At 36.6% G+C, this 72089-nt stretch overlaps 1 long non-coding RNA gene across 1 annotated transcript; it reads left to right on the top strand.

The window, feature by feature from the left end:
* Window positions 1-28424: 28424 nt before the first annotated feature.
* LOC116780700 lies at window positions 28425-44756 on the top strand. The gene is made up of 2 exons (XR_004354582.1): window positions 28425-28695; window positions 44450-44756. It is a non-coding gene; the product is annotated as an uncharacterized LOC116780700 (long non-coding RNA).
* Window positions 44757-72089: the final 27333 nt, after the last annotated feature.

Genomic DNA, 72089 nt, shown 5'->3' on the forward strand with positions numbered 1-72089 from the left:
GCTTATGTAATTGTCCCTCAGGCTATGACTGGTGAGTTATTTCTATTTCTAATCTGGTAGAACAACAAATACCTCTGCAGCACTCTGTGATGCCCACGTGCCTTCTGTAGCATCTCTGTGTCATTTTCAGTCTCAAGGAAGAACACAAAGTCCTTTTCTCTTTCTCTGCTTCTTTCCTTCTTTCTCTTGTCCATTACATCTCCCATATTTAGCATATTTTTCCTTGCTAATTGGGTTTTTTTCCCCTCTCTTACAGGAACAGCCTGAGTGTGTTTTCTTTCTGCCTTCCATTTTGCACTAGATGGGAAAAAAAATTGAGTCTGATTGTCAGATTCAAGTTAGTGCAATTTCTACTTCTGTCAGACATTTTCCTGACAGTAAATTTCTTTCTGCTGATCCGTAATATAAATAGTAGACATGATGTTTGAAGTAGGAAGCTGCATGTGTTCATAAGGCTGAGACTTTCAAAGGCAACCATTCAGTCCTTTTTAGTGGGCTGTGAAGTCTCTGCAGCACTACCAGCATACTGAGCCAATCTAGCGGGAAAAAACCTGCCTCTACACCGTCCTTCTTGGACAATCCCTTTATGGTATATTCCCTTCAGCGTTCGGATCTCTGAGTACCTTCTTATTTAAATTCATTCTATCTTCTTCAGAAATACTAAATACATGCAGTTTATCATTAATCACTCTGTGGGTGGAAGTTTGTTCTTCTTAACACTGTTTCAGAGGAAATGTTTCAGCATATGCTGTAAATTTACCAAATTATGAGAATCTGGAACAAATCTAGAACAGGATGGTATATAATGTCAGCTACTTTTAGTGGATTTTAATTTTGGGCTATTTATATAACATCACACGAGGTCTTCAGGGAGTTGTGGGATCCAGACTCTGTTTGATGATCATTTGACAAAATAAATATTAAATATTGGTATTTATTTCCAATTCTACAAGGAAAAAAACAACATAAGTAAAATCTCAAAAGATTAAATGTTCACACAGTGTTGGAAATACTATGAAGGAAAGCATTGGGTTTTTTTCTTTTTTCCATAATCTTCTCTCTTTCTCACATAAACTGTACGTTTGTTTGTTTTTTTTTTTTTTGTCAGGGAATGTATTTCTTTCTCACTGTAGGCATTTACTTGTTTCAATGTATTTTTTAGATTGCTGGAAAGCTGAATCCCTGAATATTTGGACAAGGCAATAGCTTTTCTAGTATGAGGAGTTTCGCTGAAATTCCCATCTACTATTTTCACTCAATAATGTTATTCATGCACATAAAATTACTCTAACAGATAAATACTTACAGGCTTGAACACTTCATTTTACATTTGACAAATACCAAAAAATATAAATTAAAAAGTCTTTATAAACTAATAACTTCTGGAATCTAAACAGGGATTACCATAAATTTAAAATAAAATAAAAGCTATTGTACCTCTTTTAAAATCAGGAAGGAACCAATACATATATGCTATCTTCCTGCCCTTTTTTTTTTTCCTTTGTAGGCAGTTTACTTCCTGAGTCTGTTGAAGTGTCTTCCCCGGAGAATAGATTATAGGTAGAGTGAAAACATTTTTTCCTTTCTACTGCTTTTGGTAATATTTTTGGACTCCTTATACTCAGTTCTGAATAGATTTTTGACTGCTTTATCAGTGATTGTCTTTCACACACATCTCCTTACTTCAGGATGAAAGAATGAAAAAAGAAACCGAATCATCCACCCTACAATTTTGATAGGGGAGAATAAATAGACGTAAATGTTTATCTTTTTCCCTCTCTCCATCTAGTTCACCTATACAGTTTGCTAATTTTACAGTAGCCAAGTTAGCTCCTCCCTTGCAGTTCTGTTCACTCTTTGAATGTTCCTTTATAGTTGTTATATCAAAGAGTTGAAAATTGTTCTATAATTCAGTTTACAGTTTCTGCAAAGCCTGCACAAAAAAATGGCTTAATGTCTAGAGGAAAGCAAGCATTTATCATGTGAAGTTATTAACATCTCTGTTTGCAAAGGAAGACTTTTTTTTATCCTTTATGAAACAAAGTTTTTGCTGAGGCTGATAAAAATATTTAGAGTAAATTGTGCTCCCTCTGTGCTCAACACCAGATTTCATCTACTGCCCTGCAAGAGGTGGCATCTCCTAGGCTGTCTTGCAAGAACTGCAAAGCTCAGCCAAAACAGAGCTCAGTTGCTTTGACAATAAACATCTGGCAAGGGGATTATTTGTTCTACTGATTTTTAAAATAAAATTAAAATATAACAAACCTCAGTAAAAATTGTTTTCAAGCTATCAATGACTGGACTATCTTTAAGAATATACTTGCTGTGTCACACCATAGCATTATATTATAAGTTGTTAAATGTTGCTTGGATCATTTGTAATATCATTTGGCATAATTGTCCTTTGACATTTGCCATGGCCCTTTATTGGTAATAGGGAGGGAAATTCTGTCATAGGGGTCAAAATTCATGCTACTTCCATTTAAGTGGGTAAGCATAAACTTACCTTTTTTTTTTTTTTTTAATCTGAGAACAGCATGGGGGAGATTAATACTGGATACTCTTATTTTCATTTAACCTTCTGGTGATTAAATAAAATTTACCTATATTACTCCAGCTATAAGAAGTGGTTTTGAGATACCAAACGCCTTGCCAGTGTCTCAAAGGAAAAGGAAAGATTAACTGAGGTTTATAGTCCTCAGAATCAGAGATGTGGTTCCACAGGCTCCAACAGAAGGAAACATTTAACCATCTGTTTGAAGACTCTCTACTCAGGAAAGGACTGCAGATCTCAGTGTCTTGTGCATTATGGCTGCACATACATTCTGCTCCACTTGAATATGTACCTGTACTTCCTGAATCATGTGGAAGTAATCTTTTCACTTGATTCAAGAGGAATGAGCGTTTTCCTGTAAGCAGTGAAAGAAAGTGTGATATTGAGGCTTGGAAGTTGCACTGATAAACATTATTTTTCAAAACACAGTAATTTTTTCACTGCATGAAAAAAAGTACTAGAGAAATATTTGCACTTTTTTTTTATGACAATGTTAAATTGGTTTTAGGTTTTGAATATAAGTTCTTCCTTGCCAAAAATTGCTCTTGAATTTGTTTTTCTTCAGGGAAAAATAACCAAACCTAATACAGTCTTTCATATTTCAGGAAGCTCATTTAATAAAGGTTTCAGTGAGATAAGAGGAAGGCAAATGGGAAAATTACTTTTCTTTGGAGGGGGGTTAATCTGGAGAAACTGAGTTACAGGAAAAGAATGTAAACTATAATGGAATTAGTGTGAAACTAATGTGGTTCATGTCAAGAACCATGAAGAAAATTAGAGGTGTTATGCAAAAGCAACAAATACCACCTTCTCTTCTCCAATGATCCAGGATAATAATGATATGAAACTATTTTTTGATCTTGTTGTATCATGGGGTTGTCCTTTTGCAGATGTTGAAATCCAGTTTCAGTTCGCTTACCATCAGAGCAGTATTTGCTCAAAGAGCTCTACTGGTCTCATGTTGAGACATTAGTTTTTAAGATCAGTTCCATTAACGTAATGTATATTAACCATAAAACCTGGAATTTCACGACAAATTTTATTTCTTATCAGCTGTACTTTAAAGAAGACATTGGCCCTTAACCTACTGGAGAGGCTACTTTTATTTTTCTAACTGCATTCAACCATTCTCATGCGAAATCCCATAGCCTTGGTAGAATGGTTCTGTATGCTAAAAAACAAAATAAAATTTTAGTTCTTAGGAGAAATGTATGTTGAACAAAGGATTCAAAACAGTGGGTTATTGTTGTTGTTATTCCATTGTATGCAAGAATTGAATCTATTCTGCCTATAATATATTTTTTTTCTGTCAGAAGCTAGTTTTCTTTGCATAAATGACATGAATGAACATCTCAGTCAGTGTAGCAATAATTGTTTAAAATTGCATCAAGACCTATTATGCATCTTCTAGAAAGAGAGTCAGACAATGCTATGTGTCAGCCACAGTTATTCTATTGGTTTAGTTGAAGCACTGAAATACTATTTTGAGCATTGTGGAAGTTTTTTACCTTTACAGTAATTTCACAAAAGTTAAGATGACTTGTAATCTCTATTTTTTTTGTTATTTTCCTTTTTTTTTTAATTTTTGCTTTCCTTTTGCACTACGGTAAAATAAAGTTCAGACTGCTATGACAGAGAAAAAAGTGAATAAGTTTTGTTACATTTGTTTTTGATTGTGAGTAATCTGATGTATCTTTCATGTTGTTTTCATGAAGGCATGATGTAAACACACAAGATGTACCATTGCAAAGGATGTTGTGGTAAAAACTAATTATTAACTGACATTTTACAATTTGTATTAAAAGTTGTCTATAGTTTACTGGAGATTGATTAATCTTAGTTTGTTGGCTTACATATCTATTTTGAGAAATATATAGTTACTGTGTGAGCCAAGGAAATTCAAGGGGTTTTTTTATTCTCCTCTTCTTTATGTTGAGTTGAAAATATCATGTTCAAAAATCAATTAACAACTCATGACCATGTAACTATTGTCACTACAGTAGAGGACTCATAACACACAGAGCAAAAATGGGAACTCAAATGAGGGTGTTTAGGAGAAACCTGTCTGTATTTTTGACCAAATCAGTAACAATGAAGGAAGATAATGTATGGCACCTGCTAATATGTTTGAGTATGTGAATACTAATTACATTAATGTCTTATAATCATGTTTTCTGTGGTTTTCATCCAAGAAGAAAAGAGTCTGTACAAATTCATTCTCGATAATCCTACAAGGGGTAAAGGTTTTATCTGTAGGTATTTTAAATTTATTATGAAAGTATGTATCAGAAATGTTTATCTTTGTTGAAAAGTTCCTCCTAGTTTACTCCAAAGATGATTTGCAATGTATTATGAGTGAAATGAGCAAATTTCATATAAATCAAGATACACAAGGAGAAAAGACTATTGTTCTCTTTGTTTACTCACCCTCCCTCAATCATACTTTTCCAGGACATGTCTCTATTAAACACAATTGCAATAGAAATATCTTTCAACCTGTCAGTCTCCCAAGCAGATGGCAATGGTTTAGTTCATCGAGTAAGAATATCTTATAAATCACTTGTGTATGTGGTGACAACAAAGGATTCTGAAGGCTTCAGTTGGTAAACACGATGTCATTATTACTATATGTTTGCTAATGTTGTCAGGCAATGGTGTCACTGATGTATTAAGGACATCTCAACAAAATTAGTGGGAAGTTTTGCTTAAACTTCAGTGGTGTAAAAAAAACCCAAGTGATTAGAGTAAATCTATCATTAAATTTTTAAATTGTGTTTTAAATGATGGAAAATTCGGTTCTACCTGTAAAGACAAAAGCTTAAAATACTGTTTATATTATAATAGCTGATCAATTTTCTCATCCCTTAGTAAAGAAAACAACTAAGGGATAATAATTTCTTATTTGTGAAATTTTAAAGGAATTCTTCAAATAATTAAGAAAATAAATTTTTCAGAAGAAGATTGTCAGAACTTGAAAATATAACAAATGCTTAACTGCAGATTTCATCACCATCCTTTCTTCTCACATAATGGTACATTATGTGAGACCATTTTACATAGGTCTTAGATATCCCATGTGAGAAAACTGAGGCACAGATCATTAAATTAACTTTACAGCTGTCATATCAAAGGCTGTTACCAGCCACACAAGCAGAACCTTCTCCTTCTCAGTTTCAGTGTCTATTTCCATAATCCTCTTTGCCTTTTTAGCTATGTCTTATCAAGAAAAATGAAACAGTGAGCAGATAGTGTACTGGAAGAGGAAATCCTTTTTTTAAACGTCTATTCAGTGTAGGCATTGCATTCGTTAAAAACCCTGGCATATGTCCAGGTCTATACCAGAGACATGTCTGAGTGTTCTCCAAAGGATTCAGTATTTGAGTATTTTTGTACAATCATAGAATGGTTTGGGTTGGAAGGGACCTTAATGCTCATCTAGTTCCAACCCCACTGCCATGGACAGGGACACCTTCCACTAGACCAGATTTCTCAAAGACCCATTCAACCTGGCCTTAAACACTTTCAGGGATGAGGTATCCACATGTTCTCTGGCCAACTTGCTCCAGTTTCTCACCACCCTCACAGTAAAAAAATTCTTCCTAATATTTAATCTAACCCTATCCTCTTTCAACTTAAAACCATTGCCCCTCATCCTGTCACTACATGCCATTGTAAAAAGTCCCTCCCCAGCTCTTTTGTAAGCCTGTTTTAGGTACTAGAAGGCTGCTATAAGACCTCCCTGGAACCTTCTCTTCTCCAGGCTGAAAAATCCCAGCTCTCTCAGCCTGTCTTTATAGGAGAGGTGCTCCAGCCATCTGACCTTTTTTATGGCCCTCCTCCGGATTTGCTCTAGCAGTCCCTGTGCTGGGAACCCCAGAACTGGACGCAGCACTCCAGGTGAGGTCTCACCAGAACAGAGGGACAGAATCCCCTCCCTTGACTTACTGGACATGCTGCTTTAGATACAGCCTAGGACACAGTTGGCTTTCTGGGCCGCAAGTGAACATTGCTGGGTCATGTCTAACTCTCATTCACCAGCACCCCTAGGTACTTCTCAGGGTTGCTCTCGATTCATTGTCTGTCCAGCCTGTATTTGTGCTTGGGATTCCCCTGACTCGGGTGAAGGACCTTGAACTTGGCCTTGAACTTCATGAGGTTTGCACCAGCCCACCTCTCAAGTCTATCAGGGTCCTGCTGGATGGCATCCCTTCCCTCCAACATGTCAACTGCACCACACAGCTTGGTGTCATTGGTACACTTGAGAGAGCACTCAATACCAGTGTTGCTGTCACTGACAAATATGTTAAACAATCCTGGTGTCCCTGAGGAACACCACTTGTCACTGTTCTCCACAGGAATTTTCTTCCAGTGGTCTGATGGGCAATAGCCACAAGTAAGATGGGGAAAAAAAAGTCCTAGTTTGGATGGCCTGCAGATGATTTAATGGATATCAAAGGCAATACATCAAACTGGGATTAACATTGTTGAAAAATATAAATTTGCTAAGAAGTATGAGATTTTGGACAGGCACAAGACCATTTAGTTCCTAAGGTTGGAATTTTTCTTAACTTCACATAAAAATTTGCAGTACACTTAATATGTAGCTACAAAATAGGAATGGTTGAGGTTTGTATTAAGGAAGATTTTGGTCTAGATCACCATAATATACTGCCTCATAAAAACTGCAAATACAGGAAATATCAGATAAGCATGCAACTCTTGCTCATTTAGATGAGATGCTCTGAACTCACATTATCTTGATCAAAACTATTATTACAGTAATCTCTGAAATACTTTGTACATTGTACAAACCTCATAAAGAAGTATGTCACTTATTATTTCTGGACTCTTAGCTGTTTTACAGAGTTTGTGGATACAGGTAGATAAACTAGTACAACATTCTTTATGTGGAATCTTATATGAACAGAAAAGAATACTGTACTTAAAACTCTAACTCAACGTAAAAGTAAGTATTTTTAGCTACTCTAAAGGTGTAAGTGCAATAATAATAATACTAAAATTTCAAATCTAAATTTTGGTTTGTTGAAAAGTAGTCAAACAAATTTCCTCAATCATAATTCCTACATAACAAAACTTGTTTAAAAACAAAAAAGAAGAGAAAGTGGATGACTATATTTGTTCTGAACAGACTTGTCACACTATTTTGTTTATGCATGCATATCTGCATATCTACATATTTATAGATTGTTCATATTGCTTCTCTATGAAATATTTAACCATATGTTATATGGAATGTACCTCCTTATTTCTCATAGTGTATGAGTCAAAGTCACTGAAGAATTCAAGGAAAACATTATTTAAGCTTTATTCTGGTAATGCATATGCAGCAGTTTAGGAATTTAAACTGTTGCTGGATCTGAAAATAAATGCTAGTGGTAAAAAAGGATTAATTTCCTACGACAGGTAATTCCTGGATATTATATTCAGCAAACCATTTTGTCAGGAGGCACAATGATCACCCTCAATTATTTCTTGTATCTCTAGACAGTTTAAGAAATTTTTCTGTTTAAATTTTGTGCATGCCCTATGATTCTTCCAGGCAAAATAAGAGGAACAATTAGTCCCTTTACAGAGAGAAATAGGAGAACCCACTGGTCCATATCCTGAACTATTTCACTGGGGTTGTTCAAGAACAAAATTGGACCATCTGGAACGATCTGAATCTCATTTAATGAGTTTTCTGTAGTCTGGCTACTTCTGTGCTCATTTCCCTGCAGCAGTTCAACTTTATTGTTATCAACAAAGCATTGCCATTTTACCCACTGACTGATACTCTGCCTCATTCTTGAAAAAGAGCTGATGAAGCTGAAATCTACAATTTCCAAATAAATAAATTTTGGTGACCAAATATTTCTTATCTGAAAAATTGTGTTGAACTTTCAGAAAAAACAAAAATGTTTATGCCAGTTCTGTAAATTTTACTCTATGATTTTTGTCAATGGATTACTCTGATATTGTACTGTAAATGTTTTTCACTGAATTATGTTACAAGACAATGTCAACTGCAATAGAATTTAAATAATTGATAGAACAATGTAATGGAAAGAAAAAATGAAATCAAGAACTCCTGAAGACTCGTGATTGTTCTGCCTCTGACTTCCAGGGAATTAGTACTGCACTTAAACATTTTATTTTGCACCATTTAGTGACCTTCTAATCTGGACTAAACTAGTCTGTGTCCAGGGTTCTTGACAAGTTCATTTAAGTGAAATGAATCAGTTAATTAAATCAGAGTTTGAAATGTGGCTACTAATGAATTTGATGCCATTAAGTGAATATGTACACATTCAAATAAGAACTTTCCTTCAAAATTTTAGGATTTTACTATAGATGTTTAAATTAAATTTATTATCATGTATAGAAGATTCTCTCAAAAGTTATATAGATTTATTTGCTTGAAGAACTAAACCATGATTTTCCATTTTAAAATGCTAGAGCTGAAATACAGTGAGGAAGCTGGTAGAGCAAGATCTTTTTTTAGTAATTCTGGAGAAAAATGTGTGAGACACAGCACATCTCATTCTGAAATGGAAAACAAGGATGCCCTTATTTTAATGATCTGCCCTCAAAACAACAAAAAGTATTCAAACTCAGTTGCATTTTGAAAGGGAGGTGGAAAAAATACTCTCTCTGCACAGTAGGAAGTTCCTCTGCCTTTCATATTTCTAATTCCAGGCAGGATGCTATCTGCTCCAAAGAGCAAGAAAACAAATGCCAAGCTTTAATCAGAATTATATTGGCTGTGTAGGGACTTTCAGATCATTTGCCCATTCCTAACAATGTCATGCAGATTCCCTTCAGAATATCAATGCAGAGGCCTTTGCCCTTGCTGTGAAGAAAAGGTTGCAAAAGACTGAAGATGAGTAGCAGGTCCGTTTGAGGTTAACATTCCTTTTTGTGATGGGGGGAGGAGGAAAGGGTAAAAGTTTCACTCTAATTTAATTCCTTAATGAAACTAAGAATTAGAATCCCTGCAGTGTAGCGCTAACCTTTTCTCTAGTGTCAAGCAATTTTTTTCCTCAAATACATCTTGGATAATGCTGTAGGCTTATGGTTATCTGAGGGTTGGCTTAGAGGCCATTAATAAGACACACTGTACTGAATTTGATGGACCTTACAGAGCTACCTTAATAAAAATCTTTGTTGCAGAAAGTGCAACCCTGTTTTTCAAATAAGAAATGTTTGATCATTGCAACATGTGTTATTTCTTTATAGAAAATGATAGTTTTTACCTATATCACTTAATTTTTAAAAAATTTAAGAGATGTTCTTTTCTGCTTCCTTTTCCCCCAATGTCCCTAAAATCCCTAGGTCTTACTCCTCTTATTCTGTGCAATAAAACATGCCCACAAAAAGGTAGACTTCAATGCAGGTAAGATGCACTTAGACCATCATATTGTTTGGACAGTAAAGTAGCTGGAGAAAACATGAACAAGAAACCAGCTGAGCTTATCACTTCTGATTCAGAGGAAAAAGGCAATTGTTTTAGATGCATTGGAAAGCCATTACTGTATCTCCCCCCCTCCGCCCCCATCCCCTTCCCTTAGTCTCCCAGTCAGAATTTGTTAATTTTTAAGTTGCAATTTTATAGCTATTCAGTTTTTGTCAATGTGACTATGGTTTGAATAAACTTTTATCATTGACAAGTGTTAGTCAGCATATGTATTCTCTGTATCCCTTGCATCCTGTAGATCCAATACCTAATTCCCCCTGTAAAATCCCCCAAGATAGAGTTTTTCCCATGAGGTAATTCCTAAGACCATAAGATGTGTTAGCCTGAGTTTTCCCCTTATGTCATCCTTGTGAAACACCCCAATTTTAAGAGAATGAATATACAATCCCCCCTGATGAATATGTAACCCCCCCCCCGTTGAATATGTAGACCCTAAACCCTTTAAATATGAAATTGTATGTCCAATAAGCCATTCTAGTTTCTGCCTCCAGACTGGGATTGTGTTAGTTAATTGACTTGCTACATGGTACTACTCTTTTTGGAAAAGTTTTCAGTTCCTTCATTCATCCAACATCTAATCTTTCACTTTTCCTCTGAATCGTGACTTGCACACAGCTGTGTTTCTCAAATAAATATTTATGCTTATGGAATTAATTAAAAAAAAAATGCAGTCTTTCAAAATGCAGCAGTATTTCATTTCTATTAAACAGCACATAATCACTTTTATTGAGCTATTCAGAGTATTTGAAATATGCAATTTATAATTATTCTACTTTCTTTTTTTTTCTTAGCTTGAAATATCAAAATTTTCTCTCATACACAGTATGTGACACAGAAATATCTTACCTAGAAGAAACTAAACTATCTTAGAAATGTAAAGCCATGTTGGAGAGAAGATTTTGTGTGAACTGATTTGCTTTAGCTATGCTGTGCTGACATAACTAGGCTTTTTCTACAAATATTTTTATCAGATGTCATTGCACTACAGAGACCTTATCACATATCTATTGAAAATAAAAGAGATCACACTCATTGCTATGGTAATCATGTCTGAGTCCTTTTCAAGAGGAATTAAACATTTAAATAAGATCTTACCTGCCTAAATATCTTTGTGGACTTGGACCTTCACCTTCTAAATTAGTTTTCTAATTACAGTTTCACTGAGGATTCTTGGCATGAGGCATAAACACATTAAGTTTGCCAGTGGCCTCCCAAACATACCTTTGATTGATGAGGTGAGAAATTAAAGGAGTTGTAAGAAAATCAAACAGTGCTTCGTACTAGAATATATATTGTACCTCATAATACATTCTTAAAAGTCATCTGTCTAGGTGTCCTTCAAGCACATTTTCCTTCTTTCTTCACCTTATTTTTTTCCTATAAGATGCAGTTTATTATTAAAAAAAAAAAAAGAATCTTACTATTAGTTAGATTTTATTGCTTCACAAGAGAGAAGAGTTTTCCTGTGTTTCATGTCACAAAAACCTTAAACCTGCAAATATTTACTACTTATCATGTGTGATTCTATCATTTTCAAAGAAAAATAAAAATAAGTAAAGTTACTAATCTGTAAAAGAACTTAGAAATACATGAGTTTATGTATTGAATTTTGTCACTTGCTTTTTTTTTCACTTGAAATTATTACCTTTTCAAATTGGTGTACAACATACTCTTTTCTTTTATTCCCAAACACAACTTTCCTGTTGTCTTACATATTAGGAGCACAGCTCAAGATATCCATAGCTATTTTTCATTTTATTGGAGTAGATCATAGTGGCTACCATATGCTGTGTTCTGTATTAGGTTTTGCATGTGTTTTCTGATAGAGCATTTCTAGATGCCTATCACCTCTATCTGTTATATTGCCTTTCCCTGATCTGCACAGTCTGGTTTTTATTCTGTAGCTGTCTATCAGGCCAAAGAGTATAGTTTCTATCAAAGGAACGTACTTCAGCTGGCATGTGCTTTCAGGCAGTTGGAGTTCTCTCTTCTTTCTCACATCGTTGAGAGACTGAGGTTTCTGTCCTTTCCTTGTCCTTACTAAGTCTCTTTGGATGCTTAATGTATTTTAGGAATTGTCTTATCAGTGGATTGCACACAGCTGGTGTGACAAGTGTGGTTTAACTACAGCCAGCAACTAAGCCCCACGCAGCCACTTGCTCACTCCCCTATGGTGAGATGGGGCTGAGAATCAGAAGTGAAAAAGTGAGAAAACTTGTTTGTTCAGATAAAAACCATTTAATAGGTAAAGCAAAAGCCATGTATGCAAATGAAGCAAAACAACAAATTCATTCACCACCTCCCATGGGCAGGCAGGTGTTCAGCCATCCCCAGGAAACAGGGCTGTAATGATGACTTGGGAAGACAAACACCAACACTCAGAATGTCTTCCCCTTCCTTTTTCTTCCCCCAGCTCTATATGCATGATGTCATGTAGTATGGAATAGTCCTTTGGTCAGTTGGGGTCAGCTGTCCCAGCTGTGTCCCCTTCCAACTCCTTGTGTACCTCCTGCCTCTTCACTGGTGGGACAGTACAAGGGGCAGAAAAGGCCTTGACTCTGTAAGTACTACTCAGCAGTAACTAAACCCATCCCTGTGTTACCAACCATGCTTTCAGTCCCATACTAACCACTATGAAGAAAATTAACTCCACCCCAGCCAAAACCTGAAAACTGGTGATGATGTACCCCGAAAGCCTAACCTGCAGTTGTTTTTCCAACTCTGTTATCTGAAATCAGAGGAATCTTCTTTCACATTTCTTCTGCAGATCCATAAATATTGCATATACAGGGCCTATTATGGGTATCCATCAGAAGTCCATCCAGCTTTTCCTTGGCTTTAACAGGTCTCTGCTCTCCAGCAAAAAACTTCCCTGTGATCCAGTGAAAACTACTAAGACTGAGAGGATTTATTGTGGGAACCATTGGAGATATGTTTTGGACCTGGATCTACACAGAATTTGTATTAAAGTCTATCGTAATTGAATAAAGAATTTTCTTTCATAGTAGGGAAGATTCAAGAGCTTAAGCAGGGTAACTTTTGAATTAAAAATGGATTTTATAAATGAGGATATGGTCTCAAAGTAACATGATGAAATTCAATGAGGGTAAGTACTATATCTTTTAAGTCAACCTGGCCTACTGTTCTCAGCAAATACCAAATTTAAAACAGGGAGGAAAATCCTGCTAAGAGGGGGGGGGAGTAACTGATCTGGGAGTTTTACCTGTTCAAATATTGTATTTGCACCAAAATGACATTGTTGCAGATGTGGCAAACATCACCAGAGATATAACTGGTACCATATTTAAGAAAAGAGAAATATTCATACTTTGATAGTTGTCTGCCTTAAAAGGACCATGTCAACACTTTTAATAGATGTGTTTATAAGTTAGCCTTCCTAGGATAACAGAATAGGAGAGGTAGAAATAAGGAAGGGTAGAGGAAGCATAATATTAATCTTCACACAGTAAACAGTTACTGTATTAAGAAGTATTTTTCTTACCATCAAGAAATAATTGACTTGCTGTAGAAATGATTAATTACGGAAACCGGGGGGAAAATCCTGCTTGCAAAGACAGCTAAACAATAGAATAGACTACCTTGTGAGGTTTCAAAAAGCAGACTAGATGACCATCAGATAGAGTTAGTTTGTACAGTTAGTTTGAAACAGAGGACTGTACGGAATGCTTCATGAGGTCACTTCAAACCCTATGAAATACTGTTTCTATACATAGTCCAGTCACTAATGCCAATGGTAGTTTCATCATCCGTTTCAGTGATTAAGTGATCTAAATCTAATTAAAAGTCTCCTCTGCAAACCAGTGAGATACCGCAATTCTGTGATTCTGTGATTCTGTGATTCTATGAGTGAGTCACTCTTTAACAATGTCACTTAAGGGACTTCTTGCCATAACCGTAGATTTAACTATAAACTCCCTTAACTGTTGAAAGGATTAAGATATGAAGATGTAAACTAATAGTACTGATTTCACAGCTCTGTGGAGCTCTTGTTCCAACTTCTCTGAAGGCTTTTGAAACTTCCACCTAATAACGATTGAAGACGGCAGCAGTGTGGTTTGAAAAATGTACTCCTGCACTTATGGCACTAAAAGTCCTTATTTTTGAAAGCTAAAATGTAGGGAAAGAACAGCTGGGATGACATCTCTTGTCCACATTTGGGAATTCAAATGTAAAATATAGTACTTTACCACTGATAAGAGTTTTACAGAAAATGGTTTGTTTACTGCTTCGAAAACTGATGATTTGACTGAATCAACAAGATGCCCACAATTTGCACCTGCTTGTCTTGTTTTGATGAATGTGAAACTATGCAGATTAAGCATTACCAGGTGTACTGCTGGAACACATATGCTCAAGCACTCTGTTTTTCTTACTCTTCTTTCCTCCTTCCTTTCTTAAATCAGTTTTTGCAAGAAGTTTGTGGATTTTTTACATAACTGGACAGAAGGGTTCACAGCCCATCTCTTTTGCTTCGATAATTGTGCATCACTGTAAGATCTGCATCCATCTTTCCTTCATTTTACTGATCTAAATTACTAGTTTAAAATACTGCTTTCTCTTTGTGAGTGCAAAGAACATGATACTTTCGTCTCTACTGAAGAGCTAATAATGAGAAAATATTGTGTGTACCTTTGGCAACTAGAAGCCCCTAGAGAACTCTGAAGAGCTTTTTCCAGAAGCATCTCACTACTAGTGGGAAACTTTATAATTGTTAACTTACTCTAAGGTTTTTATTTCTATTTTTTATGTTTGTGTGAGTTTGCACGGCTTTTCTTTTAGAACTCCAGATTAAGTTTGAAATATTTGTCATTAAGTATGGTGCTAAAGAAGGTCCCAAACCCAGTACCTCCAACAGAAACCAACAATCCTTGTCTTCCCAATTTTAAAAATAATTTTTCCTTCTAGGATCAACAACCTGTGTCTGTGGGAAGTGCTTTCTTTCCAAGTGTTAAGGTTTCATTAACACATTAATTCGTAAAAACTGGAGTTATCTATATTATGAACATAGGTATTATTTCCATTTCTTTGATGCACTGGAGTTGAGGTGTAAGATTAATCTCCAGTTAAGTGTTTACTGCTGTTGGGATATGCATAAATGCATATGTATGGAATGAAGTCTTGGGAAAAAAGAAATATCAAGGAAAGAATTGCATCCAAATACTTTATCTACACCTGTGCTAAGTACCTTATGTGCAGAAAAAAAGACACCAAACAGGAAATTTCATTCAGTAAAGAGGATGTTGTTAAAACAGGTGAGAGAAATTAGTAATTTATCACTGACAATTGAAATCTGCACTAAAATTTAGAATTCCTTGGCTCTGTCACATTGAAAGGAAGGAGATGGGAATGTCTCTATCACAAGAATTCAATTTTCATTGATATGGTATGTACTAAACATGCAGCCTCAGGGGAGAATATGGGACAAAACCTTATTACAAAGTAATTCCTATCCATTAATATATGTATAAATACAAAGATGCTTAATACATTTACAATAGTCTCTACACAGAGGCTGCTGAACAAAAAAAATGGATAGGCAGCATAGTATTTATGTCAAGCAAGAACAACCTGTAAATACATAAACTTCCCATCAAACCGAATCAAGACATTCTGTGCTTATAACTTGAGAAACCCGGACTGCAACATGAAGGTTTTGTAGACTCTAACAGTTTAATTTGAATCTGCATCGTCATAATGTCAGGAATTTGTTCCTTTGTGACAAAAGTAATCAAAATCACTCACGGAATCACAGAATATCCTGAGCTGGAACGGACCCACAAGGATTATCAAAGTGCAGCTCCTGGACCTGCACAGGACAGCTCTAGCCATCACACCATGTACCTGAGAGCATTGTCAAAATCCTTTTTGAACTCTGGCAGGCTTGACCACTTCCCTGGACAGCTTGTTCCAGTGCCCATTCACACTCTGGGTGAAGAAACTTGTCCTACTATCTAACCTAAACCTTCCTTGACACAGCTTCATGATATTCCCTTAGGTCCTGTCACTGGTCATCAGAGAGCTCAGTGCCTGCCCCTTCTCTTCTCCTCACGAGGAAGTTGTAGACTGCAACGAGGTCTCCCCTCAGTCTCCTCTTCTCCAGGCTGAACAGACCAAGTTACCTCAGCCACTCCTCTCACAGCTTCCCCTCAAAACCCTTCACCATCTTTGTAGCCCTCTTTTGGATGCTTTCTAATAGCTTAATGCCTTTTTTATATTGTGGCACCCAAAACTGCACATAGTACTTGAGGTGAGGCCACACTATCACAGAGTAGAGTTGGACAATCATGTCCTTCAACTGGCTGGTGATGCTGTGCCTGATGTCTTGGTTAGCATCTTTATCAATAGGTTGGAGGAGGCAATGAAGCATATGGGCATGAAGTGTGTAGATAAAACCAGACTCAGGGAAGACAAGTTGATATGCTTGGGAGTAGGGTCCTATCCAAAATCATCTGGATATCAGCTAATGAATTGGACAGATGGGAATCTTGTGAATTTGATCAAGGACAAGCATGATGCCTAGTCCCGAGGCAGTAGAGCTCCTATAATGACAACACGTTGCAAAGAGACAAGCTGGGAATAGCTCTGCAGGAAAAACTATGGTGAGCAGTGAGATGTGCCTGAGCCAGGAAAGAGGACCAACAGCTTCCTGGTCTATATGAACAGAATCATGGTCAGCAGATACAAACAGTGGTTTATCCTCAGCGCTCATTAGGCCAAATCCACATTACTTTGTTCAGTTTTAGTCCCCTGATGCAAGCAAGATATCAACGAATTGGAATGTATTCAGCAGAGGGTCCTCAGTGCGGAAGTAGTGTGAGAACTTGCCCGGTGGGATGACACTGAGAGACAAGACCTGGAGAAAGGATAGCTTTGAACACATCTACGATCAGCTTCCCAAATACCTTCAAGGAGATTATCAAGGAGATAGATAAAGCCTGGCCTTCAACAACTCTATGTGGTAGGAGGAAGAGAGTCAATGGTTGTAAACTGAGACAAGAGATGTTCATACTGGATAAAAGGAGAAATTTCTTTACCTTGAGGGCAGTTCAGCAATTGGGCAGGCTGCCCAGAGAGGCTGTGTAGTTTTGGAGGTTTTCAACACCCAGTGGGACAAAGCCCTGAGGAACCAGGCTGGACCTCAGAGCCTGCCCTGCTGTGAACAGGAGATTGGACTGGAGACATCACAAACTCCCCTCCAGCCTGAATTTTCTGTGATACCACGACTGTATGAAAATCCTCTTTACTGACCTAAACAATGTAGATGCAATAAATAAATCTGAAAGCCATGTTTGTGTGAGATTTTGTCCAATAACTTGCACCAAGGTTAAGAATTAAACCTCAAAAGACTTCCTTTTTTAGTTTTATAGGAAAAAATCTATCTCCTATAAAAAGCATTTGCAGCAGGGAAATTGCCAAACTGAAACCAGTACACCATTGAAAGTTCAACAAAACAACATTTATTACAAAGAAGTAGCAAACAAAACCAGAAACCAAGAGACAGGAAAGAGAAGGGAAACAAGCCCCCAAGACAACCCCCCACTCACTCAGGCATTAATTACGAGGTTGTATTACAGACCCCAGAATGCTTAGAATTCCCCGTAGCAGAAGCTGCATCCCTGGAGCGTCGGTAGGCTCACAAGACAGCAGGTGTCCCTGCAGAGACAACCTTGTCTTCCATGTGAAGCTTGAGTCCGCTCCCAATAAGAACTATCTGCTTTTTATACAATTAATTGGTGATGTGTACCTGGGTAGGTGTGGCCAGCACCACCCAGCTAGAGGCCTTCAGTCCCTCCCCCCCCATGTAAATGGTGCCCCTTCTGCACAAGAGTGTACATCGGAATTTCCCCTCGCCTGCGTGCTACACCTCGGGGGGTCTTTCCTAAATGAGTCTGGGGTCTTACTTCATCCTCCTCCTCAATTCATCCTCCTCCTCTTCACTTTCTCCTTCAAATGTCCTTGGAGTGCCGTTGGCCAATAGTCAGGCCCCACTTAATTTCAGTTTATACAAGATGCTTCCTTCAAGGACGAAGTTCTTGTTTATCAATGCTTGTTCTCACATAACTTGGCAGGAAAAGAACAGACTCTTGCTGGTGGCTGGGCCAAACACAGACCAAAAAGTGATAGCATCTAATTAAGTAAGAATATATCATTGCATATAGACATTTATGAAGAGATCTTTTTGTTTGTGTATTTTTCATTCTGAAATATGCAAAAGAGGAAATCAACTTGTGGCTATTTTTTTGTGGACAAGTTTCTGCTGTTATTTTTGTTATAGATTAGAAGTAGGAGGTAAAAACACTAATGATCAAAAGTACCATTGACTATAACAAGCAAAGATCCCAAGGAAAAATGTCAGTATGGCTAAAACTTAAGACAACTAACTTCAGCCTTAATTATTGCAAAATGTAGTAATGAAGATTTTATTTTTTTCTTTATTTGATAACAATGTCTTTATTTATCATCTTTTCTGTTTTATAGTTTCAAATCCCTTACAATTCTTTTGAGAGAGAGACTGCTTCTCACTGAGGTCTCATCACATTTATTTATGGACTTTTTTTTCAGAATTTTTATGCTGGACGTCTAAGAACTATGCCTAGAGGTGGAAATACTAATGGCGACTATAAAAGCCCTTTGATGGTCAGAGGGACATTGTAGGCTTTTGTTTTGGCAAGTACATTTCTGTAACTTAATTTTTTTTTTCCTCTCTTGTTTCACAAACCACAGCAAAATCTCTTAGGAGGTATCGTTTAGTCTGATACTGGAGAATTGTCTGTTTTATTTTCTTTTATGCAGGCAGACACTGTAGGCAGCCTGTGCCTGACAGAACTGAACGTACAAAGTTCTGTTCCTTTCCTGAAGGCAACAAGACTCACTGCAGATCCCCTGCCCTGAGCTGTCCCATGAACACTGTCCATCTGCATTGATATAGAAGGCAAATAAATACTGTAACTTAGGGATTTCATTTAACATTTAGTTTAAAATCACTTCACGGAGCTATTGTTACTTTGCGGTTTGTTTATTTGAAGTGTGGGCAAGACGTCTGTAATACCAAGAGTTCAAAATTCCTATGTATCACATTTTCCACCGGTTGCAGGAAAAAATTGTATCCTTCTCTTTAACCTGCATTCTAATTAATTCCTGGTACACTTGTAGCTAATAATAATTATACATGAAGTTTTAATATAATTTAACCAAAAATGTCATAAAACCCCTGAAAAATTGGTATTTAAATAGATGCAGTAAAACATTTTGATTTGTTCCAGAGTTGTATCTTTAGTCAGCCATCCCACCTCTATGGATCACATTAAGGATAAACATGGTAAACAAGGTAAAAGACTGTATTTTTGATTGATAACCATTGTTTTGACTCTAGAAATACCTATTTTTAATCTTTATTAAGTATATTTTTACTTCCTGTAATATTTTCACAGTAGTTCCTTGGAGATTAACAAAAAGTCCCAATATAATCTGATGGTTAGTAGAGGGTTTTGGATATTATCTTGTCAGTCTTAAAGCCAGAGCTTTTCTAAAATTTTTTTTTAAATCAGTTTATTGAGACTCCAGGGAGTTCAAACCTCAATATGCTGGTTTGTCCTGTAACCACAGACTCCCATAGAAACAAGGATAAGTTACATCAGAATACGAAGTGCCTTCTGCTTGTCCAAAATGCCTTTTTCAGTGCTTTTTCATATACATCCATGTGGAACATAATATGGAAAGATACTAAATGATGCAAAGTCCCCAGATCTAGTAGGGTTTCTCAATACTGCCACTGTTAGTACATTTAGTAGGGGTTGTATCTACTTTGCTATAACAGCAAAGCTGGATAAACATGTCTGAGTTAGCTTAAACAAATTAGTTAAAATCTGAGCCACTACCCATCTTCTTGGGCGAGCTGTAAAGGCTGGTCTGAACTCCAAGCAGTTCAGCTTCATATAGATCAGTTTAATCTGTAGAGGAAATGTGTCTACTACAGTATTTGTCAGGTTTTTTAAGAACACATATGAAAGTCCAACCTTCGACATCTGGGCGTGTTGTATTATAAACAATGTACTTACCGGCCCTGACCTGACAATGCACACTATTTGCATGGGCTTATACTTTTAGATAGATAGATAGATAGATAGATAGATAGATATGTATAGACAGAGATGAATTTCAGGTATCCAATAGGTATTTATATTTGCACTCCTGTTAATTTATTACCTTAAATACTTTGGGAGAGAAATCAACATAAATCACAGCAGATTTTGGTTTATAAATAAAGGTCAGAGTAGAATATCAGGTTCTACAAAACCTTCAGATATGAAAACGTTGATTTGATGAAAGAAAAAAAAATTGCATTTTTTCCTCAGGACTTACAAAATAATACATACTTGTTATTAGTGAATCTTCATTAATTCAGACTGTATTCTCTGAAGATTCCAGATTGAAATTTATTTCATAAGAAGTACCTATAAATTTTTCATGTCCAGTACACAACATAATGTTTATAGAGTAAATAACAAATGCTAATGAGGCAGTAGCCATCTATCCACCCCACACACTGACATTATTAAGCTGCAAAATAGGTAATAAAAAGTTATTCTATTTCAAGTACCATTTTTTGGACAAAAATCATGTAAATGTTGATGCATGGTGAATTAAAGTAAATTAATCTGATTATATGAGTGAATTGAACAAGCTGTGCAATATAAATATTTTAATCACTTCTTGATCCAGAAGTACCTCATTTACAAATGAGCAATTACTTTCTACCTCATGGGAGTTGTCTCTAATTATGAGGCAGTCTAGTTGGTGCTATACAAAAAGTACATGTAAATATCAAACATCAGACCCTTGAATTTGTCATTTCTAATATGAACAGCATTTTATATCCCTTTGTGCAATCCTCTTTGTCTTTTACACTAGTGATTTTATTTATTGTGATTTTATCCTGAGCAGACCAGTCATTATGAAGATTTCATTTAATCTGTGGGCATAGAAACACTTCCCAGTGGAAGTTTGAATATATGTCTATTAAGTTTAAGCATAGGCTTGTTTTATTAAATTCCTTATAGAACAACCTACCAATACTTTAGGCCTGAGGACTATAGGTTAAAAGCAAAGTTCTGGATATAGAAGTGAATTATTATTATATGTTGTTTGTCATATGTAAGATATGTATGCCATTAGTCTTACTAAAAGCTTAATCAGCCTATTGTGCACTTTAATTCCCATAAGTATATTAAAGGATTTTGGAATCTATGAACAGAATGACATATGCAAAAGGAGACCAAAGAGTTTTGATTAGCGCACTATGATGTGCTATGCTGGGCCTTCCTTATTTGTGAGGAAGGAAGTAGCCTTCCCAGCCAAACAGCCTAGGCAGTTTCAATAGGTGTCATTTGTGTACTGCATTTGCTGTCTTCTTGATGAAAATTAAGGACTTGTGTTCACTTGCTGCTGATTGTCTCACTTGTGTGCTGTCTGAACTGGAAATGCAAAAAAATGGACTGAGCATCTCAGAGGCAAAATTGTTTGTGTCCCAATTACTAATTTCTCCTTAAAGATGACAATGACACTTTCTAGTGAGACATTTATAAAATACTGATTTTATATAATGCTGGAGTGAAACTTATATGTACTTTAGAGGAAAACCTTTAGTCCACATAGCATTTTTAATTTTATATAAATATATATTTGAATAGATTATTTCATATTCAAACAGTATGTGTGCTTTAGAGGGAAAAAAAGGGAAAAAAGCTTTCTTGGGTCATTTGAGAGAAGTGTTATTCATCCTATGGCTCACTGCTGTAACAAAAAAATGAAACAGAAGAAACTGAATGATCTGTTAAAAGATATGTGATGTTGTAAAATATGTGTTCTGGTTTTGCTAGCTTTCCAGCAAATGTCAATTAAACATAAAAAATCATTGTTTCCAAGTATCACCGGAGATGATAATTACCACAAATCTCTCTTCTATGCAACTCTAAATTTCCATAATGTACGCTTACTGACAGTGACAGGAGAAAGAGTGTCATTATTTGTATCAATGGATGAGGAAGAGTCCTTAGAATTATTTCACATGTACTTCGCTGAATTTACTGCTTCTGCCACAAACCCCCAATTGTTTCCTGAGATATTTGTTTTCAAGATCCTGACTTTGATTTTACTCTAGTGATATCCTATGAGGAATATTCTTCATTTTTTTCTTTCTATTTCAATCTAGCCTATTGAAGAAATACTGCTCTTTTGAAGCACATGGTTCTTTTGAGATGCAGATGAGTGACAAGTGGTAGTTTCTAAGTTGATCTTTGTATCTTTGGGATTTCTATTTGGCTGGGGCCTATTCAAAGGCTTCCATCATACTGTAGTATTGTTTTGTAGAAATGAGACGTGAAAACCTCTCAAATATGAATCAAGGTGTCAAAATGACCTCTGGGATCTATTCTGTGAATGGAGTACATGTTCTTATAAGGGATTAAGCACAAGAGAATGGACAGTGATGCAAATAGATAGGAATGGACAAGGAAAAATGGAAAATGAAGAATGGGTACAGTCTCTCTTTCACACATCCTGCTCCCATGTAAACATGATTTGTTTGTAAACACTAATGAAATTTCCAATAAAATTAATCTGAGAAGATTTCAACTCATTAATGGGAAAAAGCTGGCAAATGCAAGAGTAAACAAATGAGTTTCCAACTGAACATTTTGTGTTCCTAAATTAATGTCTTTGAAAAGCCTGCCTCCATTTCCTTCAGTAAAATAAATATGCTTGGAATATAGAGTTAACAGTCCAAAGGACAATGTAACTCATAGATTATGATTATTAATATTAATATATTTAAAACCAGTATGGCTCTCTTTAGTTTAATCATTTGAAATAAAATCTATTCTCATTAACTGTGAAAGATTTTATTTTTCCTATTGCTTGCAACATCATCAGCGGGTTTTACTAGTATTATTTAATAAGCTGCAACTTAAAACTGTGAAATTGTGTGTAATTAAAACTTACCTAATTGATACCTTGGGAAATGAATTATAATACTGAAGCAATTTGCTTGAGTATCCTGTTTGTATTTCATTCATTTATCTGCTAATAACAGACACATTAGTAACACAATAAATACTTCAGGTTTTGTATACTAAATGATAAAAAAATGTAAGATATATGACTTCTCCAAGTTTACTATACCATGCCAGGTTTGATTAAGTAAAATAAATGTATGGTTAACCTAATTCAATGGAAAGATACAAATATTTATAATTAAACACCTAGTCTTTATGTTCTTAGCCTGGAGCTTTGAGAGCTAAATTCCAATATTTCTACTGGATTTCATACTGTAAATCCAAAGTTTTGGCTTTAATATTTATTACTAGATGCAGCACTCTCTTACATCTAGTCCTTCTACATGATGAATCATAGAAGTTAAATATAAAAGGCAACTATCAGTTCGGTCTGTCCTTTTTGTCACTAAGGACAGGCCATCCAGAGTACTCTCTGTAGTTCACTGAAAGAATTAGAAGTGATTCTGTCTCTTTTTCAGGGTGGACATTACTGGGTGATAGGGCTGAAAAGATTACTTGTTTCCTTTATTATTAATTTATATAGTCCAACTATATCTACATCCATATCCTCACTTATATCAATAACTATAGATAGACAAACAGAAAAGATTTCACCTCCCTTTCCACGTCTTGCTGGTTATAGACAATAGAGCATGCTGCATCCAATAATGTTTCTGTTCAGGACTTTGTGCTTTCCTTTTTCAAAGCTTTCTCTAAAGTATATTACCTCTTGACACTTGAAGACTATGAGGCCTCTCTACTCTCAAAATGCAGGCACTGGTGCAGTGTGTCTGTCTTAATTTAAAATTATTCATTTTAATGAGTTTAATTTAGTGTAGCTGCACACAGTTATATGAAAATCTAGGCAAGGTATAGTATGTAAAGAAGAGATTCCGTTTGTCAGGCTCCTAAGAACATATTGTGCTCTTGCAATCATGAAGTTTACCTGGGAAGTGCTCCTAATGCCTTCTGCCACACTCCTGAAGAAACTACTGTACTGGGTCTGGCTGGGGTGGAGTTGATTTTCTTCATACCATCCACATGGTGCTTGTGTTTTAGATTCCTAACTCCTGTTATTCATGTCTTAACTCTTGCTTCTTTGCAGTTTTCATGGTACATAAAGACATTCTTCCATAAATATATTATCTCTGCATGATCAATCACCAGTCAGAGACTGGAGAAGGTGAATTTGGTTTTGTTTTTACCACTGGGTAAAATCATTACCCTGGACTGAGAGTTAGTAAGTTAATTCATTGATAAGTGTCTCTATACTGGAGTGTACCCATAATCAAATAAACATAAGGAGTTTTAAAGACCAATTATGTGGGTTTTTAAAACAAAAATGTTTCTGTGTGTAAATTTCTCAGCATCTAAAATTGTTATATTTCTTCTTGTTGAAAAGATAACTGTCATATAAACTTAGTGGTCAAAGGAATCAAATTAAAGTCAGGGACATTGAGTCTAACGATTCCACTTTTTTTCTCTGAAAATTTTTATGTCATTGCTATGTCTTTTTATGACTTACTTTCTGTCTTGTATTATTGACATGTATGAAAAAATTCAAGAGAGTTAAAAGTGTCTTTGTCCACAGGAGAAAATTGTAGCTAGTGGTTTGTACTCTATAAACAACAAAATGCAAGATGACAGCAATGCAGAGTAGTGTCACCTTTTCCCTGGGCTGTATGAGCCTGTGGCACCATCCTGTGAAAAGTGTGGTGTATTTCTTGTCACACTTGAAAATACATCGCAGAACTGGTACACTAAGATATTATTATGTAGTACCCTCCTCCATATTTTTTTAGAAAACTGATTTTCTGCAGGCATTAGGATGTAGATGAAATCAGATTTATTATCCATTGTCTAATGAAAAATAGAGCAGGCAAGTAGGGAGCTTATTGTTTATTGCTATATACATGCTTATCTTCTGATCACATAAAATCCAGTAAAACTCCATAAATAGGAATTATACATCTCTCTTTTATTTTATAGCTAGTTCTTTATTCCATGGTTTGATTAATAACCTCTCACCTTCTGCCTGAATATCTTGATTTTCCTTTTTTTGTTGTTGTTGTTGTTGTTACTCTCAACAAATGCCAGATACCTTTGAGGGTTAGCACGATGTATGCACATGGAAAGAGAAAGTCAGAATAGGCAAAACAAGGTGTCTTAGGTACCTAATGAGGGAACAGGTGTTACCATCAAATGGCAAAATTGCGAGGAAGGGATGCTTTCTTTTTGGTCATTTTCATTGGCAAGAGACTCTTGGAAAAACAAGAATAGAAAGTTGGCAGAGTCCTTAAATTACAAAGCTAGAAATACTAAAGTAATTTATATTTCCTTTCATGATTCAGCTGCTACTTGGAACATGGAATTTTGTGTTCTGTGTGAAGAGCTCATAGAGAGATATCCAAAAATTCTACATGTTTAAGTGTTGATTCATTTGATGATTGCTTCTAGATTTAAAAACATTGAATATTAAAAGTTATATCAGATTATTTCTGATAACCTATTAATTACTTCTACTTAATTCTACTAATTATTACTTGAAGAATCGGGGAAGTCAAATATTAGTTACATGTTCATGCAGGTACTGTAAGCAACTTGTAGTCATATCATATTCAGAGATAATTAAAGTTACAAAAACAAAAAAGAACTTTAGAATCCCCTGCCAAGCCTTTTTGTCTCCTGTAATGTAACCTATCAGAGGAGGAAGTTCTGTAATCTTTATTTATCACTGTGGAACTAACTTCCTTAGTAAAGACAAACAGTTAAGCCTTGATATCTCATCAGTGAGATAAAGCTACATACGGCGATAACTGTTTTTCTTTAGAATCTTTTTTTGAGAGGTCATTGTGACCCGGTAACAAACAGGAATCTCAAAAAAAGCATTTTATTTTCGGTACTGAGAACAACATTTAATTTATTGTTTTCTCCTTAATAAAATGAAAATGTAGAAATAAAATTTCAAACCACTGCACTTTTTTAATATTAAAATGAGTGAAGCATAATCACAGACAACCTTTTCAGTTGCTTTATATAAGGCTGTTTAAACTATATTGCATTTAGTCTTTATTTTAAGAACTACTATTTTCTAGCGCCACTAGGTGTCATCATATCTATTTTTAAATCCTGTACAACAGCTCTTCCCTGTACCGTAGCAGACAAAGTTGATGACTTCATCAGCTTCATCAAAATTTCAGTTTAAAAGGAAACAAAAGAGGTAAAAACATAAGACAGTATGAAATTTGAGAAGTTAATCCCCAGAGCTCAGTTACACAGAAAATAAACCATTCTATAAAATTGGATACTTGGAAATTTAAAACTAAAACTCTTATTTAATTAATTTTACTACAGATTTTCCTGTTGAATACAGAGGTGTCTTTTAATCTTCATCTGATACCTCCCATTACTGAGTATTATGTCAGTCAGATTCCCAAAGTAAGTAGGTACAGGTACATAGCAAGAATGAGCTTTATATTCCTAAGTATAAAGCTGTGACCTGGAAAACCGATCTGTCCCCCAGAACTGTTAATCCTGGAAGCAACTTCTCATGACAGGCACAACCCCTTTTGTTCTAAACATCTGTAATACACATGCATACATACATATATTTATACAACTGTTCATGCCCAAGCATTTGCCTCCAAGCTGTGCTCTTTAGTGCTCCAGTGACACAAAAGAGCTCTGCCCAAGTGCTTTGATGACATCAAGCTACTAAATGCATTTAGCAGCTATCTAATATACTAATATAGGACTTGGTTCCCCAGCTGCAAGAAGAATTACTTTTGTGTTGGTTTTCTTTCTCTTTAGAGAAAAGTGATAATTGAGTAACATTTCTGCTCTTCCTAGGATGAAGGATACATCAGGCACATGTTCAAAAGCTGATTCAGGATGTTACAGGCCCTGCTCTAACTACATAAACTCACAGCACACTGGTTTCACTGTCAGAAGCATTCCTTAACCATCTGACCCTATGCTAGATGAGCTGGGTATAATTTCTGTGTTTTCTGTGGTTGACTAGAGAATCCAAGGGCCAGAAAGGAGTATGGAAATTAGTTAAACATTTCTAATTGGTCAGAATATCCATTTAATTCTGGTTTCAAGGCTCTGTGCCTCAGAACTATCCAGGTATTTTCACCAGTTTTTTGTTCAATATCCAGATTCTCAGTGATGTTCTCACTCAAAACCTCCTCATTATATTTCCATTGGAAAATATTTCATTGAGAAACCTGTTCTTTTTTGTGAGAGTCTTACACTAGAATCTCTTGCCTAATTACATAAATATGCCTTACAGGGAGAACAGAGACCTCAGACACTGCATAATGTGGGACTATTTACTTAAAATTCAGCAGAAGTTTAAAGGTGGCCACTGGGAAAATGAGATAGTCAAATATTGAACTTGTTCAAAGAAACCAAAGCACTTCCCCCTTCATCCCCATACTTACAGTATTTTAACATTCTTATTAGTCTCTTTTCAGTCATGATTCTACCTTTAAGTGAATTTAATTAAGTGTACCAATTATGTTTTCTTAAGGTTTTATTTTCCAAAACTGAAGCTGTCTAAAGTCCCAGCATGAGGAACTTAGAAGGTGACATTTCACTAATGACTGCTCTGAGAAACTGACAAAGATTGATAGAGTGGTTTTAAAGATGTCCCCATGAGAAGCATCTCATATAAAATGAAAATGACACTGAAAGTTTTCAAAACTAACTCTGGGTTGTGCGAGTGGTTTTGTTTACAAAAAAAGAACTGGCATAAAGAAGCACTTTAAGGTAGTTTTCCAAATGCACGGTGCATAGTTTTTTGTTTAGAAATGTATTCAGATTGTTTTTTAAACAAGAGTTTTATGCTTAATAAAAACTCACTGAAAATTCTTTTTCACCTCCCTACGTACCAGAAACATACACATTATGGGATGGGCTGTGCATTGGCAGGTCATAGAAGGAGTACTGAATGAGTACTTTCTGTGCAGATACCTTCAACCTTAAGTATGAACAGGTTCATACAGCACACCCCTCTCCTGCTGTGTATTGGAAAGGTAGAGCCTTACCTCTCAATCTGATTTTGTTAATTTTATTATCTCACTATAGATACTAGAAACCTCAAGGTTTCATTTGCACAGCTATTGCATTTAGGCTTTGCTCTTCTGCAGAAAACATAAGGGTCTGGAAGCTTCTTTAGGTTCTTCCCATAGCTCACTTCCTCAATCTGGCAGGCATAGCTACCAAAGGTTACTGCACTGCAGTCTGCATTTTGGAGCCATGCATCTACACTTAAGGCATCCTATATCACAATGGAGTCTCCCTGTAGCCAGCAACCAAACAGATGAACAGACTGATCCATCCCTCACGGAGAGAGCAGGAGCAGTTCTGGGGCCCTGGGACAGCCCAGCCCAGCCTTGTTCAGTAGTTCAAATGTGCACTCAGGATATAGAGAAAAGAGCTTTTGATCTTTGGGATTCAGCATGAACTTTATATCCAAAGGCAAGCAAATCATATTGAACAGGAATACTCTGCACCTCTAGGTACAGGTACATGTGCTTCACAGGAGGTAAGCAGTGCTCATCTAAATAGAGTAAGAAACCCGACAATATGTAAGTTTGGTCCAAGTGTACAGTTCCCTGATCTGACACCACACTTCTCTCTGCCCAGGAATCAAACTACCACTGAATGCTCCTTGACTTTCATCGTAGAAAAACAACTTAGATATTAATCTTTTATACCATTTAAGAAGTAAACTTCACCCCCCTCAGATTTAGTAGTTAAAGTAAAATTAAGCAGGATATGAGTGCTGATGGGAAAGCTGCTGTTCTATAGCACAAGAGAATTAATTCTGACAGTCTCATCATCACTTCAGAAGAAATTGTCTTCAGAAGAAATAATGAAAAAGGAGGCTTTTTATTTTCCCTTGACTTAGATATGATTTTCAGGTCTCTGTTGGTCTAGTCTCTCTTTTAGAAAGAAAAGTGTATAAGTAGAAATGCCACTTTCACTGATTCCCCTGTATTCTCTCTGTTCTTGAAAAATAATTAAAACCAGAAATAGAAGAGAGTGCTTTAGATGGGTGTGTGGTCATAGTTGTACAGTTCTGTCTGTTTTTATACAGTTCATAAAAATTTATTTTATTCACGTGATTTCATGTGAGGGATATATATTGAAAAGTGGTTTAGAGAGATGTTAATGGTTGTTGCTATCTGTTTCTTAAATTGTCATTCCATCAGGTGCAGTGCAGGTTTAAAAAAACCAATATCCTTTCTTATGGGTATATCAATGCATTAAACTCTTCTTCGTGAGAAGCATTGCCAGATCAATAAGACATTTTATCCATGTTTTCATGGTGATCCCTTGAGCCTCCAGTTTCCATCCTAGCTATTAATTGAGCCAAATGACAGCAGATATTATAAAAAAAGGTTTCCAGCTTCAAATCCTTTTACTAGTCCTATGTTAAAACCTTTCAAACTGATATTATTCGGTTACTCAGGTTGAAGTTTTCTGCTTTATTTCTTTTGGACAATATCATGGAACCTTAATATTTTTTTTTAATTTTTATTATTTTCATCTGTGAAGCAACCATTAAAATGATGGACACTTTTTGCATCCAGTGAATAAGTCTGCAGTTGAAGGCATCAGAAGATGCCTTTTTACTTTGGCAATTTCAGCATGGGTTTCCAATCATGAATCCTCCTCGGATTTACCTTTATCTAATTATGAGATATCAATACAGTGATGTACTTCGATGTGACTGTCTATCCCTTGAAAGTTCATCTTTTGAATCTTCTTGTCAGCTAGGCTTTGCAATGACATACCCAGGATCTCTGGTTCCCATGCATCACTGATTTCATGTGCCTGCCTTCCAGGCTTCCTAGCCCTGGGCATGTAAAGTGCTTTGGTCCTGCTGATAAGCCCAGCTTTCAAATTAATCTTCCTCTAAAGAACACAAATATACCTGAACACTAGTTTATAACAAACATATTAAATGTAAAAGCAAAAGCCATGACACTTAGTGCACATTACCAGTAAGGAGGGAAATTTACTTTTTCAAGTTTACAGCTTGTTACTGTCAAGGGGTTATATATATATGAGACACTGTGATAGGGAGTACTGTTCCTTCTTGAGGCTACGAGGCAGAATGGTACAGAAGAACACACACTTATCACAAGGATCACCCAGATCATTTGTTTCTGAGTATTAGAAACAGCTACATTTAGATCTAGTATGTCTCACCTGTACTGTATATATTTGCCAACATCACACATGTTCACCAACATTATACATGTTCTGTATATTGGTATGGAACGATTAAACAAGGTAAAAAACTAGCAAAAAACATACGGGTCATCTTTCCTGGAATTTAGTGAAAGAATAGAAATAACAGAACAGAAGCAGCTCTGGATTTAGAGAAGATACAGCACAAAGAGAAAATACAGCACAAAAGTGCCACAGCTGTGCACGATGTGGCATATGGGCAAAGCGTGGGTGGACAGATGGCTCAGGAGGAGGAAGGCAGAAAAAAGGGCAGAAACTCCAACTCTAACAGTTCAGCAGAAGAGCCTCCATCAATCAGAAAATATTCTATTTAGAAGCAGGGCAGTGTGACAGTGCTTTGGGACATGGAGTAGTTGGAAGAAAGGACCTCTGCTTATCTGACAATGGTAAGCTGCACTGTGCTGGTTATCTCTGCCCAGGTTGATGTGGTTCAGTTGGTGCTAAATGCCAAAGAAACAGTGTTCTCAGATCCAGGAGCAATACTCACTCCCACAGCTCTGAAGGCTGAACAAGGAGGTTGCAGAGGTTTGGCCACCAGCCTTTGAAGTGCACTTGGTAGGTGCAAAGGCTGCAGGCAGTGGAGGCTGCAGCCAGCGCCAGGTTCCTGGGTGAGGTGAGTGCACTGTGATATCTCTGAGCCCATGGGTCAGTCCTTCCCTCGTGGTCATCCCACAGACAACGAGTTTCAGGTTATAGCTACAAAAACCTAAATGTTTTTAGTTGTCCAACAGATTCACTAGTTCAACATACCATGCTGCCAATTTTCTCAGTAATTTTTATGTTTTTCTGTAACCTTCCCATCCACATGAACTCTGTGACGATAATTTCATCTCTCTTCAGTAATAAAAAAAAGACATCATAGTTTTTCTGTATAATGTAAATGTGACAACACTTGAGCAGAAGCATAAAAAAATAAGATAAACATAAAAATAAATCTAGGTATGCCATCATTTTAAGTCAGTGTTAGGGCTTGTATTGGTTTTGTGGGGTTTTATTTTGTTTGATTTTTTGTTTGGTTTTGTTGGTGGTTTTGCTTTGTTGTTGTTGTTGTTGTTTTTCCCCAGTGCTTAGGTTTGGTGGTGTGATTAAACTATATTTTTTATTCTTAATGATGATAAACTGAAAAAATAATCAGTGCTAGCTTCTGACAAAAGGGAACACAGCAGTATCAAATCTTTAAAAGACTGCTGATTATCTTAATTTTATTAAATGTAGGTATTTCCAAATATTTGAAGATTAAAATTGGTTTTAGATTTGAATCTCTGTTGTAAAAATACTTACATATTATTATTACCATTACTATCACTAATAACATTACTACAAACCTTAGCATCCTAATGGCAATAGTCACAAACCCAGAGAATATAAAGCTTAGAGGAAACTTATTGTTAAATTTAAAGCAAAGATGAAAGTTTAAATAAAAAGTTTAAGTAATATCAAGGAATATTAAATAGTGTAAAAACACATTAAAAAAACCTGCATTTTTTTCTGGAAAATTACTATGGAAATAGTGATTTCTCTCTTGTTCCTGTGTTTTATACCTCTTAGTTCACAAAGAAGAAAGTTCAGTTAATTTCCAACTCTAAATGCTGTAGTTTGTAGATAGTATGGTACATTCTTTGTCTTTAACAAGGAGGCTGATTTCTTGAGTAAAGTGCAAAATAGGATTCAGGTTTACCTGTAAATGCACAACTGGTGTTTTCATAACTGAGAAACCTCACCATAACTGAGAAGGTTTTACCACAAGCTTTAAGATAGTACAAGGGAGTCTTCTGAAAGAATCATAGTACAGTTTGTGCTGTATGCTAGCAACATGCTCAACATACCATTTTCTACATCATTATTTTCTGGTTATGATTTTGTTTTTCTCTTTACTGTAGACTTGCTTCAGACCCATTCCTTTTTCATTTGTCTCTAGGCTTAGCCTTTCCATGCTTCCTTAACTTCAGGTCTTTACTTTTGCTTCTCTGATTAATTCTTTGTGACTTTTCCCCTTAACTATCCATCTCTAGGGGTCCTCTGAGGGCATAATTCTGAACTTCATGATCAGAATGACTAGAATGACCTTCAATAGCATTAGGTTCATTACAAACTTTGTCAATACCAGCTCTTAAGTTCTTGCTACAGATTTAGCTGTATAAATAATAATATGACTCCATGATTGAGGAAAACTAAGCCCATTTCAGCAACAATAACAACATCAACAAATGACTACATATTAACATAGAAAATAAACTTTAAAACATGCAATTGGTGTAATAACCTGAATTGGAACAATACTACTAAATCTAGCTAGACATACAAATGAAAATGCCTTCTCAAAAATTATAAAATCAACCTAAAGTGATTAGATTTGCTTTTAAACAAAAAATAAGTTTAGCTTCAATTTATCTGCCTCTATGTGACCTTTTTGAGTAAACAGAAGGTTCAATAATTGCTGTTTCAAGAAATGAAAACTGACAGTGTCAAGAAATTATCCAACTCCAGGATTGGGAAATAGGAGGAAAAGCACCAAACAACAGCAGTAAGCTATGGAAAAATTACAAAATTGGGTTTACACTAAATTTTTATGATACTAGTAGGCCAGTTCATGTATATGAGGCATACAGTTTAGTAAAAATACTTGGAAAGAGCCCAGCTTCAGTGCTAGATCAATGAACAAATGTTAACATGGTACTTTTCCCAAGCTGGTGTTTGTTACCTCTCATAACTGTACATGTCCTGGTTATCGGTCTTGTTCAGTGCTGGCTGCATCAGAGAGACATACCCTCAAAATGCTAACTCATGAGTGACTGCTTTCACATTTAAACCTTCCAAACTGGGCTGTAAAACAACTAAAAACCTACTTCTCTGTGAAGTTACCAGTCCTACTGTTCCTCCTTGTGATGGTTGGTCTGAAAATAACTTCAGGGCAGCCTGGCACTTCAGTTCTAGGTGGCTCAAAGTACATCAGACTAATTATTATATGATAAATGTGAAGTGTTTTGCTTAGATTTTAGAGAAATGAAACTTTGGGGATCTTGTCTACAGCTGTTGTCTTGTCTCCATATACAATTTCCTTTTCTTCATTATAAGGAAGTTCATGACCTCTGTAGCAAGTTATTCATCTTCCACCCTAAAGGATTTACTTAACTTTTTCCTGTGACAAGCAGTGGCTCTTTGTAGGACAACTGGCTACCTGCAGTAGAGATGTTCGTTTGTCCTCCAAGATGTTGTCTCAGAATATTCAGTCGATGGCACTTGGGATGCAAGGCCCTGCTTCAAGGTTATACATTGCTTTGTGTACCTGGCTCAATCAGCGCTCCATTGGACAGACCCTTCCACTATCAGCATTTTCTGCTCAACTTCCCTCACCAGTTCATTCTCTTTTTAGACAAAATATTCAGGTACATGTCATCTCATGAAAGCAGCCTGTCAGTACTGGTTTTGCCTTTAACTCAAGCCACTGCAAGGCAATATTCTGCTGCAAACAATAGCCCTAAACTCAACTATCTTTTCGTTTATGGGAATAGGCTATAAGAATTCAGTAGAGCTATTAATAACCTCTCCCCAGCCTGTACTTTAATTTCCTCCTTACTTGTGTGTTTTCTTTTCATTTTTTATGACAAGCCCATGCTTCCCAGCTCATCAACTTTTTCTCTACTCTCCAAAGGCTTTCCATGTTCATCTTCTAAAGTTACAGAGGCACAGCATACCCAGGCTGTCTTGCATCTCTCCTCCTTCAAATGCAGGATCCTTTTCGCTTCGCGACATCTTCGGGGTTGTTTCTGAACTGATGACCTGTGAGCATGGTTGCTGCTTGCTTCAGTGGACTGGTCTGAGCCTAATCAAGCCTGGGGAAGTTGTAGAAGTCAAGGGATCATAAAAGAAACAATTTACAGTAGACAGATTAATCAGAGCATTCATTTTTATAACAGTTATTAAACAGACTGCCTGCGGTTGTTGCACTTGTCCTATCTCATAGCTGTTTCTGAGAAGTTCTACCTGCATCTGAACCTCCTTTTCACAAAAAAAATGTTATTAACTGTAAATACAGGCCTGAGACATGCACAGATGTCTGATAAAATGAGTCTTGCATATGTTTACATGAAGACACATTATGAGGTTGATTTTGGGCAACCATGAACTCTTATCAAAAATTTAATAACAGTTCTTAAAAATAATTGCTAGTATATAATGAAATAAAAATCAAAGAGTAGGAAACCCTAATCACATTTATATCTCATTTCCATTTATATTAGTAGCAAAATTTTAGACTCCATAATGAATTGAACCTTTTCTGCTATTTAGTAAAGGAATTGCTTGTGTTCAAAAATGTTGTCAGTGTCTATTTTTGTTATTTTTCTTTTTATTTTCTGTGCTGCCCCTTATCTATGAATGTGAAATAACAAGTAGCACAAGCAAAAAATCAAATAAGATTTTTTTTTAAAGAGAATTTTGCTCTCTGACATAAATTATGTTTGATATGACCCTTAAGTTAAAGTTTTCACTGCTTCAGTTGTTCTTTAAGTATGAAGCTATTTTTAGAAAGTGATTCATACAGAGAGATTTAATACTTCTTTACAGGATATACACAAAAAATGCTTTGTATTGAAGAGTCCACTTATTTCTACTATGACTATTTACATGTGCTTATGAATTAGGCATTACTGCATACCATGGGGCATTTGTCCACCTTAAAAAGAAGAACATCACTACAAAAACTTAGAACTGTATAAAAAATGTCAGAATAATGGTCTTATTTCAGCGCTATACATTGTCCTTATGCTTACCAGGGAATTCTTGGTTGATAATGAAACTGTCCTTGGAGAATTCTCCGAAAGTTTCTTGTGTCATAAAGATAATTGTCACTTCTTTGACATAATAAATATTTTTCTTCCTTTTCATGACTGCTGGCATGAAGAAAAGGAAACTTTGATGTTTTCAGTATTTCGCTTTCTTGATATCTTTAGAACAATCAGCTGGTCCTAGCGTTACATGGGCTCTCCATGGAGTGTAGCTGCTTGATCAGGCTCAACACACTTTGTAAGAATTTGTATAGGCTGAGAACATCTGTGTTGTTGAGGTCATCCAATCAGGGAATTTTTCGATGCAAATGGAATTAAAAGTAAAGGGAGAAATGATAAATGACAGCACACAGACACAAGTGATAAACAGGGATAACAGAGGCAATGCCAAGGACCAGAAGCCTTCAGTGAGTAATTGTTGGGCCACCAAGAACCTGCAGGCACAGCATTGGAAAGGTGCAACCCAGACCTCGTACTGATGTCAGGGAAGAAACAAGAGGAATATGAGGATTTGGGATATCCAAGAGCAGCTTGTGGGACAATGCAAAAATTCTGAAAGAACATTCAGGGTGAAGGGATGAGTTGGAACAAAGAGGAAATTAAACAGAAAGGCATATAAAAGAGGCCTGATGTGTTTAAACCATGGTTGGTCAGTACACTTTGACCAAGCCTGATGTCAGATCACCCCAGTCTGTCCTATTTTCACATTAAATCCTTTCTTAAATATCTCTGTGTGATCTCACTTTATCTCCTGTGTGAGGGCTGCAAGGGCTGAGTGCCTGCTACTGGTGAGACCTATGTGAGTGGATTTAGTGCCAGCAACTGTAGCTGGCACCAAGATACCCTGTGGTCTGTGGTGTCAGCTACTGAAGAGAGTGGAGGTCTCAGCTCCAACCACTGGGATGGGGCTGGTGTCAACTACTGGGAATGAACAAAGTGAATGAGGCTGAGAGCAACTGGAACAGGGTTACAGGCCACAGCCTGTGTACTTGGTGCTGGTGGATGGAAGTGACCAGAGTCTTTGCATCTTCCCCGAACCTGGTGTGCATGGGACTATGTGTGTAGATCACTAGCAAATTTCATGTTGGACCAGCTGGTAAGTGAGTCACACGGACAGTGAGAGCACCTGGGATCCAGGCAGGGTTACCCAACAGACAGAGAGGCCTTGCCAGTACGTGGAGACCCTACAAATGTGCATGTGCTTGGGAGCTCAGAGAGTATTAAATATGTGCCCGCATTAGTGACCCCTCAGTCCTGAACAACTAGAGAATAGGAGAGGAGACTGACTGTCAATATGCCTATATTTTATGAGTCCTGGTCATGTTACATGTGGGTGCTGCTAAAGGCATCACCTTGCCTGTGTCAGTCTGAGCAGTTGTCGGTGTCTGTGTCCTCTGTGTGTGTGTGTGTCTAGGTCACATGTTCAGCTTTGCTGCTGTCTGAACCCACAAAAAACAGGAAAAGCAGTGGCCACATCCGTTATCTTGTGACAGAGAACCACAGGAGGGTTACAGTGGCCAGGAAGGATGTATCCCTGGCCCCAAAGTCCATCAGAGGAAGCATCCCCTTAACATCCTATGCGAGGTTTCTTTTGTTGTGAGAGAGGAAATTAGTAGTTGCAGAAAAGTCAAATGCTCTTGCAGCATTCTGATGCTTCTCTGAAGACACTTTAATTTCTTTTGTGGCTTATATTCTTAGGACAGGAAAGACTATAATTTGAAATAGGTATTATGAAGAAAATCAACCTTGTGATGTAATTGACTAAAAGATGATTTCAGTCATTCTGTGACGAATGATAGACATGAATGATTCACATTTTAGGTGAACTTGAGGCAGAATAATATAAGGAAAACAGATGATGCGTATTAGAAAAGAATTATGTGTATATGAAGCAGAGGTAGAGAGATCTCCCACTGTTCTAAATGTCTCTGAGAAATGCAAAATTGAGTGCTAATACACCAGAACACACAAATCTGCTCCCAATATACATTTTAAGAAACTGAGTATAAACTCAGAAACACCATGGGGCTACTTCAGAATTACCAAAGTGCAAGTACATGCAGAATTAAGCTCACAGGATTTGGCACATTAGGTAAGCATCTTGTCTCTGGCATTGTCTCTGTCTCAAGTGCAGGTTTCATTTATTTAATGCATAGTGATTCCATTTTAATTACTTTGTACACTGCACCAACCTGATTGTTTTTCTGGTTCCTTTCCAAAAAGTAATCAAAGGGAGAAATTCACGAAGGACTGGTCAATACTGAAGTCACTTCTAGTTAATTTGCTCAATTCATATTAATTCAGTGGTGCTAAGCCCACTGACAAAATTTTTGTGTATTTTTTCAATATTGGGGAAGTCTCAAGAGAATGATAATAAAGAGAAGAGTATACAATTTCCATGGTAAATCATGCAGCAGCCATGAAAGATACCAAGATGCCCTCATGTTGAGGCTGTAGATAGGTGGTTCCTATTACTGTCCTTGTATACTCAGACTCAGTTATCACTGATTCATATATGAGGAAATGTGAGAAGATCTCCATCTGAATGTCAGTCTTCTACATCAGCAACATTTCTTGTAAACATCACTCTGAAATTATAGATTTGATCACAAAGAAATACCTTTTTAAATTAGATGAGTTTTTTTTTTTTAGAAAGAAGAAACCCCCACCTCTTTAATTCTGTTACAACTCATGCCTGAAGGTGAGGGTAAGTGAGGTTCTTTTTAATACATTCCTTGGGGCAAATTACACTAAAATGACACTGAATGCCTGGTATGTGTATATACCTATAACTATATCTATATCTATATCTATCTATATTATCTATCTATATCTATATATCTATATCTTTATATATATATATATTAGAACAATTTGGTTGCAATGGAAAGGAGGTATGTAGCTGTTTTGGTTATTATTATCTATAGTAATATAACAGCAGAAAAGTATAAAGCTATCACTTCAGAAAATGTCTAAGGCAAAGAAGGAAAGGATAAGAGCAGATAGCAGAAAAGAAAGATTTCACCACTTGTGGATCCAGTGATGACACTTGATTGTTGTAATTTAGATGTCCATTGGTTGAAGTGATGGTTGCAGTCCTGATCCATCGGGGGTGGGGGAAGCCCAAGAAGCCAATAGTTCAATGGGTTAATATATGTTATGGTTCATGTGTGAATGCCCAGTTTTAAATCTGTGGATCATGAACAGTCCTCTAGTGGGAGGCCCCAGAAGTGAGTCTGGGCGTGCTTTGGTGATCATTGGCGGTTGCAGATGCCATCTGTCCTGGAACTTGGGGTGTCCTGTAACTTTGAGTAGCAATATATGAGCAGTTGCTTCCTTTCCGACAGTTTGCCGCAGTGGGAATGGATGTGCAAACCAGATCTCACCTCCATCAGGCCTGGAATCAGTGCCTTCTTGTCTCAAATTCCGCCCTTCTATGCTTATCTCAAGATCCTGCTGTGATGTCTTATCTTATGGCAAGTTCTTTCTCTGTGGCCTTGACAGTGTTTGAGACAGGCAACTGTGCTCTTTAAGTGCTTAGAAATTCTCAAGAATTATTCAAAGGTGTTTTTTTTTTTTTTTTTCAAGAGAGACAGAGACAGTTGGAGTTTCATTTAATTCCAAGCAAATTAGGTAGAACATTTTTGGTAACTTTTTAAATTGGAACCAAGGGGAAATTGCTAAGTAAATACACTCACTGAAAAGAAAAATGAAAGGAGACAGGATACTGAAAGGGCTTTAGGAAGATGAAAATAATTGCCTGAAGCTGAGGTTAAAAGACAGAAAGAATAGGAAAGAAAATCTAGAAAAAGCATATCCTGTATGACTATCCGCTTTCAAATTTTTCAGTCAAACTTTACATAACAAACTTGTGCTAAAATGAACAGATATCATCACTTGCTTAGTCTGGTCTGGTCAATCTGGAATATACTCTTTTGAGGCAGTGTGTGGGGAAACTTTGTCACTTGGAAAGAAAAACAAATGAAAAAGGATAGGGTTTTTTTTGTTTTTGTTTAGAGAACTGGTCTTTTATGATACCAAAAATATTTTCAATGCCATGAAGTTGTTTCAACTCCAACATCTGTTGCCCTATTTGGTTAAAAGGAAGGGTAAAGAGTGGTATATACAGAATGATTTGCTATATGCTCTTGCTTTGATGGGATAAGATGATGGGTGTTTTGGCTTTTTTTTTGTTGTTATTACTATATTGCCTTAAGGCTCTAATTTAGGAATCTATTAATCTCATTTTATTTTCGAATTATTATTGATAGGTATGCAAAACATGACTGTCAGATGTTTGACTCCACACTGTGTGTTCTGTGTGAAGGCTAAGGTGCTTTTGAGTAATGAATAATGTTTTGTTGCCTGTTAATTATCATCATACTTTTTTTTGTGAAAGTTACTAGCAGTAATTATCATTATGGTGAAATCATGAGCCTGGATTGTGCTCTCACTTGGATTTTTGGGTTTCTCCCTGAAATCAGCAAGAATTGCTTTTTGCCTTTGGGAGCAGTGCTAAGTATTTTGGGTCAGGGTTCCTATTTTCCAATTCCACTGGAGAATTTTAGCTTCCTTACTAAAAAAATAAAAAGGAATAAAATAAAATAAAAATAAATTACAAAAACCCCAAACCCAAAAATTTACCTGTAATAAAATATTAAAGTGGAAAACCAGATACTTTCTTTTTTTTCTGCTTATTTTTTGTAGCTTCATCTTCAAACTAAGTATTTCCTTACATTTTTTTCTGAGAGGTATTATGGGCACCTCAATGTTTGTGCACTGCTACTAATCCTAAGGGTTAATCTCATAATGGATATAATGAGTAATATGAATTAATCTGTGATAAGGTCTGACAACAGTATTTGGAACTGAACTTGAAGTTCAAAAGCGTTTGAAGGGCTGGATTTTGTGAGGTGCTCGATTTGATTAAATAAAGTTGTTATCAACTCCTAAGAAGGCAGTAAATCAAACAAAGCAAATTCATGCTTGTTAGTAAGTGAATTCTGAGTTCCTAGGACAAGTCAAATTGTTTAGAAATGGATCATTCTGCTGGAATTATTAAGTTTTCAATACATACAGACAATAGTTCTTTATCTCTATTACATTTTTTCCTTTTCCTTTCTTTCTTTTTGTTTTTTTTTTTTTTAATGTATGTACAACTCTGTTGACAGCAGGAAAAATTATTATTGATCATAATGTCATCTGTAACTTTTTGTACCTTCTGAATATTTTTTCTTCACTCAATTCCATTCCAAATAAAAGAGGGCAGTGGGTTAATTAGATATTTCTTTTGAGTTTAAGGGGTTTTAAATTCTATTTCTTGTTGTTTGTGCTTCTTTATCTTTGATACGGTTTTAAGAGACTGATCCTGTTTGCATTTTTCTTTAAGCTTTATTTCGAATATAACAAACACTTCACATTTGCAAAACAAGGTGCAGATACTACTTTATTGGAGGTGGGTTCACCACATGGAGGACACAGTAAGTTACCTGTAAGAAAAAAATCAGAGATACAAGGAAAATTCTGTGTCTAGTTCAGTAAGATTTCTTTTTCTTAAACTTTTCTTTATAAATAACAAAATATTTGCATACGTATTTGACTAAGCAAAGGTTAAGAAAAACCATTCCCCTTGGATGTTTCTGTTGTGACTGAATGTTGCTGCTGACTACAAATAGGATAGACCAAGCCATAAGTGCAGTTTGTTTTATACTCAGCTGAAGAAAATCTGTCTAAGAGACAGATCATGATATCCACTGGTGATACTATCATTATTTTTTCCTGATGCCTACAGATATAGCTAGATACCTATCCGGGATAAGCTGACTAAACTTTAGATGTTGAAGTTAAGGCCAATCCCAAGTCATAAATAGATCAGTAGCAGACTTTTTTATTTCTTCAAACCGTGCAACTGAAAAGCAGCTATGATACCATTTTGATAAAAAAGTCAAATTTTGCTGAGGTTGGGGCATGGCAAAGGTCTTTTCATTTGAATTAATATGGTATTAAGAAAAGTACTCCCGGAAACAAAAATGTATGATTAAATCAGTTGTTATATGTACCTTGCAGTAGATACAGCTTTACGAAATCCAGAAAACAATAACTAGACCAAATGGTCTGAGTCTTAGATAAAAATATGTCAGGTAATAAAATCTATATAAAGACCCCAGTGCCAGAATATACATATATATATATATCTGTATATAAAAGTACAGGATATGATGTTCATTATATTTATATTTGACAAAAGAGCAAAAATAGTGCAACATTGTTTAAGAAAGGTCTCTGTCATGGAAAAAATATGCAAAATTAAATAGATTTAGGAGTGTTGACTTTTTTCACTTTTTTTTTACTTTTCCTGAAACTGGAGCACTAACTTCTGAAACCTTAAGATTTCTTTAACAAGGTGCCTTTGTATATCACAAAACTTCCTACATTCCTATTCTTTCTACTCTTGTCCCATTTTTCACACTGCAGAGGCCACTCTCTTTCTCTCTTGTTTCTCTTTCCCTGCTGCCATATCACTAATGCAACATCACAATGAAAGGCAGAGAAAGTTGAGATAACCTTTTTTCTTCTTCCTTTTTTTTTTGTCTCCAGAGTTCAGCTATGATTCGGCCTCGCTTCATAGGCAAGCCAAAGAAAACTGTTTTCTATGCTTACTATTACTACTTTACTAGCTTTTCCTACAGTGAAGGTAGTAATAAGGAAAAAAAAAACCAAATCCAAGCAGTATTTACATCTCAGAACAGCATCTTGAACAGAGTAAGAACAATTTTTATCATCTTACTGAAATAAATATCCTAACTGTGGAGGATAATGATTTTAGAAACTGCAGATAGGTAAACAGAAATTATCATTCTTACTGTAATAGCTGTTTAGCAAAATGGAGATCTGATCAGTCTCTAAAGTTGTCATATAACAACTTGAATAGGCTTATAATTCAACATTGCTGAGTAAAAGATGCCATGTAGATGTAATACCTATCCTCCATATTTTCAGACATTTATTGACAGAAATTTAATTGGTAAGAAAGTTCTCCCTTTTTCATTTCAGCAATTCTGCATAAAATAATAGGGGTGAGGAGCTATTGTGTAACACCAGTGTTTGAATATTTATGACTTATTATTATATGTAGACTCCCTGCTAGAGCACATCTTGATGTAGAGTCCAGGTCTTAGTAGCAATATTGTACTGAATTTGCCAGTGTTGAAAGGTATGTGCATTTCAGGTCATATTTTATACCGAAGAACATAACATTTATGGTATCAAATGAACAGTTCAATGGAAAAGTTCACTGAAATTTGCCAAGTAAGCACTTCAGGTTGTCACTTTCTTCCATGAAATCTTCCCTCACAATACTTTAATGTACATGCCTCAAAGACCAATGCTGGGACTATTCCATTTTATAAATGCCATCTAAATAATTGTAATTTTGAGACACTGAAATCAGAGTCCTGGATTCTTTAGTGTTTTCAACTCTTTTAGGATTCTTTAGTGTTTTCAACTCTTTTAATCATAACACCAAGGTTCACTAGTATGTAGGTCAGATCAAATCAGCCATGAATGTTTTAAACAATAAAATGTCCTTCACGATAGTTTACCTGTACAATTTGCAAAAGTTGATAATGTTTTAAATTCAAAAAGTAAAATCACAGAAAAGAGTTGTCTTAGAATGGTTTTTGCTACCTTTATCTTTTTTTATTGCATTCATATGTTGTGTGCTAGTTTATTTTTCGTTTGTTAGTGCAATTTCCCTGCAAAGAGCTGACCTGAGAGCCTTTACTGTTGTCATTTGCTGCTTCAGGTGGTCTGCAAGTGTCCATATTTAGCATATTGCTGGGTACAAAACAAGATATAGCTGGTTTTGAATCCCTTTTAATTAGCTACAGCTCTGCAATTGCATTCACTACTTTGCAGAGTGTATCCAGAGCTGATGCTCTGTTACATTTCTTTTAATTGTTGCTTTATCTGTCCTGAGGTACCATCTGTCTTAGAGGTACTTGTAGCTCCCAACAGCAATCTTTTCGTTTCACGTGGCCAACAAGACAGGGTGAACGTTTATGCACACATGTGCTCTGCGTTCTTATGTGTGTCTACTTTCTTGTGTTCCCAGCTCTCTCTAAGAGTTTGAACATCATTTAGAAGCTTTGCTTAAGCTGAGGTTTGGGTTTCTGAGGCAGACATCTCAGGATGGTTGTAACCATCTGAGATTTTTTTATCATTTGTACTCATGAAAAACTCAGCTGCTCTTCTAACATAGGTGCAAATCTGCACCTACTTGTGTGTTCATTCAAACTAACACAATTTATATGTGTTTATACTATTCTAAATATATCAAGAGATGCTTTTGATGACCTGTGCTAAAAGGTGGCTTCAATGAATCCGTGAAACATGGCTCTCCTCCCCAGTCTCCTTAGGCCATCAATGTAAGATTATACTAATAAAACAGCATAATGCTCCCAGGATTTCTGAATCTCATGTGCCAGGGACATCTCTGACAATATAAAGAGTTTTCACACAGGTAGAACTCAAACTCATTAGTGGACTGTGTAGAAATATATTTCCATGAATTAGGGTCAATAGGTCATCAACCCTACTTCATCAAGAAACCCCCAAATAGAACAAACCCAAATTAACAGGGCTTAATACCAAAGCAAGGCATAAAACCCTGTGAATATAGAGAAGAGAAGGTATGCAACATCTGTGTCTGGCTGACAGAGTATTTGAAGAAACAGAGATGAGCCCACTTTTGGTGCACATACTTCAATGACCGCATAGTTTAATTGTCATAGATCAAGTGTCACAGCCCTCTAAACTTCTTTAGAGCTCAAATTTTGATTTGATTGCAAGACCAGCTAAGTCTGCAGTTGAGAACCTAAACAAATGCAATGTGAATATTATAAAGCCTCTGAAGTGAGTGCAGACTTGAGCTGCATGGACTACAGGCATTACAGCAATACTGAAATCAGATCATAGAATCATAGAACGGCCTGGGTTAGGAGGGACCTTAATTATCATCTAGTTCCAACCCCCCTGCCATGATCAAAGACAACTTCCACTAGACCGGATTGCTCAGAGCCCCATCCAACCTGGCCTTGAACACTTCCAGGGATGAGATATCCACAGCTTCTCTGGGTAACGTGTTCCAGTGCCTCACCACCCTCACAGTAAAAAATTTCTTCCTAATATTTAATCTAAACTTACTCTCTTTCAGTCTGAAGCCATTCCCCTTTGTCCTGCCACTATACACCCTTGTAAAAAGTCCCTCTCCATCTTTCTTGTTGACTCCCTTTAGGTACTATAAGGCTGCAATGTGATGTCCCCAAAGACTTCTCCAGGATGAAGAACTCCAGCTGTCTCCCCCCGTCTTCATAGGAGAGGTGTTCCAGACCTGTGATCATAGAGGCCCTTCTCTGGACTCACTCCAGCAGGTCCATGTCCTTCCTGTTGTGGAGACCTCAGATCTGAATGCAATAACCCCAGATCTAGAGAGATATTTAGAAGCCTGTTTCTCACTACAATCAACTAAAATTTTGATGCTTTGTGAATTTGAATGAAGATAAGTCAAACCGACTTGCCAAGGGTGACATTCAAAATTTGTGGAAAAATGGCAAATCAAACCTTGGTCTCCTGTTTCACTGCCTAGTAGCTTACTGCTGGTCTGAAGTTACTGTGATAATAGGTGACAGACAGGAAAAGAGTAGAAGTCAAGATAATATGTTCTTTGCCATAAGAGGGACCTGAAGCTGCTGAGCTGCTATGTGGGATTTCTGTGAGGACTTCCATTTAACTTCAGTAGACTATGAAGTGAGGTCTCAGTGTTTCAGGAGAGAACTAAGTCTGGTGAATTCTAATGCCTACTGAGTTCTCAATGTGTCAAATTGAGCCCTGTTAATGTCTCCTTTCAGTTATGCTAGCAAGATTTCTATTTGCTTCAGGAAATTTTGTGCATTTATTCCCAAATAAGAATTTATCCTTGGGACAAACTGGGATTAATTTAGTCAAATACTTACCTAACAATTCTAGGTGCAATTCTTGTATAGTTGTTGTTTTCTGTTCACTGGTTACTTATTAGTAGAAAGATATGCTTTGCAAATTGAACAGTGCTCCGAATTTTAATTTTCAATATAATTGACCTTTTTGTTAGGACTATCTCCTATTTTGTGAGGCTTTTTGAGGTGTCCCCTGAAACACTAGACCTGATTTGTTCACCAATTTAATGAGTTCTAGCATATCTATATACATATAGTATATATATGCAACAGAAGAATCCACATAGGAATATAAGTGGTTAAACTTGATTAAAACCCTAATTAAAATAGTGATGAACTCTTAGAATTTACCTGCTACATTAATCTAAATAATAGGGTACAAATAAATGTCAAATGACTTCTCGAACCATGATTCTATTAGTTATCTAAAATGAAACAAGACCAAAATTTAAACTAGAAATTAATAGTATTTTGGTCTTTACTAACAAGGAAATAACTATTGACAGGGATTTCAAAAAGTGCTAGGGATCATCCTTTGAGTATTGTTTTCCTTGAAGCTCACTCTTCTCAAGCATCTGGAAAATGAGATATTAATTACTGCTATCCCCTTCTGGAAATTCTGGTCTGAATGACTTTAAATTCCACTCATTCTACAGGGCATTAAGAGTTTTGTGTATCCAACAATTGGGTATCTGATCTCAATTTCTTAGTCTATAGCTTTCTTTTTCTCTACTTACTTGCATTTTATTACAATTGTTTTTCTTAATTAATCCATTTAATTCATTTTATATGTAAGCATAATTCAACATAGTTTGTAAATTATGATTTAGAAGTCTTTAATTTTTCAGAGTAGTTACTTTAGCGGAAAAGGGAAAACAATGTAATGAGAAAAATAATATATTATTTGTAAGGCGATAATTTAATTTTATTTTCTGGGATGATTGGTTGCAATTCCTCTTCATATATAAGGAAAAGTCACTAACTATTACTAATGTTTCTTGCAAATGATATCCTGAAAATTAATATTGTAATATGTAATCTCTACAGCTGTGGATGTACATCAGCTAATATTTTAAAGTAATGGCCATTAAGATCAATGTCAATTAACCAGAATTCATTGTTTGAATATTGATCAAGCATATTTAATTTACCATTAGTGTTAACAGAATGATGTATTAGTCAATTAAAATAACATTGACTGAGAATCTTAATTAGATATTTAATTCTCTAGCCAGATTTAAGAAAAACCTAACCATTGGTTTCAGTGTTTTCACTTTGTCTAGAATATCTGATTCTATTACAAGGAAAGATATTGACTTGCACATCAGTATGAACTGCCTTTTTTTCAACTCACACTGACTTTCCCTGTTCTCATTTCTCCTGGAATTTATCAAATTTCCATCAAAGATCTTCTAAAACTTGCATACTAGTTTTCTTAAGCTAAACAAGCCCATTGCAATGACCTATTGCCTAACTGCAGAAGAGTCTTTTCCCAAGCAGGAAATAATTTCCAAAATAGTCAGTCACTGGCTGCTGCAGGAGAGAAGACCTTAACTGAACAGAATCTTATGATCCCCAAGTATTTGTGCAGAGGCTATTGGCCAGTTTTTAAAATGAGCTGAAACCCTCTCTGTACCTTATTTCCTAACTTTATTCTTCGTTTTGTCTGCAGCCTTAGTTTCTAACTCTATTATCCCTTGCCACCTTTGCTCAACCAGCTGTTCCTGTTTACCCTCCGCATCCCCGTTCTGACACATTTGCCACTGATTGAAGTAATGCTTTCCTTACATGTTGGGTGAAAAAGGACAGCAGACCTTGGATTTGTAGTATTTAGAAAAGAGATAACCAGATATCTAATTTTAAATACAATGTTTTCTATTAGCAGGAAGAAACAGAATAGGGGAAGAAAATATCCTGTTTCGACTGGATTGAAACATATAAATATGCACCTCAAAAAAAAAAAAAAAAGGTTACAAAAATGAAGCAAAATATTTCAACATTGCTTATATTCAATGTTTAATCAATATGAAATATAACTTGTTTTTAACATTTGCTTCTGAGTACCTTAATATTTGGGGGCTTCATTGCAAAATGGAACTAAATAATTCTGTCATCTCAGGAAATCTAAGTTTTATACTGCTGCATCTAGAAATATTCTTAGCTGAAAAGAAATTGAAGACTCATTCCAAATGAAGAACAACACTACATTTGAATTTAAGTCTGTTTTATATAAGACTTTAATAACCAGTGTCAGTTAATAAAAACACAGATTAAGCAGAGAGAAATAGGTATTGAACATATTTGAAATGGGCAAACTCTTTTATTTAATTCACCTAACCACTGCTCAAACAGCTACAGATTTAGAATGTCATGACTTCTGAATTGGGATTTAAGGAGCTAGGTTAACTGTATCTCATTTAACAGTTTTTCTTTGGCTCAATTTAAGGGGTAACTGCTTCATATTAATATGATTTATTGTTAAACTATCTCTTATTTGAATAACATTTTTTTCTGTAGTGAATCCTGAAAGAAAAAAATCAAATATTATTTTTGACGTAACTTTTTTCTAAATATTTTTTTTTCTACAGATTTTAATGAGATGCTATTTGCCCTTTAAAAGGTACTGCTCCTGTGGAGCGAATAAGAAAACTGTTGTTTAGCCTCTAGGGGACATGCACTGGAAGTACAAGTGTTACAATATTGCTACTGATGTCCTTGTACTTAACATAATCTTATTGTAAAGGTTTAACAAGGGAAAATCATGTTACACATGTCTTCTTTCCTGTGCTTTCCCCTATGTATACACTAATTGACACTGTGGATACTGAGTTGGGTGAAACTTTGATTTAATGATGTATGGCTGTTCTTTCATTCTTATGAAGGTAAATTTTATTATGAAGTACCAAGAGTAAGAAATGGTGAGGCAATGAGGAGCATATAAAATGTATAAGAAGAGTACAGGAGTTTCTTAAAAGATTACAAACTTACACAATGAAAATTAAAGATTTTAACCATTTCAACCATCTGCCATCCAAAAAATTCTCATAGGAGACTTTCAGTTCCGAATATTTCTTTAGCTGTGACTATAAGCTGATTTTCTGGCTTTTTTGAGTTCTCACTAGCACAAAGCTTTGAAAACAAACCATGAACCTGTCTAAGAACCTGTTTAATACCTCCATGAAAGCCCTGGAATTCTTTCTGATCTTTCAACATGCTTTAAGAATGGTACACATACAAATAAAAACACTATTTTAAGCTTTTCTTTCTTTCTTCTTCTGTCTTCTATTGTTATTTGAAATAAATAAAAATTATTAGAAAAAATTGGAAAGAAAAACATTCTTCATGAAGTACTTATTTTTTTCCTTAAAATTTCTGCAAAGTAATGAGTCCTAATCTCACTGTTCATTGTTCTCACACCTTCAGTTTACTAATTTGTACCTTTGTCCATTGAGCAACATTACTGGCTGAATGATGTAGGTTTGTTCATCATTCTTTGTAGAGAAAAAAGAAGTGTTAACAGAGTGAATTGTAATATTTCTGTGGAGTTAGAAAAATTTCTCTTTACTTGATTAAAATATTGATCAGATAATTGTTAGGTGAGTGATATTTCACTTTTTTTCGGATTAGGGTAAAATATTAAAGAGCTGACTTTTGCATGTGGTACACAGACAGAAAATTAAAAGCCAAAAATGAAATCATAGCAAAACAGAAGCCAAGCATTGTAAAGACACAAGACTGTGAAGATAAATTACTTTCCACTACTTCGTGAGTTTCCTCATTCCTATTCCCTATTGCAGAGTTATTACATTTTAAAAAACACTTTATTAAAAAGTAGAATGCCTACATATCGTATGCCTTTCATATACTTTTATGTAAAATGAACTTTAAAAATGCATTATTTTCTTAAATGGAACTTAAACAGAAACAACACAAAGAGGTAAAATTTAAAGTTGAAATTAAATGTAAGCTTGAAGTGAATATTTTGAGCTCTTTGTAGAATAACTTTAATGTCGAGGTACTTGAGTTAAAGATTTTCTTTCAGTTTCCTATTCTGTTTGCTTATTTAGAAATTTGTTCAAGATAGGTGACCAAAACTCCACCTTTTGGAACCTAAGAATACAGAAAATGACTACTGATATCTAGAGGCTGATTTTGACTTTTGTGTACTCTTGAATAAATGATACTTCAACCCTGAATAATCATGAACACATAGTGACCAAAGTATCTAAACAGCTCAAATTTGCATTCATTTGGCATAATTAAAGTGAAATTACTCCTGTATCCACAGTTCAAGAACACAAAATAACTTAAATAGTCATAATATAATATCTAGGAAAAAAAGGCAAAAAATATTTTGTTGAATCTGGCATGATCTGGAAAGAATTAAATTTGCTCTATTTGAATTAGACTTGCTCTGTCACGAGGTGCTGTATGTATTTTTTTTGTTAGCTAGAAGTGTTTGGTCTGCGTTCCATCTTCTGCATTAATAAAATGTGTAATTTACTTTCTTTCTAAATTAAACAATAATTATTTAGGTTTGGGTTTTTTTTTAATTTGTCGTATTGTTTTAAAATGGCTTTCAGTTTCTGCATTCTTAGGTTCAGTCTTCCTCTGTCCTCACAATCCTTACTTTTTTCATCCATGCCTGAAATCCTCCTCAAAGATTCCATCTAAAAATGGAAATATTGTCTGAAATACTTTCAGTTCACAAAGTTCCTCTCCAAAAATCATGCTTAGTTTCAAATACCATTATTTTTTATTTTCAGAAGGGTTCATCACTCAACATACAGTACTATCAAACATTTATTTAATTTTGTGTTGTCCCTCCATATTGCATGGATTTTAACTGCTGTCTATGGTTCTGATTTAAATGCCCAAGTTAAGAGTTGACCAATAACTTTAATATTAACAGTTTTTTTTGCAAGAGCATACTTAAATTATCTTTCTTACAGCAATGAAACCTAAAGCTATCTTTGACAAAAAACCATCAGGAAACGAAGAAATATTTAAGGATGTAAGCCAGATAACTTAAAAATATCTAAAATATTTTTGTTGAAGCCATACCACTCCTTGATTTAGTAGTATTAATACTCATAGAGTAACAATAAATTATTCAATAATACTCAAGATAATTATCAGAAACTTAAAACAATCAAGAGAAGACTTCTATAGCAATGAAGAATAGTTGTTTTAGTGCTGTAGAAAACCCACATAACCTAGTTAACAGTAACAAAACTTATTTATGGTCAAAAGATGTGGAAAAATTTTTTCAGCAAGTGATTCTGTCTATGTAGAGAGTTTAATCCAAATATATTGATGAATCAATTAGGAAAACAGTAGTAAGTAGCAGCAGTAGGCAATATACAAAGCTACCACCTAAAACTTGAAATCTCTGAATCCAAGGTTAACATCTCAAAATAATCCTTGCAAGTAAAGTTACTGTATTAATAAGGAATGGCAAAATTGCTAATTGACAATGAGTTGTCAAGCCACATCAGAAGTGGAAATTATTTATGTTACTATATAAATGTTCAGTGCTGGTATTGCATTGGAAAGCAAAAAAAGAAACAATCACCCTCTGGTTGACAGGTGGCTTATGAAGACTGCCTAATCATAGCAAAGAGGCTTCAGAGAGCTATCAGGGAAGTGTACTAAGGTCTGAAGTTATTTCTATTTTCTAACATACAGGAAAATTGAAAGGGTTTTGTAAAAGATGTTTTCTAATTTATAGATTTAGTGATAAACATGAAAGATATGCCTCACATGTTTGCATCACTGCTGGGGATTCGCAAAATATCTCAAGTTTCTCAAAACAAATGACCACCGACTTTAAATTTAATAATAAAGAAAATTATGGAATATAACCACAGAAGAAACCCCAAAAGAATATAGCAGTTATTTTAACAGGTAGGCATCACAGCATTTCCATGGAGGGTTGAAACAGAGTTGTCTTAGTGATTGAAGAAACCTACTAAAACTTTCCACTGCTGCCCTTCCAACAGATGTGAGATATAAAACTCCCACACGCTGTGTATTGAAAACAATCAGATCAGAAGTCTGTGTGGAAGAAGCATATTTTCTTCCCTAAGACTGTGATAAAGTTGTCACTGATGATTTTGCATTGGAAGAAGCTGCACATCAAAAAAGTTCTAATCTAGTACCTGTTACTCTGCAGTTGGGTCTACATGAGCAGGACCATGGACAGGGCAATCAAAAGTAGGTCACCATGCTCCAGGTGACAAAAATAATTTCTGATACTGGTGCTGGCACTTGAGGACAGTTGGTTATAGGGTTCCTTCAACACTTGTGAGCTGTGGGGATGAGGAGCCAGGGAGCATCAGTGCCACTGTGCCACATATGTGCTGTCTGCCAGCACTGCTTTTAGAGGTGGAGGGTATGGGAGCACTAGGATATTATTAGAGTTGGTGCCTCCAGTGCAGTCACTGCAGTGACAAAAGGTTATTCCTCTAGAATTCTTCTTGTGACTGAACACATCAGAGGATAAAGAAATCTAAGCATCCAGATAAATCAGGGGACTGGGTATCATGCTCAGAAAAAAATCCCTGTAATATACATTGTTTCTGAAGGATAGTCTGGGAGAGTGGAAAGAAGAGAGCTGAAAATATCAGTCTTTAAGACTGAATTTAGAATCCATTAAAGAAAGTAACAGCCATTGCTACACATCCCTTAGAGATTCTGATCAAGGTTTTGAAAAACACTTCAATGATTTAAGTGTTTTTCTCAGTATGTAATTTCTAAAAAGCTATGATTTTGAACAATCACATTACAGCATTCCTGGAGCCCTGACGCTTTGTCCTGGAGCTTTGATAATTCTGATCCAAACATGAAACTTCATTCATCTATAGGAAACAGTGACTGCCTATGGGATACTTCAGTTGATTATTCACATTCTCAGAGAACAAAAGAACCCACTACTGTACCAGTACTTTTTCATAGGTGTGTGTTTTATATGGTTGCTATACTGATAAGCATTAGTGTCTAGTGTAGTTCTTAAACATTAAACAGTAGCTTTTCTTTGCCTTTAGCTGGAATCAGAGTATGTTTTTGATATATAAAAGAAATGTTTGAAATACATTACAATTTAATCTGTTTAATGTAGTTTCTTGACATTATTTCAATATGAACAGATACAAAAAAACAGGCTGCTCATACCAAAAACTAATCAGTACCAGGTATTCGAACAGAAAAATCTGCTGTAAAGCTGAAAGAAAAAAAATTTACTTTCTTTGATATGTGTAGAGACTAAAGTTGTGCTCTAATTATTTGATGAATAATGCAATAGATGGAGAGAAATAGGACCTTTAAGCTGTTAGATCCATTTCCAAAAAAAAAATCCTCTCAGTTGAAGCAATTTATATTTTAATAAAGCTTTCTCAATTTGTCATTCTTGAATATTGCTCTTTTTCCCTCCCCTTTTTTTTCCTAAAAAATGATGATGATGAAAAGCTCTCTACTTTTTATCTGGAAAAGAAATTTGGTAAGCAAGTAATCTTCTGCAAGTACTCTCAAGTACCACTTTTTATCCTGTTTGTTGATGGAATAAAAAAACCCAACAATAAATGTATATGAACTTATATAGTTTTGAAATTTTTTTGAAAAAGCCTTTTGTAATTTTTTTCTCAGTAACAACTAATATTTGGTCAGACTACTATACTAAAAAAAAAAGCCATGGTGAGCCCTTTTGATTTAGATAGATAAATAGATTGTGGACCCTGATTACATCTATGTCCACAAGAAATTATAATTGTTACAAATATCTTCTTATCTAAAAAGGCTCATATAAATAATCCTTAAAGTCTACATGATTGGACACATAATACTTACATTTCAATCTATTTCAACGGACTGGAAATCAAAAACAATGCTGCCAAGCAGTGGCCTGCCAGTGTTGCCGACCTTCCAGGAGGTATTTCAAGCAAGGATGCCAGGACAATTGATAAGCTGGAAACTGGGTGTTACTATGCTATAGATGCTCATGAAAATGGAGGCACAGGAGGCCTCAACTGCTTGTGTGCGTTTTTGGTAAAGCTACATAATGTTCTGAACCTAGAAAGGTCATAGTTTTTAGGTGGTTATGTGAAAGCAAATAAAGAAGAGTATGAAGGCCCTACAGAGGGATCTGGACAGGCTGGATTGGTGGGCCAAGTCTAATGGTATGAGGTTCAACAAGGCTGAGTTCTGCACTTGGGTCATAACAACTCCACACAGCGCTACAGTCTGGGGAAAAGGTGGCTGGAAACCTGCCCATTGGAAAAGGACCTGGGGGTGCTGGTCGACGGCAGCTGAATACCAGCCAGCAGTGTGCCCAGGTGGACCAGAAGGCCTGTCATCCTGGCTTGTATCAGAAATGATGTGGCCAGCAGGACCAGGGAAGTGATTTCCCCTCTGTAATCAGCGCTTGTGAAGCTGCATCTCAAATCCTGCGTTCAGTTTTGGGCCCCACACTATAAGAAAGACATTGAGGTGCTGGAACAAGTCCAGAAAAGGACAGAATAGCTGGTGAACAGTTTGGAGCACAAGTCTTACAAGGAGTGTGTAAGACTCCAGCCCCAGAGCTGTGGACTCAAGGGCTCAGCTAGGAGTTTTATTCTAATAGATATAGATATAGATAATATAGATATAGATATAGGGTTCTTTAATACCTTGAGATAGTGTTAAGAGAATAAGTCATGGACTTGATCCCGAGGGGTTTCTTTATTAATTTAGGGGAGAAAATAAGGGAACTTGGCAAAGGTAGAAAAAGGGCACTACACAACCTAGGCAAAATGTTCCACCACAACACCAACTCAGCACATACTAATCTGCAACATTGAAGACCCAATCAGTCCACGACACTTAAGTCAAAATCCAATCCCTCCAGCTCCAAGCCACCCAAAACATCAAGAAAGGAACAAAGAAAGAGAAGCAGAGGGAGCAAGAAGAGAGATGGAGAAAGAGGGAGAGGTAGATAATATAGCTACCACTAGAACCTTGTGGAAGACCAGCTCTCACAAGTCCAATGGCAGGGCTGAGACACGTGGCAAACATATGCCTTTCATTTTATCTCCTCTGGTCCTATGGCCAATCCTTCCAGGTGGGGTGTCTGACCCATCAGCCACTCTGGGGTTCCAGGCCAGGGTGAGGGGCAGTGTCCTCACTGTCCCTGCCAATCCGAGCAGGGTTAGGGGCTCCAGGAGGTGTGTTGTGTTATAGTTTTCCCAGGCTGTTTGTGACTGACAGCTACCCTGGGGCTTCCCCGTGTGTGTTCCAGGGGCCTCCCATGAGGGATACGACGCCACCCACCTCCATGAGGTTCAACCCATCCCTTCCCCCTCCACATACACACACGCACGCATACCCTCCATAAGGTTATTCTGACGCAATTATCACTGATCTGGTGTCTAACAGAGTGGTTGAGGGAACCGGGGTTGTTTAACCTGGAGAAAAGGCAGCTTACAGGTGAACCTTCTCATTTCTACAACTACCTGAAAGGAGATTGTAGCAAGGTGGGAGTCAGCCTCTTCTCCCAGGCTTCTAGCAATAGGACAAGAGGAAATGGCCTCAGGTTGCAGCAGGGGCGGTGTAGATTGGATATTAGGGAAAATCTTCTTTACTGAAGGGGTGGTCAGGCACTGGGACAGGTTGCCCAGAGAAACAGTGGAATCACCATCCCTGGAAGTATTCAGAAAGCATATGGATGTGGCACTTGGGGATATGGTTTAACGGTTAATTCAATGGTGCTAGCTTAATGGTTGGGCCCTATGACCTTAGAGGTGTTTTCCCACCAAAATGATTTTATGACTCTAGGGAATTTCTGAAAAGGGACGTGAGAAAAAGGTGCCTGTTGGAAGCACTCTTAAGTCCAGTGAGTCCTCCAATGAAAACTGGGATGTCAGTTGCAGGGTCTGGTTATGTCCTACTAAGTTTGTGTTGTCATCTAAGTGTGCAATCACTAGTTATATTTTCCCATTGCGTCCTTAATTAATTGCCATATCTGCTGTCCCATAGTTTTCAGTAAAAAAAGAGAAGTAACTTGAAAAAAAGCTAACAAATTTTTTCTGAAGAACACCTACGGAATGATGCGCAATTCATAAGTACATTAAAAAAGGACTTAAAAACTTGGTGAGCTTGAGGAACCTTAATAGTGAAATCTTACAATGTTTTTTCTACAGTAAATTCCAAGAGAATATACAGAGCTGACCTGACACCCAACTTTTCCGTGATAATTTTGGTATTTTGAACAGTGAAAAGTTTAGGTCATGGAAGATTTTTTCCCATTTTATTGGTCTTGTGCATGGATTACTATCCCAGAGCAACAGATCTTCTGTGCGGGGACATCATCTTTCACAATCTGGTCTTTAGCTGTAGTAACAACCACAAAGTCTCTGCCCCTTCTTTGTCCAGTTCCAGTGATATTTGCATATCTTTACTGTGGATGTGTTTTTAAAATAAATCCCCAAAGAAATAGTTAAAAACATTATGCATTCTGTAGAAAAGTGTTTAGCTGTTGGTGTAATGACAGATAACATCTAGAAGGTAATGGAGTCCTCTTATAACTAAAGAATTGTTTTTCATCTCATTATTTTCTACTACTTTCTCTTTCATGGCAGACAATTTTAATGAAAAGCCTGCAATAGCTTCCCTTCTATCATGATAACCATTTATTGTTAAAATTCACTCTGTAATTCTGTGGGAACTACAGAAAAGAGGAATAACATCAGTCAATAATATGCAAGTGCCTGAACAATCTTCTATATTTTAAGAATTAAAGAATAATTTATATATAAAATTTAACTGTATAAATACATGCTTTAATGCCTATTATGTTAAAAATAAAAGTCTTCAAAGACATAATTAGCTGACAGGCATGAGGCATTTTAGAATATTCTTCCAGAATTGTTCTGGCACTAAGTCTTACTATACTAATATTAATATAAATCAGAAATAACACCTATAGTATCTGGGAAATTGTGCCAAAAGGATGGGAGTGAAATTGAAATCAGAATCTGAAAATTCATGAAGTGCAGCTACCCCAAAAGTATTTGCAAAAGCTATAGAAGCCAGAATTAAGCTCATAAATCCAAAATAATTCAGGCATGAGTCAAAATTCTATTCCTAAATCGTCTCACCGTGCTTCGCTATGTGTTTTTGTTGTGTATACTGTTGAAAGACTAAGGTAATATAGCAGAAGACATCAGATTGGTGACCTGTCACTAGTGGTGTTCCACAGGGCTGGAAGGGATACTAAGCAACTCTGTAGATGGCACAAAACTGTGAGAAGCTATTGACTCCCCTGAAGGCAGGAAGGTCCTGCAGAGAGACCTTGACAAATTAGAGGAGTAGGCAATCACCAACCATATGAAATTTAAGGGAAAGTGCTGGATTCTGCATCTGGGATGGGGCAGCCCCGGATGTTCGTACAGACTGGGGAACAAGATGCTGGAATGCAGTGCCATGGAAAGGGACCTGGGGGTTCTGGTCAATGGCAAGTTGAACATGAGTCAGCAGTGCCCTGGCAGCCGTGTCCAGGGGGTGGGATCAGGTAAAACATCACCGGTCAGTCAATGGAGGTAATTCTCCCTCTCTGCTCTGCACTGGTGTGGTCTCACTTTGAATATTGTATGCAGTTTTGGGCACCACAATATAAGAATGATATTAGGCTATTAGAGACCATTCAAAGGAGGGCAATGAAGATGGTGAAGGGCCTTGAGAGGAAGCCGTTTGAGGAGTGGCTGAGGTCACTTGGTCTGTTCAGCCTGGAGAAGAAGAGACTGCAATGAGGGGAGACCTCATTGCAGTCTACAACTTCTTGTAAGGGGAAGAGGTGGGGTAGACACTGATCTCTTCTCTGTGATGACCAGTGATGAGACCCAAGGGAATGGCCTGAAATTGTATCAGGGGAGGTTTAGGTTATATATTAGAAAAATGTGCTGCACCCCGAGGGTGGTTGGGCACTGGAACAGGCTCTCCAGGGAAGTGGTCACAGCACGAAGCCTGACAGAGTTCAAGAAGCATTTGAATGATACTCTTGGGCACATGGTGTGACTCTTGGGGATGGCCCTGTGCAGAGCCAGGATTTGGACTTGATGATCTTTGTGGGTTCCTTCCTATTTGGCGATTCTGTGAAGACATAAACTAAGGAGGAATCTCAATTGTGATTTTTCTTTCTTTCTAAATGTGAGGAGTTATTTAATATTTTGATTGTTACAAATGAGAGAAAAAAGCCTATTTAAAGTAAAAATAGTTGAACATTCAACATAAGGGTGAAATCAGCTTCATAATTGCAGAACTAAATTTTACATTTTAATGCCATCTCTACTAATTCTAATCCCTCAGTAACGTTGTGCAATAGATAACAAAATCCAGGCAATATTCTGCAGAGGGTACATGTGTAGTTCATCAGTGTCTCTGTATTTGTTGCGTGTCTTGTCTGGTGAGCCCAGTGGACAAAATACACATTTATTCTAGTACATGAGGTTATTATTGTATTTTGCCTCACAGACTTCAAAATAGAATTTAAAGTTTTAGGGTTATCCACTCGCTCACTTCCTGGCTTTTTATTCAAGTAGTTTCTTCAACTAAATAAGCGTATAACATTATTCAGAGTAAAAATGTTTGCAAATTGACTTACTTTTATATATACAGGAAATAAGTGTATAATTGCTGTTAGAACCAAGCTGTTTCCAAGTCAAAATTACAGTTTGCTATCATGTGTTTGACTGTGTTCTTAATGGTTCTTATATATGTGTGAAGTTATTTCAGCTTGTAGTTAGCAACTTTTATTAGGATAATTATTCTAACAGAATAAGAGATGTTACTGTACTGGAGGTACCAGCTCTAAGAATTTACTTTAAATAAAAGAATTATAAGTAAAATAATAGTAGATTAGATTTGGGAATAAAAAAAAAAAGCTGTTTTTCATTAGGCTGGTTTCCCCTGTATGATTTCTTGAGTTGACTCACAAATATGCTTTCATTATCATGGTAAAAACTATTGGAAGGGTTTGCACCTGCAAAGAGCAGTTCCAGATTTTTTTTAAAAGGAAGTACAGGAAAGAGAATCTTTGCAATACAGTAGAGGAATAGATGAGAGCTCATGGAGACCAACCACCAATTTTAAGTGTAATTGCTTTCATCTTTTGTGTTAACTCTAGAAGCTAAGTTCCTCAAGTGATCAATGAGAACAGACCTATTTGAATAAGCCAACTTATTTGACATTTTCTAATATGTTTCAGAAAAACTGTTAATCAAAAGAAAATATTTCTTGACAAACTTTTCTTTTTTATTTTGAACAAACTAATAAACAAACAAATAATTAAGTAGTTTAACATCTTTAATCACTCTCCATGTCTTGTTCAAAGATGTGCCCTGATGAAATCATAATACTCCCCCCTTCCCACAGGATTATTAGTATTCATTAAATATAGCACCAACATCTTCTATAACATCAATATTTTGTATAACCATAAACTGTCACAAGTATTCATTGCAAATGGCCAAATTGATTTTTTTTTAAATGGATGGGGTTTATTGCTATTCTACCAAGACTCTGGATGTGGAATGTTCTGTGGCTACACTACATGATTGCATCACCAAAATTCCTAGATTCATCCACTTCCTTTTTAGTTCTCGCACTGTTAAGAACAGTCTTACTATTAAATATTATCAATATCTATATTTTGCAATGGCAATATACCACAGGAGAAAAATAATTAAAAGTGTTTATTGGATGGTAATTGGATGCATTTATTTTTCTGCTATCCTGGATACATTTTTGTCTTTCTTAGAAATGTTGAAAATTATAATTTTGTTATATACAAATAATGATTGCGCTTCTCCTTTTTCAAAACAGTCCTTACAACTCTAATTGTTTCATCTAGAAAATTCCTTTCAGTCCAAAAAAATGATAGAATATTTCAGGTTATGCCAAGTTGTCAGTTTATATCAAGTAATCTTATGAATAAAACTAAAAATATAAATAAGAATTTAGAATGGTTTTTCCCATGACAGCAAAAATGCACTATATAATGTTACTCCCACGGTATGTTTGCAAATTAAGACTCAAAATGTCTCAATAATTTTGTGTTCATTTCACTAAAGATTTTGGTTTTTTACAATGCTAGGCTCCTGAAATGCAGTGAAATTCCATATTACAAGTTTGTACTCTTTGGTCTGGTGGTATCAGTAATCTCGAAACACCTTGAGAACATTATGTTTTTCTTTTCAGTTTTTATGCAAGATGGAAAAAAGTATGCTTTAGTAAGGTCTCACATTTAACAATATAGCTTTATTGAAGTAAATGAGTGACTGACTTCAGTGTAGCTACCTTAATTTACAGCAGCTGAAGGTTTCAGGTAAATGCTGTGCTTCACCATTGCATAAACAAAGCATAGGAAGGAATATTCAGCTAAAATAATTTAGAGGATTGACCTACTGTTCTTTGAGCACTGAGCTGTGTAATCTAATCATGAAAACTTTTGCCTGTTGTTCTGCTCAGAAAAGATTTTTCTTCTTCCCCCAAGCAATAAAGATAATTCATGCTCCTTCAACATTAGACAAATAAATGTTACACAGTAAGTTAACATACACTTTGTGGAGGTTCTGCCATAATGCTCCAGTCTTCTTTTCTTTCATTGTGATAGCCCTCTCAGCAGGGCTGCTCTCAATCTCTTCATTCCCCAGACTGTACTGATATTGGGAGTTACCTGAACTCCTGAGGCAGAGGTGAGGCTGACAGGTTGGTAGTTCCCAAGGTTCTCCTTTCACCTGTTTTAAAAATAGGTTCAAAGTTCCCCTTTTTCCAGTCACCTGTGACTTCACCTGACTGCCGTGACTTTTCAAATATCATGGAGACTGGCTTGGCAATTACATCAGCATGTTCTCTCAGGACTTCAGGATGCATCTCTCTAGGTCCCACAGATATACATATGTTCGAGTGTCTCAAGTGGTCATGAACATGATGTTCTCATACAGTGGGAGGAACTTTGTTCTGTCAGTCCCCGTCTTGGAGTCCATCTACTCAAGAAGTTTGGGAAGAACGAGGTAAAAAATTTATTGAGAACCTCAGTCTTCTCATTTACCAGTTTGTCAACGCTGTTTATAGGGAGGGAGTTGGGGTTTACACCTTCTTTGAGCTTTCTTTTCTGGCTGACAAACCTGTAGAAGCTCTTCCTGTTATTCTTTTTATCCCTTGTTAATTTCAGCTCTAGCAGCACTTTGTCATCTTGAACCCATCCCTACACAACCAGACAATGTTTCTATACTCTTCCTAGGATACCTGTCCCTGCTTAGACTGCCTGTCCATTTGCTTATTTCCCTTTAGTTTGACCAGTTTGACTTCTGTTGTTCATGAACTCATGATAACCGCCTTCTTACCTGAAAATTTTTTTAGTGAATGTTTTAATGTCATCAGAAAATTGTTTACATTTGGAAAGTCCACAGAGTTCAGGAAGGTTGTTTCCTCTTCCCATGATGTTTCCCTTAGCATTTAATTGATCATTTAAAAAAAAAAAATTGAAACAAGATTTGCAACTTTATACTTCATTTAGAACCATGTAGTACTGTATTTTGAATTGTCACATGTTCAAAAGAATATTTAGCTCTACTTTGACAGATTTTTTTTTCCCATTTTATCAGACAGGGTTGAATCGTGCATATGGAGGTAATTTCTTACCTTTTTCTACTGTGGTAATTTATATTGAGCTCATATATGCATTAAAATAAATGGTGTAACAAAACTAGGCAATATATTTATTGCAATGATCAACCTTAAAGACTGCAGAAGAGAAATAATACCTTATTTCAAATGTGTGTACATACTATTTTTGTCTTTGTGTTTATTTTCCTAGCTATTTTGAATGTGAGCAAAAACACATTTCTTTAATAAGTAGTTTATATATACTGAGCTTCAATGACAGATACACTGGGAGATAATGACATAAATGGTTGATGATGCAAAGGTGAAATTGCAGCAGTTGACAATATTTCGTTACATGTATTTCCACTACTCTATCTTTTATGGCTAAAAGCAAATAGATTATGACAGAGATGTACACCTAGAATGGTTTTACTACGACTAGAAGCACAGTCAATAATTCTTTTTTTCTTCTTTTCTTCATTTCTTCATTTCTTTCCTTCTTTTCATTCCTTTCCTTCCTTCCTTTCTTCCTTCTTTCCATCCTTCCTTCCTTCTTTCCTTCTTTTCTCTCTCTCTCCCGCTTTCTCTTTCTCTCTTTTTCTTTCTTTCTTTCTTTTTCTTTCTTTCCTTCTTTCTTTCTTTCTTTCCTTCTTTCTTTCCTTCTTTCTTTCTTTCTTTCTTCTTTCTTTCTTTCTTTCTTTCTTTCTTTCTTTCTTTCTTTCTTTTTCTTTCTTTCTCTCTTTCTCTCCCTCTTTCTCTCTCTTCCTTCTTCCCCTCCCCTCCCCTCTCCCCCCCCCCCCCTTCTGCTCTTTCCTTCTTCCTTTTTTTTTAAGATATATAGCACCCATAAAGGTTTTTGGATTGACAGCCCAGAAGATTGAAACTCTCGATTTATTCACAGAACAAGTACCATGCAGTTGAGTTAATAATCCTTCCATATACCTCAACCCTGACCAGGAGTGACCAGACAAAGGTTGGAGCTTCATTTCCATTCAGTCCTTGGCCTTTGTCCTGACTTTGCCATTGAGGAGAGCGATTAATGCCAGCTGAGACATGAGTTTTTTGAAGGAAATGCTTGCCTGCTATGATCAGTATTGGTACCAGAGAGAAAACAAATAACATTTCTGGACTTCAAAAGAGACAGAGCAATAGCAAGAACTACAGTCAGCAAAAACATAACAATAAATTTCTTTTTTTTTTTTTTTACCTGTTACCTGAAAACTCACAAGCTTGCTGGTGGTTTGGGCAAAGACAACAAACAAAGCTAAATGCACATTTTAATAAATTGGCTTTACCTGTGACCTTTCTCTATTCTTAATCCAAAATCCTCTGAGAAATTTCATCTGTGCTAATTGATGTTCAGTAATCACCTCTACAACATAGAAGCAAGGGAAAGCAAAATGAGGTTTGTTTCTTTCGTGTCTTCCTTACTAAATAGCAACTGAAATTTTCATAGTCAACTTATGCGAAAATATCATGACTCCTCCTCCCTGAGAAATTTTGTCTGAGATAGGTACAGAATGAAAATGTCTTTCTTAAGAAAAAATAGTAAATATAATTAACTCATGAGTAGTTCTGCATGAGTACTCATCTGTGCTCACCTTTGACCAGCAATGGATCACTTTTCTCTCCAGTGCCTAGCTGCTGGTGTGTCAACTGGGTCAAACCAACAAGTTAAATGATTGAGTATTCTGTCTAGTTTCTGATGTCACATGCCAAATATGTGAAGAAGAGAGCTTACTAAGCATCCTGACAGGATTTGTGAAAAGATGGTAGGAATTACACAAAATCTCTTGAGCCTGAAACTGCAACAGCTCTAAATGGGGGTGTCCTTGGTTGTGTGGCAGTCCTATGCAAGAAACAGCAGACAGAAGAATCAGGAACTAGCAGCAACTCTTGGCCAGAGTCAAACAACTTCCTGTCACAGGTATTGGATGGTCTCAAGAGAAATGGTGTGCTGCTCAACTCCCTACTAACAAACAGGGAAGGTCTTGTTGGTGATGTGAATTGGTAGACAGCTTTGGATCTAATGACCATGAGATTGTGGAGTTCAGTATTGGGGTAAGGAGGAAATAGAGCAGCAAGTAAGAATACAACCACAGACTTCAGGAGAGTTAACTTCAACCTCTTCAGGGGTCTTCTTGGAAGAATCCCACAGGAACAGACCCTACAGGGAAAAGGGTTTCAAGAGAGTTGGTTGATATTCAAAGATCATTTCCTCCAGACTCAAGAACAATGCATCCTGATGAGCAAGTGTAGTGGGTTTCTGTGGCTAGGTTTTGGTAATGGGGGGGCTACAGGGGTGGCTTCTTTTAGAAGCTGCTAGAAGCTTCCGCTCTCTGGTGGAGCCAATGCCAGCTGGCTCCAGGATGGGCTTCCCGCTGCTGGCCAAGGCCAATCCAATTAGGATTGATAGTAACACCTCTGTGATAACATATTTAAGAACAGAAAGTTCTTGCGCAGGTAAAAATTCCATCCAGGGAAGAGCAAAGTGAGAACATGTGAACAACAATACAAACACCAAGGTCAGCGCAGAAGGAGGGGTAGGAGGTGCTCCAAGTGCTGGAGCTGAGGCCCCTGAAGCCCGTGATGCAGCCCATGATGGAGCAGCTGTGCCCCTGTAGCCCATGGAGGACCATCGGGGTGCAGAGACCCATCTGCAGCCCACAGAGGAGCCCATGCTGGAGCAGGTGGATGCATGAAGGGGACTGTGACCCCGTGGGAGGCCCAAGATGGAACAGGGTCCTGCCGAAGACCTGCAGCCTGTGGAGAAGGAAGCCCATGCCGGAGCAAGTTTTTCCTGGCTAGGACTTGTGGCCTCTGTGAAGGGCCCACGTCAGTACAGCTCATTCATGAAGTGAGTGACCCATGGGACAGCAGCTTCATGAAGAACTGTTGCCTGTGGGATGGGCTCACATTGGAGAGGTCCATCAAAGACTGTCTCCCATGGGAGGGATCCCACAGGAGCAGGGAAAGGACTCCTCTCCCTAAGCAGCAGCAGAAACAACTGACCACAGTCCCCATTCACCATCCCCCTGCACTGCTGGGTTGAAGGAGGGAGAATATGGAAGGAAGGAGGGGTGGGGGGAAGGTGTTTTGAAGATTATTTTTTTCTTCTCACTCTTTCACTCTGATCCTGTTAGTAATAAATTCAATTAATATCCCCACTTTGAGTCTGTTTTGCCCCTGATGGTGATCAGTAAGTGATGTCCCCCAGCTCTTGTCTCAACTCATGAATCCTTCACTGTTTTTTTTCTCTCCTCTGTCCAGTTGCAGAGGGGAGTGAGAGAGCGGCTTTAGTGGGTACCCGGAGTACGGCCAGGGTCAACCCACTACAGCAAGAAATTAGGCAAAGGGGGAAAGAGACAAGCATGGATGAATAAAGAACTCCTGTCATTATTCAAGCATAAGCAGGAAACACATGGGATATGGAAACAGGGTCAGGCTACTTGGAATGAATATTGAGAAGCTGTCAGAGTAAGCAAAAATGAGACAAGGAAGGCCAAGACCCACCGGTAATTAAATCTGACCAAGGATGTCAAGGATAATAAGAAGGGCTTTTTCAAATACATAATAACAAAAGTAAAACAAAGGATAGTTGTGGGCCCATTACTAAATGGTAATAATGGATTATGGACTCATTACTAATGATACTAAATGGACCCTGGTAAGAGAGGAAACAGGGAAAGTAAAGTTACTGAGTACTTTCCATGACTCTTCACTGACAAGACCAACCCTCAGAGTTCTCTGACCCAGAAGACTAGGCTTAAGGAATCTTGGAAGACTTTCCCTTGGTCAAGAAGATTGGGTTAGAGAACACCTAGATAAAGTTAACAACCACAAATCCATGGTCCCCGACGGGCTGCGTCTATGAGTGTTGAGGGAGTTGGTAGACACCACAGTGAGGCCTCTCATGATCATCTTCAAGAGGTCATAGTGATCAGGAGGTGCCTGAGGACTGGAAGAAAAAAAATATTACCTTGGTCTTCAAAAACAGCAAGAAGGAGGACCCAGGAAACTACTGGCCAGTCAGCCTCACCTCAATCCCTGGAAAGATGATGGAGCACCTCATTCTGGAGGCAATTTATAGCCACATGGAGGACAAGAAACTGATCAGAAGCAGTCAGCATGGATTAACTACAGGTAAATCATGCTTGACGAACTTGATTGTCTTCTATGATGAAATTGCCTGCATGGATGAGGGGAGAACAGTAGATATTGTCTCCCTCAATTTCAGCAAGGCTTTCCACATGCTCTCACAACATTCTCATAGGTAAACTCAGGAAATGTGGACTGGATGAGTGGACAGTGAGGTGGATTGAGAACTGGCTGAACAGCAGATCCCGGAGAATTGTAATCAGTGGCACAGAGTCTAGTTGGAGGCCTGTCACTAGTTGTGTCCCCCAAGGTTCAATACTGGTCCAGTATTGTTTAACTTATTCATTGATGACTTGGATGAAGGGCCAAATTCCTCTTTGGCAAATTTGCTGATGACACAAAGCTGGGCGGGGGGGGGCTGATACCTCAGAGGGCTGTGCCACCCTTCAGAAGGACCTTGACAGGTTGGAGAGATGGGCTGAGAAGAACCATCTGAAGTTCAACAAAGGTAAATGTGGAATCCTGCATCTGGGGAAGAATAACTCCCTGCACCAGCACAGGCTGGGGGCTGACCTGCTGGAAAGCAGCTCTACAGAGAAAGACCTGGGAGTCCTAGTGGACAACAAGCTGTCCCTGAGCCAGCAGCGTGCCCTTGTGACCAAGAAAGCCAATGCTATCCTGATCTGCATTAGGAAGATCATTGCCAGCAAGTTGAGGGAGGTGATCCTGCCTTTCCAGTCAGCCCCAGTGAAGCGATTTCTGGAATGCTGTGTCCAGTTCTGGACTCCTTGGTATGAGAGAGACATGGTACTCCAGGAGAGAGTCCATCAGAGGGCAACAAAGATGGTTAAGGGACTGAAGCATTTCTCTAATAAAGAAAGGCTGAGGGAGCTGGGCCTATTTAGCCTCGAGAAGAGACAACTGAGAGGGAACCTTGTCAATGTATATAAATATCTGAAGGGACAATGTTAGGAGGATGGAGCCAGGTTCTTCTCAGTGGTGCCAGGAAATAAGAAGCAAAGGGCAGAAACTGATGCACAGGAAGTTTCACCTGAATATGAGAAAGAACTTTTTCACTGTGCAGGTGACCGTGCACTGGAACAGATTGCCCAGGGAGGTTGTGGAGTCTACCTCACCAGGGATATTCAAGAACCATCTGGACCCAATTCTGTGCCATGTGCTCTAGGATGACTCTGCTTGAGAAGGGAGGTTGGACCAGACGACCCTCTGTGGTCCCTTCAAATCTGACCCATTCTGTCATTCTGCGACCCTGTGAAAAGTAATAGCATTGCAGAGTAACAGACCTTCCAGTCCCTCACAGTGGCTAAAGGGCTGAACAATGCAAGCTGTGGCTTGCAGGGGAATCTTCTCCCAAAGGTTTTACCAGGAGAACTACATGGGAAAGGAGTGCAGTCTCTAATATTTACAAGAAAAATGTGTCTATCTTTAGATTTATTTGAAAGATGGTTATATATGTATTATATGTTATTTATAATATTCATTGTGCTTCATTCAGTGATATATCCTTAAATAGAAGAAAAAGAGATGTAAAAAAATCACAAATTAGACTAGATATTTTACAGAAGAAAATGTACATACCTTCCATTTTCATTGAAGGAATCCTACATCAGGTCATATAAATGTACATATGGCCCAATAATCTGTTTCTTACAGTGGACAGGAACATATGTCTGAGAAAGAGATAAATTAGGTGTGCAGTTCCCCAAGATATCTAACAGCAAATATAGAGTTTTTGGACTTCCAGAGCTAGATAGAAAAATTTTATATTTTTTTAAGCTTGGGTGAATTTTTCTTCCATATATTTGTCCTGTTGCTTTTTGAACCTATATGAACTATGACACCTACTTTTTAAAAAGATGCCTCTAACTCATGTGATAAGAAAGATGATGAACAATCATTACTTATTTACTTTTTCTATGCCTACAGTTTTACAGATCTCAGCATCTTTTTTGTAAAGAAAAAAACTTCACTTTTGTTGTTTCTTCTGTGGAAATTCTTCATGTCACTTTTTTCTTTACATTTCACAACTGCTTTTTATCTCTTTTGAGGGAGACACAGCTGCCTTCTATAGACACTGCTGCTGCAACCAGAGCTGCATATAGTGTTGAAGGACTGACTGCATTGTCAATTTCTACAAAAAAGTAATAATGTCTTCAGATTTGCTCTCTCTTCCTTTCCTAAAAATTCCCAGCACTTTTTACTTCTTGGATTGCTACAGAGCCCTAAGATGTCATTTCCCAGATGTATCAGTTATAACCCCATCATTGGGTAGGAACAGGCAGCTCACAACCATTCATGTTTTATGTAAAATTGGGATTTTTTTCCCCTGAGTGCATCATTCTACATTTACCTCCACTGAATTGCAACTGCTTTTTTACCACTCAGTCAATCAGTTACATGACATTATTGGACCAGTACAATGATTTATTGGTTTTTTGTTGCTGGCAAAATTGTAGCTCATCTTTTGTAGTTTAGTTAAAAGGAAAAAAGCAACAACAAAAAAAGCCCGCTGTTGTGAAAGAACATGCCATTATCTAAGAAAGGAAGGAGAGGATGGTGGAGTTGACTCTTCATTCTCTGGAGATTTGTGAATATTCTATGTGTGCAGTTTCACTCTGACTGTTCAGTTCACACTGTCCCAAAGAATGAGTGAAATCTGCTGTCATGAGAAAGCCATGAAGCTTAATTAAAATAACTTACAGTTTAATTAAAATAACTGTATACCACTGTGACTACTTTAGTAAGTTGTCCTCTTGCTTACATAGCTGGCACATCATTTTAGAAAAATACCCCAGACACTTGCTGACATCTTGGTGGACCCTCTTACCTTTGCCAATACTTGAACATGAAAAAAAATAATGTTCAAGGGAGCAAGTGGATAGATATTTCATGAGGCTGCATAGCCATGGATAGAATGGCAATAAGAGCTGACCCAGGCAGAGAATCAAGGAGACAGATAGTCCTTCAATATAAGGAAACTTATTCTTAACATAACACCCTAAAATACATATATTCTCTCCTTTCATCTGCACAACTTCAGGAGATTTAAAGAAATAATGAAATATGAAGGAAATCAGACCATTTACTCTCACTTAGCAGCATGCAGTTATGGATCTCAGTAATCAAGCAGTGCAGCATTCCGCCCCCAACAAAAGCTTGAACTCCTAGCAAAATTAGAGATACTTTAAATGCAGTTATTAATAGAAACACTAACTAAAGTGACTTACTGCTGAGGCAAGCTAGCTGAGCAAGTTTGCTGCTCAGAAAATGACAGCCACTCAGTGCCTACAATTGCCTTAGGAAGTGCACTGACATAGTCTGTGGAAATGTTCATTAACTCAGACATATGTTCATTAGGTCAGCTCAGTCTCTCCAGACATTCTTGATTACTCTTTTGCCCATTGCAGACTTAACAAAACCAGTGAGGGAAATGGATACACCAGATGTAGGGCACGATTCTCTGCCCCATTAAATCTGTGATAAAATATGTCAAAACCGGCACTTCAATTAAGAGTGAAGCCTGTTGTTGGTGAAAAATGTTTCTTCTTCACAAGATAATGTTGGGTTTGCCAAGTGGTTTATCCTGTATGCCATGATGTTCATTCTGGGAATGTAGCAGGGCTGTGGACCCCTACCTAATTCACGATATCAAAATTCTCTCTATTTATTTCAGTGATCTGTAACTGTAGCCAAACTATGATGTAGCAAAATTTTTCAAATCATGCAAAATTATTTAGAAGAGCTGATGTTTGAGAGGATGCTAAGGAACTTCAGAGGGATCCAGCAAAATGACTAAATGTCAGAAAGATATACTGTTTTAATTTAAAACTAGCTATCATCTTCATGAACTAGAGATATATTTTATGAGCCATCAGGTCTCTTTAACTCAGTCTCTTTAACTTAGACTCTTTTATGAATAGGCCTGGTTACAGCAGAGATAAGGGGTTTTTTTAGGAGAAAAGAAAGAGAATAGATGACTGCTGGAGGATATAGCATAGATTTTTTTTTTTTTCTGAAGCACAAGCATCCTCTCCTGAAGTGCTGAAACATCTCTATCATAATGTAATAAAATTTAATTTTTCTTTATATCAGTTTTTTAATCAAGAAAGTTCTCAACATATATCTGTGTGAAATGTCACATTGGCAACAATAGAAATGAGAATGAATAAAATCTTATATGAGATCAATTTTTTTGTTTTAATAATTTTGATACACAAAATCTCAATTTTTACATTTAAATGTGTGTTCTGAAAATTCAGTGAACCAAATTTCTACGAAAAGTGAGAATCTCTATCAAATGTATTTTTTTGGTGAATGAGCCTTTCCTTCCAAAATTAAAAGTTAGTAAAAAATTTTCTGGTTATTACAAAAAAAAAAAATTGTTCTTAAGCCCTTATCAAATTTAATAATTTTTGTTCTTCTTTTAAACTGTGTATACAAACCACTGAAAATTGCTAACGGCAGATCAATTATTTACTTTCTTTCCTCTCCCTAAAAAGATTTCATCATAGTTCAGTCATCTATGCAGTGGTATTAGAACTTTTTCTTCAGTCTTCTAGACTTTTCTTTAGGGAAAGGGAAGAATACATTATACAACCACATTGAACTGTGGAGATCTTTGGTAGTTAAGAGGTACTTCACTGTTTAGAATTTACTAGGACAGAGGAAACAAGGCAAGAAATAAGCCTCTAGGTATTTCCAAAAGAAGTATACAATACCCATTTAGAAATTAAAAAAAAATCATAACTGCATGAGCCAGTTAATGCTGTAATCAGGTTATCTGAAGGGCTGCATAGCAACTCAGAATTTTATTTCATGAAGGATGGCATTTTCACTGTTACAGTGAATGTGACAAGTAAGAAGTCTGACATGTGACATAAAGTAAGGTAGTCTGACAATTTTGTTCAAATGTGGCTCCCAGCAGCAAATTGACAATTATTCCTTCATTGTTTGATATTAAAAATAAAGTTTTACCATGCTAAGCTATCTTTAATTATATTACTAAACATTCTGATCATTAATTCATTAAAAGTACTCTACCTTCTAACACATGGAACTTAAACCATATCAGTTACACAAAATGTGACTTCCAATGATAAAAACACATCTCTCATAGCATCCTAGAGATATTTGAGGATCCTGAAATGTCAGAGAAAGAAATCTGTCATAGGTGATATAAAAACATTGAGTAGTCTGGCACTTGACAGAACAGGGATAGAAATAATCTCTACAGATCATCTCCATTACTCAGTGAAGGCTGCTTAGTCTCTAGAGGAAGTTTCTGACCTAAGTAGTTAATATAATCATCTTCGTTTGATCTTGATTTGATCACTGTCCTAAAAATTGCAAAAGGGAAATAGACATGTAGGAAAGCACACATATACTCTTGTATGGATGTATTTATTTGTAAACCTCGCCCTCTGTGTGCCGGCTTATAGCTAACATTGTCATAAAGTGAATATTTATAGAACAACTTAGGTCAGAAGAAGCTCCAGGAGTTTGTCTGGAAGTTGCTACTTAAAACTCTGAATTAGAGCTAAATCCATCTCCAAGGATGGTCTGAGCAGCTTCTGTTAGCTCGGAAAGGACCACAGAATAGAATGACCATACTATTCCTCTAATTACTGTTTTCTGTTTGTCTTTCCAACACATGCAATAAATTAAAGTACATTCTCTGTATTCTATAAAGCTTTCATGTACTTCATAAATGTAGATTCTAGTTTCGTTACCTTCACTAGGAGTTTTTGCAAGTGTGTAGGCCTTGAATTATGCAGATCACATGACTGCATTTTTTGCAGCTGTCAAACTGCCTTGTAAAAACTTATTGAAGAATCAGTTGGTGGAAAAGTATTTTATTTAGTTGTTCAGATGACTAGATGTTTTAACCTAGACAATTTTGTAAATAATAGCCTTAAGCAGCTCAGAAGTAAACAAAACAAATTAGAGAATTTACTGCTAATAGAAGCTTATTGCACTTAATAAACTTTAAGATTTTTAGGGAAAAAAAACCAAACAGGATAGTGAAGGTAGAATTTATATGGTGTTTTTATTTCTTTTTAAATCAACATTAGGATAACAATTATATACGTATACATACTTATCTCCTCTCCCTGCAGTCACTATACAGGACTGCCTGGAAGGTTACAGGAGCAGTAACAATCCAACATTAGACAGGTAGAGTTCACACAAGTAGCTGACTGCAATAGGAGGAGGCCAAGTGTCTAGGATTCAGTGTGGGCATACTTCCCTCCCAACTGGCCTCGAGTAATGTTTCTGTCCTCTGTCCCTACAGTGACTTCTCACTGTCCTCCCCTGGAGAGATTGATCTCCTGCAAACGTCCTCATCTCTGACCTCATTCTATCAAATGAGTTACAGAAAGGTGATATTAGAAATGTACTAAAAAGTGGTTAGATTCACCAGGGTCATTTTGCAGAAGTGGAAAAGAAGCAGGCAGCACAAATTGGGTGCCTGATCTGTGGGGATGGTGGTGTGGGTTGTTCACCCACCAAGAGTGAGTAGCACAACAATGACCTTCCTTGACTGGCTCTCACAGGATGTTATATAACCTGTCATTTTGTTGTGGTCTGCATTGATAAATTAAGAACAGTATCATTTTGTGGATATAATGCAAAGCTTAATTAAGAGTTGCAAAGTAATTTTGTGGCTCCTCAGAGAAGAGCTGTAATGGTGCAAAACAACATCAGGTGCTGAAATTGTAAATTCTTTAATGACAGAGACTTGGACTCCTGAGATCTCTCACAAGGTGATTAAAAGAAGTGCCGTGAACAAATGTAATGAGAACATTACTTGCAACAAAACTCATAACAATGTACCAAGGTGTCAGTTTGAGCCAGATATTTCTACTGACAACATTTAAAGAAAAGAAAATTTAAGCGCCTTGACTTTGTTTAAAAAAGAAAGCATTTCAATTCTGAATCCTAAATGGTATATTATTAACTTGTACTTAAGTTATAAAGGAAAGTACACATATGGATAAGTCATCCTTATGAGTGACAAAATAAAAAAACAGTTCTTAATGATTATGGGTGTTATTCAAAAGTTGTCCCAAAACATGGGTTAGGTTCCCAGTCATTGTTCTGCTGCAGTCAATGAAGGTGATTCTTCTCCCACTTGCACTTATATCAAGCATGAGTGTCACAACAGAATTTAATGCTTTCAAATACTGT

The sequence above is a fragment of the Chiroxiphia lanceolata genome, chromosome 1 (genome assembly GCF_009829145.1).
Source record: "Chiroxiphia lanceolata isolate bChiLan1 chromosome 1, bChiLan1.pri, whole genome shotgun sequence".
Lineage (NCBI taxonomy): Eukaryota > Metazoa > Chordata > Aves > Passeriformes > Pipridae > Chiroxiphia > Chiroxiphia lanceolata.